The sequence below is a fragment of the Raphanus sativus genome, chromosome 8 (genome assembly GCF_000801105.2).
Source record: "Raphanus sativus cultivar WK10039 chromosome 8, ASM80110v3, whole genome shotgun sequence".
Lineage (NCBI taxonomy): Eukaryota > Viridiplantae > Streptophyta > Magnoliopsida > Brassicales > Brassicaceae > Raphanus > Raphanus sativus.
Window position 1 is genome coordinate 16,162,286 of NC_079518.1, and position 71,072 is coordinate 16,233,357.

The 71,072-nt window shown below is 33.6% G+C and overlaps 6 protein-coding genes, 5 long non-coding RNA genes and 1 pseudogene across 19 annotated transcripts; 9 read left to right on the forward strand and 3 right to left on the reverse strand.

Annotated features, from left to right (window-relative positions):
- Positions 1-11,904: 11,904 nt before the first annotated feature.
- On the forward strand, positions 11,905-13,106 carry LOC130498395 (uncharacterized). The gene is made up of 2 exons (XR_008937294.1): positions 11,905-12,226; positions 12,721-13,106. It is a non-coding gene; the product is annotated as an uncharacterized LOC130498395 (long non-coding RNA).
- Positions 13,107-23,056: 9,950 nt separating this feature from the next.
- Positions 23,057-23,764, forward strand: LOC130498514 (uncharacterized). Its single transcript, XR_008937405.1, has 2 exons — positions 23,057-23,429; positions 23,629-23,764. It is a non-coding gene; the product is annotated as an uncharacterized LOC130498514 (long non-coding RNA).
- A 1,441-nt stretch (positions 23,765-25,205) lies between these two features.
- Positions 25,206-25,758, forward strand: LOC108821211 (uncharacterized; annotated as a pseudogene).
- Positions 25,759-27,793: 2,035 nt separating this feature from the next.
- Positions 27,794-29,753, forward strand: LOC130498466 (uncharacterized). Its single transcript, XR_008937360.1, has 3 exons — positions 27,794-28,247; positions 28,327-28,521; positions 28,771-29,753. It is a non-coding gene; the product is annotated as an uncharacterized LOC130498466 (long non-coding RNA).
- A 5,601-nt stretch (positions 29,754-35,354) lies between these two features.
- Positions 35,355-36,520, reverse strand: LOC130499161 (uncharacterized). The gene is made up of 2 exons (XR_008938017.1): positions 36,111-36,520; positions 35,355-35,850 (listed from the first exon to the last, which is right to left on the reverse strand). It is a non-coding gene; the product is annotated as an uncharacterized LOC130499161 (long non-coding RNA).
- Positions 36,521-36,901: 381 nt separating this feature from the next.
- Positions 36,902-38,069, forward strand: LOC108821010 (transcription factor TT2). Its single transcript, XM_018594056.2, has 3 exons — positions 36,902-37,164; positions 37,251-37,380; positions 37,457-38,069. The coding sequence occupies exons 1-3, from the start codon at positions 37,029-37,031 to the stop codon at positions 37,965-37,967; spliced, it is 777 nt and encodes a 258-aa protein (XP_018449558.1). The 5' UTR covers positions 36,902-37,028; the 3' UTR covers positions 37,968-38,069.
- Positions 38,070-39,247: 1,178 nt separating this feature from the next.
- LOC108835429 (dolichyl-diphosphooligosaccharide--protein glycosyltransferase subunit STT3A) lies at positions 39,248-41,207 on the forward strand. 9 transcript variants are annotated; one of them, XR_008938058.1, is made up of 7 exons: positions 39,248-39,312; positions 39,460-39,650; positions 39,732-39,821; positions 40,098-40,174; positions 40,259-40,406; positions 40,592-40,665; positions 40,836-41,207. XR_008938058.1 is itself a non-coding variant. In XM_056993172.1 (5 exons), the coding sequence occupies exons 1-5, from the start codon at positions 39,534-39,536 to the stop codon at positions 40,285-40,287; spliced, it is 375 nt and encodes a 124-aa protein (XP_056849152.1). In that variant the 5' UTR covers positions 39,257-39,533; the 3' UTR covers positions 40,288-41,207. The 9 variants fall into 9 exon arrangements, 1 of the variants encoding a protein (XP_056849152.1); XR_008938059.1 differs by adding an exon at positions 39,950-40,004 and having other exon boundaries at positions 39,258-39,650; XR_008938054.1 differs by adding an exon at positions 39,950-40,004 and having other exon boundaries at positions 39,257-39,650; positions 39,725-39,821; positions 40,259-40,665.
- A 2,801-nt stretch (positions 41,208-44,008) lies between these two features.
- LOC108819508 (eukaryotic translation initiation factor) lies at positions 44,009-45,323 on the reverse strand. The gene is made up of 5 exons (XM_018592561.2): positions 45,099-45,323; positions 44,849-45,023; positions 44,633-44,758; positions 44,290-44,355; positions 44,009-44,207 (listed from the first exon to the last, which is right to left on the reverse strand). The coding sequence occupies exons 1-5, from the start codon at positions 45,290-45,292 to the stop codon at positions 44,175-44,177; spliced, it is 594 nt and encodes a 197-aa protein (XP_018448063.1). The 5' UTR covers positions 45,293-45,323; the 3' UTR covers positions 44,009-44,174.
- Positions 45,324-48,008: 2,685 nt separating this feature from the next.
- Positions 48,009-50,264, reverse strand: LOC130498652 (uncharacterized). Its single transcript, XM_056992190.1, has 2 exons — positions 48,698-50,264; positions 48,009-48,576 (listed from the first exon to the last, which is right to left on the reverse strand). The coding sequence occupies exon 1, from the start codon at positions 50,225-50,227 to the stop codon at positions 49,319-49,321; it is 909 nt and encodes a 302-aa protein (XP_056848170.1). The 5' UTR covers positions 50,228-50,264; the 3' UTR covers positions 48,009-48,576; positions 48,698-49,318.
- Positions 50,265-53,390: 3,126 nt separating this feature from the next.
- LOC108822969 (glutamine synthetase, chloroplastic) lies at positions 53,391-56,435 on the forward strand. Its single transcript, XM_018596183.2, has 12 exons — positions 53,391-53,572; positions 54,043-54,304; positions 54,383-54,422; positions 54,502-54,605; positions 54,704-54,752; positions 54,832-54,938; positions 55,024-55,111; positions 55,190-55,318; positions 55,444-55,518; positions 55,613-55,864; positions 55,961-56,021; positions 56,112-56,435. Exons 2-12 carry the CDS (start codon positions 54,063-54,065, stop codon positions 56,249-56,251), a joined length of 1,287 nt encoding a protein of 428 aa, XP_018451685.1. The 5' UTR covers positions 53,391-53,572; positions 54,043-54,062; the 3' UTR covers positions 56,252-56,435.
- An 8,632-nt stretch (positions 56,436-65,067) lies between these two features.
- On the forward strand, positions 65,068-65,514 carry LOC130499008 (uncharacterized). Its single transcript, XM_056992888.1, has one exon. The coding sequence runs from the start codon at positions 65,068-65,070 to the stop codon at positions 65,512-65,514; it is 447 nt and encodes a 148-aa protein (XP_056848868.1).
- Positions 65,515-68,205: 2,691 nt separating this feature from the next.
- Positions 68,206-69,088, forward strand: LOC108821061 (uncharacterized). The gene is made up of 2 exons (XR_001944462.2): positions 68,206-68,573; positions 68,801-69,088. It is a non-coding gene; the product is annotated as an uncharacterized LOC108821061 (long non-coding RNA).
- Positions 69,089-71,072: the final 1,984 nt, after the last annotated feature.

Below are 71,072 nucleotides of genomic sequence, written 5' to 3' on the forward strand. Positions count from 1 at the left end.
GCCAATTATGTTGTGTCCTATTTCTATCAGCCATTTTCAGGAGTATGCCAATTACTCCCTCTGCGGACGGTTTCTTATGTACCACAATAATCAATATCATTTGATATACCATGAATTTGACCCGATTTTACCCATGGAATATAAGTGTTTTAGATACTATTTACTACGATATAGAGTATATTTAGAGTATTTAAAGATTCAGGGACGTTTCGAAGGAAATTGGTGATTTTGATGTCTTTTGAGCCTTTTGAGTGCAGAGCTGCATACGCGTCAGATGTTTAACTATGGATGGAGACCTCCCCCCAGTGCGATTTAGCTGATATTTTGACACAAGATCGATCATGAGTTATCTTTCCAATGCCACCGGTTTGAAGTCAATCCAACGTTAGATCAGAAATCATGCCCGTTTTACTGAAGAGTGGCCAGTCTGCCTCGCGAGAGGAAGCTGTCGAGAAGAGGAATGCATATTGATCGATGAAACACAATGCATATCGATCGATATGGATGTCAGAATGTGGCCTGAGCATATTTTATGACTGATTAAAGCCTAGGAGCCACCACAAAGTTACCAAAATACTCTTGTACGACCAAAAACCCTATTTATGTGTTTTCTAAGCCTTGTTGACGGCCAAGTTTTATTCTATTATTTTATCTTAGGTTTTGGAGAGAAGATCTATTCTCCTTCAGAGATTGATTGGAACTCCAATGGCTTTATCATTGATTTATATTATATTATATTATTCAGACTATGATTTCTGTTATTGCTTCCATGTCTGAGTAACTCTTGTTAGGTTTAGGGATTTCATGAGTTTAATGTCAAACTGATAATCAATTAGGATTGCTAGGTTATCTATAGATCTCTACACCAAGGTGATTTGTAATACTAGGATCTGGAGTAGTTAGAAAAGCACGACAGTGTGACTAATTGCTTGACCTAGAATCATAGGACAATTGAGAGGCACAAAAGTACCATCAATTAACGGAACCCGAACTCTACTGGATTAGATACCTAGGCGCATACAATAGTTGGTCTAGGGATCTAGTTGAACATAATCGATTAGGTCGTTAATGCTTGTCTGAGGAAGTATCGATCGACGCTCAGGTCATAGAATCGATCGATACTCGCTCCTTTTTCGCATGCGACAGCCGGGGCAACACTTAGGCATCTGATTAGTAATTGCATGTGAAAGCTGGATTACTTGCTTATTAAAATCGAGTTCTAGAATTGAATCCATAAAACTTTAGCATCCTTGAATTGTAGTTTTAAATCTCTTGATTGATGAATCCCCAAGTTTAGCTAACCATCCTTCCATCAAGCAACTCTCTGCCAAACTAAACAATTGTCTTGTTCATCTTGTTTATGCTTTGTTTGGTGCTCTATTTATTGCTATATTATATTTACTGTTTTAATACTGATTGTCTAGCTTAATCTTTATGTCTCTAGTCTAGTGTGTAGGGATGTCAATTGGACATCATGTCCATGGTTCACCCATGTCCAAATCCATTTGGACTAAACCAAATTAGACCAACAAATAAAAATGTCCAATTGGGTTTAACCAATTAGATCCAAATCCAATGGGCTTAACCCAAATGGACATGGGCGACCAACTAATACAAAAATCATAGAATTTTTATTTTGAGGAAAAAATTAAGTTTTCCTTCCAAAACCGTAAATAGAGATTTCTCGACAGAACCGTAAATGAGTTTTGCCGTCAAAACCGTAAAATGGAGATTTTCCGCCAAAATCCTAAAATCAAGTTTTCGAGTTTTCCCGTCAAAACTGTAAATCGAGTTTTCCCGCCAAAACTATAAAATTGAGATTTTCCACCAAAATCGTAAAATCGAATTTTTGAGTTTTCTTGCCAAAACCATAAAATCGAGATTTCTCGCCAAAACCGTAAAATCGAGTTTTTCGCCAAAACCGTAAAATCAAGTTTTCTCGCCAAAACCATTAATCGAGTTTTCCCATCGAAACCGTAAAATTGAGATTTCCCACCAAAATCGTAAAATCAAATTTTTGAGTTTTCCCGCCAAAACCGTAAAATCGAGTTTTTCCGCCAAAACCGTAAAATCGAGTTTTCTCGCCAAAACCATTAATCGAGTTTCCCGTTAAACCGTAAAATCGAGATTTCCTGCCAAAACCGTAAATCGAATTTTTGAGTTTTTCCGCCAAAACCGTAAAATTGAAATTTCCCGCCAAAACCGTAAAATCAAGTTTTCCCGCCAAAACCGTAAAATCGAGTTTTCTCGCCAAAATCATTAATCAAGGTTTCCTGTTAAAACCGTAAAATCGAGATTTACCGCCAAAACTGTAAAATCAAGTTTTCTCGCCAAAATCGTATCTATGCTTTTGAATTCAACAAAACATAATAAAATTATGTTAAAAATGATTTTTTGGATGTTAAGACTGATTTTGTATTTGGGCTTTCGCGGAAAGCCCATCTGGAATTGGCCAATTTGAGGGTCTACTATTCAGACCATCAAAACCTAGGTTGCACGGAAGCTTCGTCGGAATCGGAATCGGAATCTTGTGGAAGCTTACGGAATCTCGCTTTCAAAACGTTTCCAAAATATTCTCTTTAAAAACACGTTGGAAGCTTACGATTCCGTTTTGGAATCACGCTTCCATTTTATTTTAAAACCAGTTGTCATAATTCATAAAAATATAAAATCATAGTTTTTAGTTTATATAAAATCCAAATTTTAATAGTAATGAATTAAAGAGAATAGAAATATACAAATATTAAAACTAATACTATAAATTATCTTTATGCATTGATGTTTTTATTAAAGATATAACACATATTCAAATATATTATGTCAATAAATTTATGAAGTTTTAAAATAATTAATATCATAATTTATTTTAAACTTAATTTATGTGTATTTTTATAGTTTTAATATGAGATTATTTCAAAATTATTATAAATTGATAAATGCTTTATTTTAAGTTTAAATCATATGATTTTTAATCCTAAATTATATAAATATTTCTTATATTTTAACATATATACATATATATGTATATATGGATATACGCTTCCAACACGTACCCGCTTCCTAAATTTTTTAAAAATTTCGCTTCTGCGTTTCCATACGCTTCCGCTTCCACGTACCCGCTTCCGTTTCCATGTAACGTAGATCAAAACACTATTTACTTTTTATTTAATTCTTAGAATTGTGTAATTTGCATATAATTGTACTAGTATTAACTTTCTTATCACTTTAACCCTTATAAAAATATTCTTCATCTAAATATTTATTATATATATATATATATATTGAGAGAAATATTATTAATACATAAAATATATAAATATGTTACATCAAAGTAAAAACTAAGATAAAATATTATTATTTCACACAAATTACTATTGCATTGACCAATATATAACAAATTAAGATTAAAAGTAATATAATATATATTTTAAAAGAGAGATTACACACTTAAATATTACACATATTTAAAAAGTAGTACACATATTAGAATCATTTTTAATAATCAGGTAGATATGGTGCCGAGCCTCCAAGATCACTAAAATAATGTCTATAAAAATTTGGTGTAATAGGAGGTTGTTGTTGTTGCTATTTCTTTTTCTGTATGATTCTTTTTTCTTCAGATCGAATAAACTCATGTGTATTATTATCATCGATAGAGCTTAAACTATTTACCATACTGAATAATTTGTATTTTATATATTTTATGAATTAATGTTTTTTTTAATTATTTTATGTATTTTTGTGTTGTCATAAATTTTATTCATAAATATTATGTTTTAAATATTTTTAATTTGTATGTATTGTTTATTTGTATAAATTTTAATGACTATAATTAAATTATATTAAAGTTGGCCACTAAAATGCAAATTACATAAACTTTTGGAGATAAATTTGAGATTCCTTATTAGAGCAACTCACCTCCAACTCTCATTTTTAGGGCCAAGATGATGCGGCTCTTTTTATTAGTTTCACACAAATTACCCTAGAGTAAATTTACTCTCATCAAAATAGGTCAAGTTGTATATTTAGAGATCGAATCCACAGGGAGTTCGGGCAAAAACTAGATCTTATTAAACTAAGCTAGATTAAAGATTTAAAGACAGTAAATTGCAAGTAAACTAAAACAGTGAACAAGTTGGCTCTTTTTATTAGTTACAAATTACCCTAGAGCAAATTTACTCTCATCAAAATAGGTCAAGCTGTAGTATTTAGAGATCGAATCCACATGGAGCTAGGGCATAAACTAGATCTTATTACTCTTATTTGTATAAAGTTTAATGACTATAATTAAATTATATTAAAGTTGGCCACTAAAATGCAAATTACATAAACTTTTGGAGATAAATTTGAGATTCCTTATTAGAGCAACTCACCTCCAACTCTCGTTTTTAGGGCCAATATGATGTGGCTCTTTTTATTAGTTTCACACAAATTACCCTAGAGCAAATTTACTATCATCAAAATAGGTCAAGTTGTAGTATTTAGAGATCGAATCCAGAGGGAGCTGGGGCAAAAACTAGATCTTATTAAACTAAGCTAGATTAAAGATTTAAAGACAGTAAATTGCAAGTAAACTAAAACAGTAAACAAGACAATTGCTCGATTGATTGATTTGGGGTTTAACGGTTATGATGAAAGCGTTAGACTTAGGGGTTTCTATTCAGGTAATCATGATTATAATGATATGAATGCTTATATGAGATGCTTGCATGATATTAAAAAACTCAACAATAACAATAACCGATCAACTCTCGTTTCTTGGGTTTCTATTACTAGATCTTTGTCCCTCCAACTCATGTTATCATAGGTAGGAAAGCATAAATCAATGTTTCTATATAGGAGAATCGACCAATATGTCTTTCGTCGTGTCGATCGATGTCTCTATGGGAGAATCAATCGATACGCTTCTAGTAAGCTTTATGCGCGGATTGATAGCAGTTCACTTGGGTTGCTAAATCAGCTTTCACTTATTTCTAGCAAGTCCTAGCTCAGAGAAGATATATTAGATGACGAATCCACTATTCAATCTTAGGTTAACTAATCTTAAACAAGCATTAAGATCAATCTTTGAAGATGATTATCACAACTCAAGAATTCATATTTGGGGCTAATTCCTCAAAACCTATTTGAACCCTGAACCTAACAAAGTGTTTACTCAGACATAGATAAGCAAAACATTATAATCATTAAATAAAACTGCATAGAATAGATGAATAGAAAGTAATAGAGTACAAGAACGCTCTCAAGAACAATTCTCTCTCTCTCTCTCTCTCAACTTTGTAAAACTCTCTCAAACTCTCAAAAACGGCTCTCTTGCCTCAAAAATTTAAGCAATGTATAAATATTAGGTTAAAACTCGTCAGGAGTATTTTGGTAATTAGATGGAGTCTTGGGCTTCAAGTCGGCTGTGACCAAACTGGCTTATGTGCATTTTCATTGATCGATGTCACAGGGTGTGCATCTATCGATATGTGGCTCTCCGTGTCGACCTCAATGCTGGTCGATATGGTCATCTCGGGTAAAATCTCTAAAGTGCTCTAAAATGCTCCAAAATCACCATCTTCTCTCTAATCAATCATGAACCTGTAAATATACTATCTAAACTCTAACACATAGTTAATCTATCCTAAAATTCCTATATACCATGGCTAAAATCAAGTAAAATCCATGGTATTTCACATGACCCTCAAAATGAAGCTCCTTGTTGGAGATCCCCTCAAATGTAAATATGAGAGTTATAAAATGTCTTAGAATATAAACCTATCTACTCATTTAGTTAATTTAGCAATGGAGTGGTTTACACTAGAAATGTCGAAATTAAACAGGCATAGTATACTCGGAGTTGATGGTTTTTTTTATATAAATTTTATAAGAAAATAAAATAAAGAAAAGACATAAGAAGTCTATTCTTATCTCTCAGTCCCTCGCTGCTAAGGAGAGGCTCACATATCATTCACTTTGTATTATATCATAGAGTGGTCCTATAAAGTTTGTATATGCAAGTTGCTCAACTAAATATATCTCTACCCCTCCCCTTCTTAAGCTGAATTCGTGAGTAGATAACAGAGAAGGAGAACATGAGGATCCTGGTTATATTTTTCCACAGCTTTCTTGAACTTTCTTTTTCATTTCCCTTCTTTTAAAGATGTAATAACTAAAGATTGTTTTTAAACATTTAACACTCTAGAAACAAAAAAAAAGCTCAAGAAAGCTGTGGGAAAACATGACAATTCAGGGTTTTCTTCATTGATTCAAGTGTCAGGTTCTTTTAAAGGCACTAATTTTATCATAATTTGAAGGTAAGTGTTATTTATGTGAATCGTAACTTGGTACCTTTAAGTAGGATCTGTTTACTGGAAAGTAGATAAGAGATTATATATTTGTCTCCAATGAAGGGATACATATATATGGGCATCTGAATATTTTGTACTGAAAATTGCCAAATTCTATACAGCTTCTAATTTCCCGTAAATCCTTTTCTTATTTTTGAAATTGAATGTAAAATTTTATTCAATAAAAGCATTTTTACTAATATTGCAGCCAATTGTTATTTTTGTACATTTTCCGATTTTGAGTTTGAGTTTGAGTTTGGGTTTAATTCTTTCTGAAGATTATTAATTCTAGGTTTCCCTCTAAACCATCGTGATACTGTAACTCTTTAAAATGTCTATATGAAAACGAGGAACGAAGCTTCTCTGAATTTTGTTTTAGGAGTTGATCTGAATTGCTTTTATCAACAAAGAAGAAGAAGAAGAAGAAGAAGAAAGCTTCCTGGGTTTCCTGTTCTGTATAGATGAGCTTTGTACATTTCTGTTGATAAAAGTTTTATCTGACGTCATCCTAACCACTCCACCTCATACGTTATGTATGATGGTTACTGCTTTTGGGGTCAATTTTATATGTATGCACATGTCCCCCATGTGATTGTCTTTTCATTTACATATAAATCGTATTGGTTGATGTAAAAAAAATAATGCATCGTTGTATATATTTAGTATAAGCCCGGGTGCTTTTTATTATTTGCATATGATATTTTTCAATAATCTTTTGGGGATTGGTTCACCGGCAATAAGTAAATCCAGTTTATCTACCTTATAGTTAGATTATCATGGTAAATTTTAAATTCCAGATGCTTAACATTTTTGAACTTGCCGTATCATTTAACAACACTTTTGTGGTGTGAATGTGGTTCGCATATGATTTTTTTTTTGTCAATTGGTTCGCATATGATAGATACTTGCACACCAACTGTGTATATCTCATATATATGATACTTGGACATCATCAAAACTGTAAGTAAATACCTCATGCATACGTGTGATCAGATGTAGATTTGTACATAAATACATACGTTATATTTGCATGAAGTAAAATTTACATAGATGCACTAAGACATAGGCCTTTCACGAGAGGGGAAGGAATTGTCAGTGTGAACTTGTTTTTCCTTTAATTAACACGAAAAATTTCCAAAAACATACCCCATTTAAAATTTGTTAGATTTTTTGATATCTGAACGTGTTTACTATTCAGTCTTAAATTTTAATTTTTTTTTTTTGGTATCCAATTATTTTACTACCCAACTTGATACCTTATTTATAAAATTATGCCCAGTTTAATTTTCAAAATTTTTATTCTTTTAATTAAAAATACTAAAAAATTTAAATGATATTCAAAATGTCCAAAATTAAAAAACATATTTTAAATTTTTTTTATTTTAAGTTTTAGGAATGAAATTAACTTAATATGGATACAATCTGAAATCTATAAAGAAAAATTGTGAAAGAAAAAACTAACTTAGTTTCATATTTCAGAAAAACTAAATTTGATATTAAAATTTAAAACTTTTTCAAGATTATTCACAAGTTAATTATTTTTATTTCTAAAAAAATAAAATAAAATTGGAAGATTTCATATTTTTGTGAATTTTAGATAATTGTAAATTTCTTTTGAAATTTATAAATATATTAAAATATAAATTTTATAAGACTATACTCCGTTGTTTCTTAAAGAGTGTCACTTTAGCATTTTTTTTCTTACACAAAAAATGTCGTTTTAAAAATTCAATGCAAGTTATACTAAATTTCAACTTAATATTATACTATATAAATATAACAATTAGTTAAAGTATTAAACTGGATAGTGAAATTTTTTAGTTAAACTAGTTTTATGTAATTTTCCTGGCTAACATCATTTCTTTGTTTAAAGCAAACATCCTTTCTTTGTTTATATTAACTGCTTTGTTTTCCTATTCAGTTTCATAGAATCTTTTAAACTATTTTTTTCATGTTTGATATCATCGGTGGAGTTTTTATATGTTCTTTCTAATACAATGTCGTCTAATTTTGTTTCATTTCTTAAATGATTCTTCTAATAGTTTTGTTCGTTCACAAAACTGAAATACTATATATTTCTTTAACAAAAAGAAAGAAATACTGTATATTTCTTTGTTACTTTCAATTCTGAAATTAGTTAAGTACTCCAATTTTGGTAAGAAAATACTTCATTTATGAATTTATTGTTGTAATATACCATATAAATACTAATTTATTATAATTATTTTACTTTGTATTGAAAAAATGTTACAAGCCGGTAGATTTACGAATTAGAACAAATCTTTTGGTCAAATAAGAACAAGTCTTCAAACTTTCAATTTGAAGTTGGTTTTCCTGTTAATTATATCATGTAACTTTTGACCATATCCAATGCTGCATTATTTTGAAGAAAAAAATAATACATAATTGGAGAGGTTTTCCTTCATTTATTTTTTTGATGTTTTTCCTCATTTTGAGGAAATACTATTCACAGATTCATTATTTCCCTTCAAAATGATATACCATTGGAGAAAGTTTTCTTTCATTTTTTGATGTTTTTCCTTATTTGGTGTTAAGATTTTCATTTATAAATTAATCTTTAAACTTTTCCATAAAACTTTTATATCTATAAACCTCAATATTTGTTTATACCTTAATTTTTAATACTTTCATAATATACTTATAAGTTTATATAAACCCTTGTATCATTTTTAGAAATTAAATTTGTGTACATAATGAATAATTAATTAAAATAAAATCATACTTGGGGTAAACTTTGTAAATTTTATAAATAGTAACAATTAGTTTAGAATTAATAATAAGTAGTAATAGCATAATATATTTAGAATTATTCATTTTGAGGGAAAAATAAGGAAAACCTCATTTTAAGTTTATATCATTTTGATGGAAAAAATAATAAAAACCATTGAAGATGCCTTTAGAACATCCGACGAGCTGAGATGCTTAGGGCAGCTGCATTGAGAGTTGTAGAGGGAGGGTCATACGATTTCCAAGAAAAAGAAATATTAAAATATGTTGATTTTGGTGAACCGGAAGGAGCGCGCCTCTTGCCAGTGAAGCGAGTTCATGACTATTTCGTGGGCTCCACGACATGTGGCGGCCCACGATTGGTCTGATTTTTGTTTTTTGTTTTTTTTTTAAGAAAAAAGTCAAACAGAAAAAAAAATAATAAAAAAATGTTTTGTGAACCCTTCCTATGAGGTTCACTGATGCAAATGCCCTAGTGAACAGATTAGCTGAACTCCTATAAATGTTTATTTTATTTTTGGTAAAACTATACATGTTTTTTTTTAACAAAAAACTATAAATGTTTATATGTAGTACTACAATCAAAAGTTACTTTAAAACTATGTATTTAAAATCTGTTTGACAATTTCCTAACCACTGAAACATCAAAGATGCCAACACTGTAATACCATTTGTTAAAAGAGAATTAGTCATTGCTTGAAACACTCTCCGATAAAAAAATACAAAGGAAAAACAAAAAGATGTTGAAAATAAGTATTGCAAACAATCAAAAATATATTAGGGCAAAAACTAATAAGGTGAACATGAGGTATGAGTAGTATATTTTTTAACAGTTACATCGTACTTGATTCCGAGATTGTTTCTTACACATGTGTAAAAAGGAATACTGATAATAACTGATGAATGAGATCTGAATTATGTATAGTGATTATGAATGATTCAAAATGGTAAAGGGCTTTTGTCCTTTTATTTATTTATGATAAAACCAGATCTGAGGGTGATTGCATTGTTGTGGGTGTTGTTTGGTTTTCACTGATTCCAAAACATTTTGACGTGGAAATTGTTTGATTCGCTAATAGAATGGGATATGTGAAGGAGAGAGAAGATGGCCAACGCCTTGAAAGTGAAGCTTTTGTCAGTTTATGATCAGCAAGGGAACCTATAGATTCCGATTTCCTTCTTGGATCGATGTAACATTCACTTTTATTCAATTATTCATTTAGAACGTTGCTGTTCCTCAAAAAAAAAAAATTGGTGTTCCTTTCAAGTGTTTTTTTGTAACTGTGTTCCTTTCGAGTGTTACTTAAGGTGGGCATTGGGAATTCATATGTATCAGAACAAAAGAATATCTAGAGCATCATCACTCTACAAATGTTTTTTTTATAGAATAGAAATATATTGATTGCATAAAAATATACATCTGTATGAGTGTTTGTTTGATTTGTAAAAGGAAAAATCGCATAAAAACTCTTAAAGTGGCACATACTCACATTTTAAACTTTGAAGTTTTTCACTAATACTTTTAACCTTTAAAGTGACATTTGTATCAGAAAAAACCTCTAAACTATAAAGTTGACATGTTTAAGATGTAAAAAAAAAAGAAAAAATTAAATAAAAATTAAATAAATTAAATAAATATTCAGAAAATTAATAAAAACTATAATATTTAATCAAAATACAGAAATTTAAATAAAATTCAGAAAATTAAATAAAAATTCAGAAAATTAAATAAAATAAAATTCAAAAAATCACAAAAGTTAGACAAATTAAAAATAAATAAAAAAAACTAAAAAAAAAAATTCCAACAAATTACAAGATTGTTATTTTTTCGAATGGACCTCATCATTGACAATTATAATTTCAAACATCATTACTTATGATGATGATTTCTAGCATAACCATTAACAATAACGATTTTGACATATCTCCAAAGGTAATTTCTGACACCGTCGTCGAAAATGACTGTAGATATGTCAATAAAAATATTTTGACAGCCATATTGTCAACGATGATATGCAAATAATGCATGTATTAGACTAAATTTTAAATGATTAAAATGTCAATTTGATAATAAGTGTTTAAATACTAATGTATATGTATATGAATATGAAATCATTGCATTAAAATATAAATATGTTACTAAAATTTATAATTATTTATTCTTATCACCTATATACTGAAAGAGGTTATTAACATGTAAATATTCAATAACATAAGTTAAAATACAAAATAATTGATATTTTGTTGAATTAAATATATTTTATTCATCTAATATTCAAACGCAAATCTAAATAAATAAATATATAATAAAATGTTACAAATATAAATGATGGTAAAAATTTGGTTTTTGGATGATAAACATGTAAACCATAACTTTATTAAATTGAAAATGATATATATTTATTTGAAAATACTTAATGTTTATAGCATATATCACTAAAGATATAAAAACAAATTTCAACATATATAAAAATAAAATGAATACCGCGCGGTTGCGCGGATCGAGATCTAGTTGATAATATTAAAGATGGTTTAAATCTCAATGTCACAAGTTGTAAATAATCAAATGAAATAAGGGTAATTTTCGAATGTATTTCAGTTTTAATAGTATAGATTGAACGGACTCATATTTTCTGAAAAAGACCAAATAATTTTGATTTTAAAAATCAAAGCAAAATAAAACGTGACAACAACGGCAGTGTGCTTTATTCTGAAAATTACACAGATCATTCGAAAAAATCTTCTAGAAAATGGTTACAGGACAATTCACTAGGTATCAGGTTAACTTGAAGAACTTCAGGATCGTGTTTCGCTAGGACTTTAAATCTCAAAACAAAACAAAACATGTCACATCCGGGGCCAAGCCTAATCATTAATGAAGAGAACTGTGATGTTTTGCCTATGTCGAAGAAACTCTAGGATTTTCGCATTTCCCTTCTATAAAAAGGCAGTACTTAGGTACCTAGTCGACTGAAGAGATAATAGCCATCGACGAAGGAGAAGCCACTGGAGCCACAGCGAGTCACTGGAGCACCGCCATCAACCATATATTCTCATAGGAGAGGAGATCTCGCTGTGTTTCAGTCCATTCTCGTCATTCTTTCAGTCTTCAACTCTTTTTCTTATAAATCCATCTACTGGTGATGGTAAGGAAAACCCTAGTCCCTCCCTATTCGTTTGAGTGGAAACCAATTCTCGTACTTGTAGATATGGTTTGTGAGGAGCTGTAAAACACATATCAACATTGGTTCATACCTCATCTCACAGATCTAGGCTAATGTGAGGGTTTGTTGTAATCTTTATCTCCTTCTATCATATTATCATATCATGGTTGAAATGTTTACGTGGATCATTCATACCTACATGAAATCATAAGCATACATGTAGTTGTTTGCTTATATCTAAACATAATTATATTATATATATATATATATATATATATATTGATGTTTGAGAGAAATAGATCTATTGCTAGGTTATTAAAACGAATATGGTTGAATGATGTTTGAGGAATTGTATGTGATTATCGCATTGTTTGGGGATATGGCATGTGTGGGTTGTGTACAGAAGTTAGAGAGGGGTTTAAGGCCTATATCTGTCAAATGTGTTTGAGAGTTTTTGAGCGTTGCATTGTTTCTAGTTGGGTCATGCGGGGACCGAATGAGGTGGCATGATTCATCGTCAGAACGAGAAGGCAGCATGCCTGTGTGGAATTGAGAGTTTGGTTGTGGATCACGCGTGACCGGTGTCGGTAACATGATTGTGTGAAGGCGTTGATCTCACAGGAACCAAATGAGGTGCTGAGCTCTCACAGGAAAACATGAGGAACGCGGTGACCGAATGAGGTGGTGTGGTGTCATGTTGGCATCGTCAGAGTTTACCTTGTTTTTTTATTGTTTGCTGTTGTTTTAATAAATGTTATAGTTAGATACTTGTGCTATGTTTTTTTGATGATTGTTGGTGATTTGAGGGATCCTAGATCTTTATTCACTGAGTTTTTGTTTAAATTATCAGCCCTTTTTGCTTTTGAGGTGAGTTCGATGTGGTGCAGGAGTAGCCTTCTCAGTGTGGTGCTAGGTTTTTGGGTTGTTGGTTTTTCTTTAAGTTATTTTATTTTAAGACTTTTTCTTTGTTTTAATTTTTTCTACTCTTTTTATACAGTTTTGAGTGAAAAATTAAACGAGTATAAAACAATTAAATAGAGCCAGAAATGGATGACGATGAGAAAAAGATATGGCTTGGGCCCTTCTCCTTCAATCCATACCGGGATCTTTGATTCTACTTGGAAATCTTGAAACCTCAAAAGCAGTATGGGAAGCGACAAAATTGAGACATGTGGGAGCTAATCGAGTAAAAGAAGAAAAAGTACAAACCTTGGTGGCTGATTTTGATAGAATGAAGATGAAGGAAACCAACACAATTGGCAACTTAGTTGGTAAGCTTTCGGAGTTATCCTCCAAATCAGCTGCCTTGGGAGAAAGTATTGAATATCCGAAACTCGTTAAGAAATTTCTTAACAACCTACCACTGAAAAAATACATACATATCATTGCTTCTCTTGAACAAGTTCTTGGCCTCAATAAAAAAAACTTTGAAGACACTGTAAGAAGACTAAAAGCTTATACGAAGAAAGAATTTATGATGAAGAAGAACAACAAGACGATCATGGCAAGATTATGCATGATAACATGGATATTCTCATGAGAAATATGAGTCAGGCAGAGGCAAGGTCATGGTGGACGGTTCTTCAATCGAGGAAGAGGACGTGGTCGTTACAACTGTCAACAATATGGAGTCTATAGACAAGAAAGAGATAAATCCAATATTGTGTGTTTCCAGTGTGATAAACATTACATTATGGTTATCAAAAAAGATCAGGGTTAATTTTTTAGCATCCTGAGCTAAAGATGTTGGTAATTTCAAACCTAATTCCTATTTTTGCTTTAAGATCATACTTTCTGAATAAATTCTAGATGACTCACCCTTAATAAAATATAAATAAGTATTATATTATCAAATATAATACATATTTTTTAATATATGTATTCTATTAATAAATATTATAAATTATGTTTAATATATAATTAAAATACATATTATCATAAAACTATTATATAATAATATAATAAGTATATATAGTTACATCTTATTATATATTAAAATATTATAAATTATTTTCAAAATAATATGATAAAAGTAGCATAAGGTATTGCTATTGAAGTAGCTAACTAAAAATCACACAAGTGAAAAGAATCAGCAAAAAGAAAAATTATTTCAAATTCAAATTGTTGACCATATCATTTCATCCACATGTTGATAATCCATGGTCTATAAGTTAACAAAACACCTTCAAATACCCATGAATCTACAACCGCCATTAACAAATCTTCAAACCATTTCATAACCAAAACATTAGCTCTATTTTTGTTCTATCCAATTTTCCTTGTTTCCGATACTTTCACTTTTTTGTCAACCTTGTTTGCATCTCCTCAGTCTTCTATGGTTGGTGTCGCATACATCTCCACCGTTTTATATCTTCGCCATCATTTACATCTCTACCATTATAGAAATCACCATCAGTTTCATCTATGTCTTTGCCGTCATTTATGTTTTCGCCATCATCTATGTCACTATTACACCACCACATCGATCCGATAAACTCACATATTTTAAAAGATAGATCGAACAACATAGACAAATAATTTAAGGCAAGCACACTCTAAAATGTTTTTACCAAAATAATTGTATTTACTGAAAAAATGAATTTAGGAGGAAAAAGATAAAATAACAATTGTGTGTTTACGAGATAAGGAAAGAGAGAAAGAAAGTAAAACGATTTGTGACCCACGTAAGTTAACATTTTTGTAATTTGAGTCGGCGACCTATTTCCCCACGAAAACTATTGCATAACATCAAATGTCTCTTAAACTATATCTTCATTCTATATATTCCCGAAAAAAGACTTTAAGACTTAATTCCCCATAAATCATGGTTTCGAAAATACCAGACTTAAACCCATGGACAAACCATCAAACCAAAAAATTGAACTGGAAACCGGTTCCAAACCAGAGACATGATCTGATTTATAATCCGGCCTGTAAAACCACAAATTATTTAAGGAAACTTTCCAAAATATAATAAAAACACACTCTTTGTCTTCTTAGTATAAAATATTTTGTGTCCTATTTTTTTCCTTAATACCATTTCCAATTATCAAACTTAATGAAATAAATAGTTTTATGAATAAAAAGTATAAAAAATAGGAAAAAGTTATTAAATACTCATATACAAATAATGGTAAAATTTTTGGTTGTAAAACTTGTTAAATTAAAATTTCTAGTTATGCTCTAGCGAAAGAAGATGTCATCTTCTACAAAAAATTGCATGGTAGAAATTGAGTTCCAGGTTAAACAAGTTACTCTACTTTCACTAGAATGAATAACCTACTTTTAAACAGAATATTATAAATATGAGTAAGGTGAAGTTTACCCATTCTAAAGGTAGCTATATTTATTCTGAATTCACCTTTTATTTTTTAAGAAATTCTAAAGTTTTTTGAATACGAAATCTAGAGACAACCCAAAAGTTAAAAAAATGGTAGAATGTGTTTGTTCTCTACCTAGTGTAGAAATTATATTTTACGGAAAATAATAACCATTTTTGGAAAAAAATTTACTTTCCTAAAACATGTTTCAGTGATTTTCTTGTCAAAAAAATCGATTTTCATATATTTCTTTGATTTCTTTCCAAAAAATATATTAAAAAAAAAACTAAAAATTTGATTTATTTTAAATCATATTTAAGAATATATATGTGTATACTTAAAATTATAATCTTAGATAGATTTTCAATTATCTCTTTCGGTTAAGATATATATTAAATAGAACGGTAGAAACTAAAATAATGATATAAAATTGTATAGTTATAAAAAATAAACAGAATTCATATATTAAAAGTGATGGAGGATTTGTTTTCTTTTTCTTTGTATCCGTTTAGACTTTTTATAATTCGATTTGATTTAATTTGTTTTTGTTTTATTTTTTTTGTCAAATTTTGTTTTTCTTTTTAATTGATATATAAAAGTGGGGTTTTAAACTGTTAATTGATAAAAAAGGGTTAGATTGGTGTTTGTAAAAAACATTATATTAAAGGAACTAACTTAGGTTGATTTTATACTAAGGAGAGAAATGGTATGTTTTTGTTTATTTTAGCAAATTTCCTGTTTTTTTTTAATTCTCAGCTTGAAGACGACAAAGCATTATCTGATCCAAAGTGTAACGGGACATGATGAGGAAGAGAGATTAAGACTGTGCCATGCGGGATTTGCCCTCTCCAATGTATGTAACTGTCAAACTAATGCTACGGAAAACACCAAAATTGCACATTGTCTCTGTACTATAAAATGAAGTTTTTTTTTCTCAGTTTCTTGTCTCAGTTCTCAAGTTTTTTTTTGTGCACCAGTTCTCAATTTTTTGGAAAAAAACTTGCATTTTTTCTTGGTACGTAGTAAGAGAAAGTAATTGGCTACTGGCTAGCCATTGAGCTCTGGAAACGCATATACTGTTTTTTTCTTGAACGATATCAAAAATCTCAAGACTACAATGGTTATTCTATTTTTGTTTTGTCTATTGATGTGAACCCTCTTCCTATTTTTGTTTTGTCTATTGATTTGAAGCAAACATTAGAGTATCAGCATTGTATCAGTTTCTTCCCAATCAGTTTCTCATTAGATAATAATGATACAGATAATTAATTTAATAAATTTTAAATGAAAATATAATTTAGCCACTCAGCATATGACTAGTGTAGAGACCTTTTTACAATCAATTCTTCATAAAGGTATGCTTCTTCTCTTTTTCCTTACTGTCATCTTCTCTCCCTTAATTTTTCTATTTGTTTCATTTTTCCTTTTTATTAGAAACTGGGTGAGAAATCCCCACTAAAAATGCTCTTAACTGATCATCTATGTCGCTATGCAAAACATCCCCACTAAAAATGCTCTTAACTGAAGCAAACATTAGAGCATCAGCATTGTATCAGTTTCTTCCCATCAGTTTCTCATTAGATAATAATGATACAGATAATTAATTTAATAAATTTTAAATGAAAATATAATTCAGCCACTCAGCATATGACTAGTGTAGAGACCTTTTTACAATCAATTCTTCACAAAGGTATGCTTCTTCTCTTTTTCCTTACTGTCATCTTCTCTCCCTTAATTTTTCTATTTGTTTCATTTTTCCTTTTTATTAGAAACTGGGTGAGAAATCCCCACTAAAAATGCTCTTAACTGATCATCTATGTCGCTATGCAAACCACCCCCCCCCCCCCCCCACACACAATATTTGCAAGAGCTGGCCTAAGATCCTCTTTCACTAATTTTTGATACTCCAGAATATCTCCATTACATTTCTTCACTTCCACCATATGAAACATGCTTCTCTTTCTTATGCTCAGTTTCAGTCGTTGGGGCCATGTAACTATCATTAGGAGGACAATGTGCCATCATGCCTGTTGGATTTTGCTTTCTATGATTTTAATTTGGGATTTTCATTAGGGTTCTTGATAGATGAAAATTTAAAATTTTAGAGATTTATTCAAGTTTATATTTTGATTAAATGTATTTATTTGGTGTTCACCAGTTTCAGGTTTTATTCAATGTAACCGGATCTTAACTGGATCTTAAACTGGTTAAGTTTCTATTTAAAATGGTGAAAGGTCTGATTTGAAAATATTAAACCAGTTATAATTATGTTCTGTGAATACTGAGATTTCAAGCTTCAATTTTTTGGAGAAATAAATCTCAATTTTTTTATTTGTGGGGAAATAAATCTTGAACTTTTCTTTTCGTATGATCATAGTTTGAGAGTCATTTGATGATATATAATACGTTTTGTGGAAATAGATCGTGTACCTTTATAATTTAGCTAGTAGTTAGTTATGTTTTAATTAGAAACAATAGCAAAGTGGTAGTTACAGATTTCCTATGTTTGAGAAGATAAAAAAAATAAAAGATGTTGAAAAAAAGAGAAAAGTGTCTTTGTAGTTAAAACTGTCCTATGGTGTTATTACAAAGAAAAAGGTGGTATAAATTGTAAATTTCTCTAAACTATATCTATAATGAAGATAAAAACAAAAACAAAAAACATTTACATACATACATAGATGTAGGGACGTATTAGCTATTAATACATAATGTATATGGTATATTCTAACTATTTAGTTGCTATGTACACTTCCTTAGTTTAGTTTTTTGTCATAGGATAAAAGTTTGTGAATTCGTTGAATAGCTATAATGGAAGAAAAAATAAGAATATAGACATGCATTGGTATTTCTGACAATTTGACATGAAATTGAACAAGTTTATGTTTCTCCATGGGTGACCATGTGACAATACATTTTACGGTATTATACTATACTATATGTGGCAAATATATAGTACAGAATGATCGATTCATTACGATAGGAAATCGTGAAGAAGAAGAAAAGAAGAACGAGGAAGAATATAGAGAAATAAGAGAGAGACGAAAAGAAGAGAGTTGTAGACTTGCATATATGAAAGTCTTCAAAGGTTTTTTAAAATATGAGAGAGAGAGAGAGAGAGAGAGAGAGAGAGAGAGAGAGAGAGAGAGAGAGAGAGAGAGAGAGAGAGAGAGAGAGAGAGAGAGAGAGAGAGAGAGACTATATTTTCAAATAGAATAATAGAACAAAAAATAGAATGCAACAAAAAACTTTAAAAGAGAAAAAACATGATATATGTTCCCTTATGTATTTCTTTACTTGTAAATTATCATTTTTGCTATAGTGATGTTGTCTAATTTCTCATCATTAACTTTGTTTACACAAAATTTCATCTTGCTATACCAGAAGAATACATAAAATATTATTATTTACGCAGTTTTCTTTTAGTTTTTGTAAAATGAAATAAATGTTAAAGTGTACTTTTGTTTTGTGTGATTCTACACAATTAAGAATCAGAAAGAAAGCAAATAGCTCTGATTGAGCTAACAAAAAAATTAATATAAACTATAGCCCAAGGTTTCTTTGGTTACAAAGTCGAAGGGGTAGTCAGTAAGATTCATAATTGGGGGTTTCCAAGTAACTATAGCCCAAAGTAACTTTATGCATATTAACCCGAACCAGAACCGATCAAATTGGACCGGTTTGGTTCGGGTTTGGTTATGCCACATATACCCAACAAGTTTTACAGTCTTTACCCATTGATATATGTTCCATTATGTATTTCTTTACTTGTAAATTAATATTTTTGTTATTGTCATGTAGTCTAATTTCTCATTATTTATTTTTGTTTACTTCTTCAGCGAAGCTGGAGGAACCCCATGAGTCTCTAACATCAGAATCTGCAATACTAGAAGAATACATAAAATATTATTATTTACGCAATTTTCTTTTAGTTTTTGTAAAATGCAATAAATGTTAAAGTGTACTTTTGCTTTGCGTGATTCTACACCAATAAGAATCAGAAACAAAGCAAAGAGCTCTGATTGAGCTAACAAGAAAATTAATATAAACTATATCCCAGGGTTTTCTTGGTTACAAAGTCTAAGGAGTAGTAAGTATGATTCATAATTGGTTTTGCCAAGTAACTATAGCCCAAATTAGTCTTATGCATATCAACCCGAACCGGAACCGATCCAAAATGGACCGGTTTGGTTCGGGGTTATTTTGGATCGGTTTCGGTTCGGGGTTGGTTATGCCATATATACCCAACAAGTTTTACAGTCTTTACCCATTGATATAGTTTGGATCCAATCGGATTACCCGATTAAACCAAAATACATACCTTAAAATACAGAATATAAGGTAAAATTTTGTGAACACATTTGAACTCGGGTTGGGTAGTAAGAATGAGAAGAATGTTACAACCAAACCACTTTAACTTTTTGTATTCTCTTATATAAATATGTAGTATTTTTTATATTAAAATACTTGTAAAATAGACACTTTAATTAATGTTTCAAAACCCTGGTCGTATCAATGCATGAAGACAAGTGTATAATCACTAGATCACATCGATTAACATGTTAACTAATACATTTTGTATATATATATATTAAATGGATACTTGGAATCGACAAAACACAAACCAAAACTGAACTGAAATCTCATAAGTACCTATTGGATATAGGAATCATTTATCTGATAGATTATCGGGACGAATCGTACCCAAAACAGAATCAAACACTCAGATATCCAAAAATATCCCAAGGACTTGTATAACATTTTTGTTCTTTTTAAAATATTTAAATTTGAAGAAGAGAAATTGCATTGTATGTACAAGTAAAATAGCATAATTTGCAAATTTGGAAAATTGACTTTTACGACACTGTGCTATTTATTGTCAGACAAAAATACCATTATAACTCGATCTGTGAAACTACATTTCATTCTCTCTCTCTCTTTATATCTCTGCACAGATATATGTATATCTATATTACTTGCTTCTCTCTCCTTAGAAATATTTACACTCAAGATCACTTTTCTCCTTGCTAATATCATCTTAAGTCACTTGCTTATACTAGGACACTTTTTCTCAACTATCTGTTGAAACCTACTCTTTTTAGTTCATGCCTAACTACACGTGACCCAACTAAACTAATAAATTGGAGGGATTGATTTTCAGCCACATATTTAAAAGATCTTTGTGCGGTCACGATTAAATGATATAGACCTTAACAAAAAATATGTCTCTTTTCTCCACCGTAGATCTATTTGTGTATTTTTCAATACAGATGGTCCAGATCGATCTTCAATTCTCTCTTCCCTTTTTCATCTTCATCGTCTTCTCGACGTTTTCACCAGAGAAAACACAAAATCTGTGCTAATCACTAAAATACAAGGTTGATTTTCTCTAATCTCCTTTAGATAGTTTTTTATCATAAAATATAAATAAATTGTCAATGAGGGCTTGAGCTTTAACGAACCAAGCTTCACGGTGAGCTCTTCCATCTCTGTTTAGCTCCTCCGTCGGGTTGTGCTCTTCCATCTCTGTTTAGCTCCTCCGTCGGGTTGTGCTCGTCGTAGGAATCGTCGGGCTCCGGACTCAAGATCATTGTGAGCTCCCATGGCCATTTTTAACCTTTTTTCAAGCCTGGTCCTTCATCTTTTGAATATTTATTTTTTGACCCCAAAATTTTGAAAATTGTAGAAATAACCTTGCAGTGCCACCCAAAACTTCCAATTGTGCACTTTAAACCTTGTGATATGCAATTATGCATGCAAATGCAATTTAATGACTTATATGCAACCTAAAATGATCATAACAAGCTAAAATATAAATCTAAAACTTATTAAAATCATGAGATATCATGAACCAACAAAGCTTCTTCCTTTTGTATGACTTTGAGCTTCCAAAGATAACAATGTTTTTTTACTTGTGTCATGTGTGTGTTGAGAATTATCAGGTGTGTACAAGTGAACAAATGTACATGTGGACAGTCAATAGGGTTTCTGGGTGACAGTGACAAAAGAAGAAGACGAGGTTATTTTTCGTAATTTTCCATAACTAATAAAATGTGTACAACAAAATCGAACACATCACATATGTACACATTCATAGTTGTCATGTTCACCACCATTATAAATGTATATACAAGATGTACAATAAAATTACTATCTATCTGGACACGTGTTTCTCATGTACACTAATGTTCACGTACACATTTTTCTGTAAACAATGTCCATGTACAGATATTCCATTTGAAAATGAGACTGTTGTACGAAAGAATATGTACATATGTTTCATGATAGACATATCAGGTGCTTGTACACATTGAGATTGTTGTACATGTTTATTTGTATATGTTCTGAAAAATTATTTAATTATGATTATTGATCTTTCACTATTTAAATGACTTTTTACATCTATTTTTATTCATTTTAAAATACTCAAAATTATTATTGATCTTTCACTATTTAAATGCTATATCTAAAATGAAACCTAAAATAATCTGAATAAACTCAAATAAAATACTCAAAATCATTAAGATCATCATATATCTTGTTAAAAATACAAATGAACCGTTGTACATGCAATTTTGGTAAAACAATTGTACACGTGGACAATACAATATATATGTACACTGTGATGGTGTTTGAACGGGTAACTAGTGAACTTGCAAAATATATGTAATTGTTTTTTGTAAAACAATTGTACACATGTACGTGACTTAGGCGTTTGATTTAGGCTAAATAAAATTAAAGACTAATAATGTGGATGTTGAGGATTAGTGTATGTTTGAAAATTTAATTGGACTAGATTGCAGGATTAAAAGTCTTGGGGAAAATTGGTGAAAAAACTTGAGCATATTAAAAGTCTGAGATAAATTCGAGAATAAATAAAAATTGGAGGACCAAATGTAAAAATAGTCAAAAGTTGACCATTGTTACTCCAACCAAGCTTTCTCTTAAGCTGTGAATGAATCAACGATGATTTTAGTGTGGAAAAGTTTTAACGGCAGAAAACAGGCAGTCCCAGATTTAGTTTCATCGTGGCTGTGAATTAAAGTGGAGCTCACAGTTTGTGGAGCTTCCAGTTTCATCGTTTGATTTAGTGGACATTGTTGGTCTCTAATTATGAAGAAATCTGTATACGGTAACAGGCGGTAAGCATGCTCTGTGGTGGGAGAAAGGGGGAAAAGAGAAAAGAGAAAAGAGAAAGAGATTATTTGAAGTTAGAGAAGAAGGAGAATAAAAAGGAAGAAGAACAAAGATAAAGTCTCTGTCGAAATCTGGAAAAAAAATGGTATTTCTCATATTAAGAAAAAGAAGGAAAAACACCAGTATTAAAAGCTGTAGGCCCAATTAGTTACAAGAATGAGTCTAGTTGAAGATTGGTTGAGGTTTAGTTTAAAGAAAGTGTCTCAGTAGAAAGAAGTGACTTATGATAAAATATAAAGATAGAAAGTGACCTAGAGTGTAAATCACTCCTCTCCTTATATCTCTGTAATTTTTTTTTAGAAATTGCTTTCAATCTAACAAAAAAAATCACTCGACTTCTCTTGTTTATGTGTTAATCAAAAACTTTTTTTGTTTATCCAATTAATCTGCAGTTTCCGTATAGAAATCTTAAAAAAACTTCATGCAACTTTTTGATTTTGGTTCTGCCCACTGCAAGTACTTATTAGATTCACAAGCTTGCGAGTTCAGAATTTTGTTATAGGGCGAGACAGATCCTTGGTTATTAGAAATGTAGAAGATTTGAGGAAGAAGCACGAAAATGGGCTGGGCTTTTCGATCCAGCAGTGGAGATGAGCACATCAAGGTTCATAAGTGTGTTACCGGAGATGGTGATGTCAGAAAATCATGCATGCTAATTTCTTACATCAGTAAGACTTTCCCCTATGTAATTTCATCCCTAGTTTGTTTTTTTACATGTGTTCTTTCTGATTTTTTTTTGGTTTGGACTTGTCTTAAGAGTTGCATGATTAACGATTTCTCAAAGCTTGTTTTTTTAGTAATGTATTTAGGGAAAATTTGGTTTCTACAAGATTGTTTTAACATAAATTTGTGAACTTGTGATCTCAGGAGTCAGGACTATGTACAGAGGAATCACATATATGGTTCAGAGGACTCAACTTTATAAATCAAGATTTGTCTTTTACGATTATTAGACAAGTTGTTGAAATTTGGATATTTTGATAGTTGATTAGAAGCACACTCATGGTGCATCTCCATAGGGTCACTGATGGATGCATGGTTGATATTGCTGCAACGTTTGAATAAATGGAGCATGTAGAAATTGAATATTTTCAATAGGGATGATTCTGGATTTTCTGTGAGAACACATCATGTGGAAAGAGAAAGAGAATATGATAAAATCCAACAAGCCATGTCCTATAAACTCCTGAAAATGTTGGAGAGGAAGATGAGAAGCCTAGAAAAGAAAATGCTCAGATTTGAGATATGGAGTGACATAGCCAGCTAAGCAGCTACAAATACATATCCAACATATTAACATCAAAAAAATAATACGACAATGATTTGCATATCTGGCTGCACTTTTTAATTTCAATCCTTCTTTTTTCCTTAGCTGGTTATACATACATTTAATAATCTAAGTAATGAAACAGTTTCATAAAACCTTGTATTCTTTAAAGAGCATATGTAAAGTCAACTTATAATATGAGTAACTCACAAGGTAACTTACTATAAGCAATTTTCAAGCTACCTAACAATGGACATAATCATAGAAATGATAATAAAAACATCCTCATAGACAATCATATAATATTAAAAATACAATGTATGTATCCGGCTACACATACATAGTATGTATCCGGCTACACATACATTGTATGAACCAACAATTTTATTATCCGGCTACACATACATTGTATGAACCAACAATTTTATTATCCGGCTACACATACATTGTATGAACCATAAATTTTATTATCCAGCTACATATTCTTTGTATTGACTTACAATTGCATTTATCCGGAGATCAAACTTTATGATTCGTCTTTATAAAGATTAGCATGCTAAAATATTATAACAACACATGCAATGGCACAAAAGAATATCTACCAATTTTAGTATATGACTAAACTTTCATTTTTTTTCAATTTTAATTTTGACTAGCCGGCTACAAATACTTTTTAATATTTTAAATAATCATACAATTTCATATAACTTCATATATTTACAAATTGGTAAAAATAATAGGGATAACACACAATGTGCACAAGAAAAGGGATAACACAAAAAGTAACTCTCTATGACCTAGTTGATAAAAGAAACTATCTATGACCCATTCTGTATGAAAATCGTCATTTAGTTCTTCTTAGACCGGTTACACAAATATCTACAATGTTTCAAAACAAAAGGAAATATACATATATAATATTTGTATATATAGAATAAATCATAATTACATGTATATCATCATTACGGAAACTTTTGCACTTCATACATAAACAAACAAAAGAATAGAGTCACGGTGGTCAATTCACAAATTCTAGAGTTGGGCTTCATAGTTGGGCCTACGTTTGCTCATAAGAAAAAAAAAAGCAAGTTACAAAAAAAACATAAAATGAAGATAACCTTATCTAAAGAATCATACTTCGAAGCTCAGAAACTGCCACGTAAGACTCATATCTCCCACTCCTCATATCTTGTGTTTCTTTTCATAAACCAAACTCACATTGCCAAACAAACTCGAAAGATAGAAGAAGAGAGAGAACGATATGGCTTCTACGTCCGCCGTGTCATTGTTCATGCCACTCACCCACAACCGATCGTCGTCGTCAGCAAAAACCATTGCCTTACTCAAGTCATCGCCTTTGAAGCCATCTAAGGCGTCATCCTCCTCCGCAGCCATGCGTTCACTGAGGTTTCAAGTGAATGCATCGAACCTGAAGATGGACAAAGCCGTGAGCGGCTTAGCAGCAGCTGCTCTCAGCGTTTCGATGGTGATCCCCGAGGTGGCTGAAGCCACAGGCTCATGAATCTCTCCTTCTCTCCAGAACTTCTTGCTAAGCATTGCCGCGGGAGGAGTGGTGCTCACGGTCTTCATCGGTGTGGTTGTAGGGGTCTCCAACTTTGATCCTGTTAAGAGAGGCTTATGAAGGACGTAATGATTTGTGAGTTTATGTAATGTTTCAGCAATGTACTTTTGCAGTCTTCTTCTATCTTATATTTGAAAATTCTCCATTAGTCTCAAGATTACATTTCTTTTAAAATATCCAAAACTTTTAATTTATTAGAATAACATGAGAAACAAATTTGTCACTAATACTGTCCCAAAAGAGAATCATCCCTATGTAGTAAACCAAACACGCAAAAAGGCTTCTTTAAGGCACTGTGGTTTCAAGGTAATCTGTGGCCGTTAGTGGAGCTTCCTGGAACAGGTGTGTGGTTCACATCTTCTTTTGTAGGATAGATGATCACAACATCAGGCAACAGTGGTCCAAATTTTCCCTTGGGGCCCCAGTCAAGCGTCACCTTTACCTTGATTCTGTACCGTTACAACTAACATAGTTTATATGTATTAATACCTTGCAATATTTTAGCATATATGTATTAATACCTTGCAATATTTTAGCATTTAGAGCTGAAGAAATCAAAGCATTTAAACTTTCAAGTAATTATCTAAGAAGCAGCCTGATAATTTCAAGAATTTGGTTATCAAAAGATCATGGTCAATATTTTAGCATCTTGAGCTTAAGAATTTGGTAATTTCAAAACCAATTCCTATTTGTTCTTTAAGCCATATATTTAAAGACAATAGAGTTATTTCAGGATGCTTTCTCCACAGTCAGTCAGTCTTGCAAACTTGGTGGTCCCATCTGAAACTTTTAACTATAATTTTTTATTAATAGATATACTAGAACTCAACTCGCTAGTTATGAATCATATGAATGAGAAGTTTTGCAAGTCGAATAGGATAGGATCTTGAAGAGAACCATTTCTCCCTAGTGAAAAAGTTTTGCTTCACTGAAACCAAGATCTCCATGGATGCATTTTGAACAAGCCAAGAGCAGAGTTTTTTTTTTCCTGACTAAAGAATTTCTTATATTAAAATACAAAAAAATATAAAAAGAGTTATAAGTCCATAGCCTCTGGTCAAACCTTGCTCAATAGGGGGCAGGCTCGATCGGCTTTCAACAAACAAATCAGATAGAGCTGCAGTTGGAGGATTACCTGAGCGCAAAGTTGTTCCACGGAGGAGATACTTCTCAAGAAAGCCAAATGGCGACCAATTGTCACTCCAAAATCTGCATAATCTTCCATTTCCAACCTTCAATTTTATCCAGGTAAACACCACCTCTCTTATTTTGTTAGTAAACCATGAGTATTAAGGACTAGTCTTCATCATCCAGTAGTTGCTTAGACTCTCATCTAGTATTTCACTCTTGAACCACACAACCCAAACTGATCCAGATTGGAAGAACAGCAACCATAGTAGTCTAAGGCAGCACGATGTATTCCATGTAGCCAAGTCTTTAATCCCCAAGCCTCCATTGCTTCGATTTAGTCAATGTCTCCCATGACACTCTTGCAGAGTGACAGTCAACCTTTCCCTTCCACAGGAACGTACCACAAATTCTATTAATTATCTTGCTGCACTCCTTAGGTAGGATGAACGAGGAACACTAGAATGTATTGATACCAGCTATAATAGTCTTGATTAGAAGCAAACGACCCGCAAAGCTCAGTGATGTAGCGCTCCATGAAGTGAACCTTCGTTTCACATGTTGGATTAAGACCTCGCAATTAACAATCGACAACTTCTTAGTGCATAAATAGACTCCTAGGTAACACACGGGAAGATAAGCATGAGGCATCCCAGTTGAGTCTTTTATTGTGTCAAGTTCTTGTTGAGAGAGTCTGGAGGCAAAGAAAGATGATTTTTGGACACTCATTTCTAGCCCTGAGCCAATTTCAAACTCTCTGAGTATCTGGAGTACATTCTGCACTGATGAAAGGGATCAATCAATGAAATTAAGAAGATCGTCTGCAAAGCAAAGATGAGTAAGTTTGGAGGAAGCACACTTCAAATGTTATTTAATATTCATATCTGCAGCAGCTTTATTCAACATAACAGAGATAGGACATTCATTGTTATCACAAATAGATAGGGAGACAGTGGGTCTCCTTGCCTCAATCTTCTCTTTCCTTTCCTCAATTATCCCACCATAAAGCTAGTTGAGAAAATGTAGGCTCTTGGCCTCTTAAGCAAAACATTAGGAAGCTGTAGACCAGCAAGGCAGTTGAAGAAGAAGTCCCACGATAGAGTGTCAAATGCTTTAATGATATCAACCTTGATAGTGGTGCGTTTTGGGCCAATTCTCTTGTGATATCCATTGACTAATTCTCCTAATACCGTGTTTTCCACCAAGAGCCTGTCTTTGACAAATGCAGTTTGATTAGGAACAATGAGTGAGGGAAGTAATGGTTTTAAAAAAAAAAAAAGTAATGGTTTTAACTTTTTCACTTGCGGCCATGACACCACTTTGTAAATTGTTTTACTACAGGATATAGGATGGAACTCTGAGATGGCGGAGGCTCCTGACCTCTTAAAGACCAGCACAAGGATTGTTGATTTAGTCAAAGTTGGGAGAAATGATGTATGGAAGAAGTGGGTAATTGATTGAATCACTTCTTGGCCTAGGAAGGACCACAAAGTTTTGAAAAACACTAAGGTTAGTCCGTCGGACCTGGGAGCCTTGTTGGGATTTAGTCGAAACATCATTTTTGTGATCTCCTCTTCATTCGAAATAGATTCCAACAAAGGAAGCACGGAGGATGAAGGAGGATGGACAGTTGTATCCCTTTAGAGCTTGAAACCATTCTGGAGGTGAGTGAACTGATGTAGGTTGAAATCTGAGAGGGCCTAGAATGGCCTTGAAATGATTGACAGCAAGGTTTCCCATAGCAACAGGGTCAGTGATGAACTCTCCCGAGGGAAGCTGGAAGGTATGTAATCGATTTGTAGCTCAATCTTGTCTGAAACACTCTAAAGAAGTAGGTGGTATTTTGATCTCCTTCCAGCAGCCAGTTAGCACGCGACTTTTGGAGAAATTAGCTTTCCTCAATAGAACTTGTAGCAAACTATTAGCTTCACTAACTCTCTTTTGAATGTTGGAGAAGTTCTCTTGATTTAGTTTTTTTACACTCTTTTGACTCTTTTTAACACTCTATGACACATTTTAATTTCCAACACAGGTTTGTCAAGTTGAATGACATGCTTCCGGCCTCATTCCACGCTTCAAGAACCAACCGGTGAAACTGGGGATGTTTAGTGAGGTAGTTGATGAAGCGGAAAGGTTTGGTTCCATAAACTGGAAGAAGGTGCAAAAGATCAGTGGGATACGGGCTATGATCTGAGGTTAGGGTTGGGAGGAAGTAGGAAGTGCTATTAGGATAAGCAGATATGAAGTGGGAATTAACAAGGAACCTGTCCAGTTTGTTAGAAATGGGCATTTCTTGTTGGTGATTTGACCACGTGTACAAGGGACCTTGGAAACGAAGGTCGAAAACACCAACTTGTCTCAAGTAATCTGCAAATTCAGTCATCTACGGAGTGATGGTATTAACCTCTCTTAGAGAATGCTCAGCGTGATGCATTGTCTCATTAAATTCACCTCCAAAAATTCAAGGAGTTGACTTCAGACCATATGCATAATAGATATTTAGTAACTCCACTCATATGTCTTAATGCTCAGCTCTAGTGTTAGAGGCATACACTAAGTGTAAATGAAAGGGGCACAGCCAGGGATAGTTACTTGACAAGTGAGAGTTTGACGAGTCTGATCTATCAAGCTTACTGATGCCGGATGCTGCCAGATGATGATGATGATCCTCCCATCCGGATCAGAGTTAAGATTGGAGGCAAAGTTCCAATTCTGGCAGAGTTTAGATATCAAAGGGTTCAATTTTTTATCTTTAATATGGGTTTCAAATAGGGTTCTAAAAATAGATTTTTGACAAGATAGTCTTTGGAAAAAGGGCATGTGAAGAGTAGTTTTGCTGTGGAGGAATTGTCATAGTCAGAGTTGGAAGATGGACACTAATTTATTTGGTTCTTTTAGACCAGATAGGGTCACCCTCATGTTAAACCCTTTTTTGTAACATCCTCATGTTAAACTTAAAACTCTGATATGGATGATGAAAAATGTACTTCAAATATGATTTATCCTAATGATTTAAAACCAAATATTCTCCAACTGGTAAAAAATGAATATGAAGAAGAATGGTCAAATCTAGCTCTAGAATATGATGAGTTTATAATTCTATGTTCTTTGTTTGTTGAATAGATTAACTTGATATGCTCATTATACTTTTAGGATCTCGTCAAACCATAATCTCAAACAAGAGTGCTAGAGAAAATATTTCACAAAAAATAAGTAATATATAACAGATTTTGATCAATTTAATTGATGTCAAAAAAAAGATCAATTTAATTATCATTAAATGATTTTAATTTAAAACTTACAATTTAATATGGTATCATAGCCACACGGTATTTCACCACTATGTGGATATTGTTCTCATATTTATACACACTTCAGCAGAAGAAAAATGGTAATCAGTGAGTGAAAGTTACACATGTAGTAACTGAATAAATAATCAACTAATAATAGAAAAAAAACTATCTAATCATAGCTAGTTAATATTTAAGTTGGAAATCCATAAAAGACCTGAAAGTTAACAATTACCTACTTGGTAGTTTAAATATTTGATATATCATGTAGTCCATTTCCAAAGACTTTCAAACCTCGAGAGAGAGACTTAAGTGAAAATCTAAGACATCCTAGAATTTTGTCATGTCATGCTCACCGAGTTTTAACCTGAGCTCCAATTGACAAAATATTTCTCTTTTGGCCATTGATTTCCAACCTGAATCTCCACTTGACCTGTAATTACTAACATGTCTTAGTCTCCCTCCTTGACCATACACCAATCGCATTCCTTAATTCATTTGAACTCATTACATCTGATCTATTCAATAAAAATGTTCCTGACTTTTAGAAAATCATAAATTCAGCATGGTGTACTTGGTTTAACTTTTTTTTGGTCAAACTTTGTTTACTTTTGAATATGAACTAACACTAAAACCAAGGTCCAAACAAGTCTCATGTAACTTGTTAGATTATTCTTTCTCACTAAAAGAATTACTGAAAAAATTGTAAAAATATCGAACCCTCTAATTATTAGAACATATCCACTGATGGAACCCCAATGAATATCTTACCAATAAATAATGAAATAAATTGTATAAGTAGGAGAAAGATATAAGAGGCTTTTTCATTTGAAATTTGTCAAGAAATTCAAGAAAACTCTCCTAGACATGTGTCTTATTTTAACTTTTATGCAATTTTTTATAATTTTATGAATATTGTTTATTTTGATTACCTCTTGAATTTAAATTTTGAATTTGAAGAAAATTTATAATCACTATTCTATCTAGATCTTTTACATTTAAATATTTAAAAATTATATGAAATAATTTATGAGAAATTCTATTTTTGTTTTATTACTTGTATATAAGTTTAGATTTCAGACTTAAATCTCTGAAATAAAGCAAACACCTCTGTGAACATATTCATATTTTAGATTTTTAAATAATAATTTTAATTACAGTTATAAGAATTTATTAAATTTTATAGTAAGCTATTAACGAATCAGTACTATAACTCAATATCTTAATATTAAAAATATTATACTTTAAATAAATTAATCATTATAAGTTTAATATAGATTGAGATATTTTTACGGAATAAATTATTTTTATATAATAATATTTATTTTTAATATTCTGTAGTAAATTTAAAGTTTTAATTAAATATACTTATATAATAATAAAATAGAATAATTCATTTTTGATGTTTCTTACATTTCTTTTAGTTTTATTTTTAACAGATTAAAATTGAGATAGAGCAATAAATATTTTAAAATTTTGTTTTATAAAAAATTTAATATAAATGAGTTGATGTTTTTAAACTGTCTCGTATTTGATTGATATATTCATATTTTATGAAATAAACCATTAAAATCTATATATATATATATATCAGTATCCAATTATTTAAATAATTATTTTTAAAATCAAGTTTTTTTTTTTTAGTAATCTAGATATTGATGCTAGGGATACACTAAAACTGGCTGAAACAGAATCTACTATGTGGGCTGCGGCTCAAGATTTGATGATACGAAAATCTATACCACCACAAGTACCTCAATCTGTCACTATTCCAGGGCGGTGGTGTTTCACAGATGGTTCGTGGAAGGATAAGGAAATTTTCTCGGGACAAGGTTGGTTTAGTACTCTGGAAGGCTATGAGGGATTAATGGGGGCGAGAAATGTTCGGGCTAGTATGTCACCCCTTCATTCGGAGGTGGAGGCACTGATTTGGGCAATGGAATGTATGAAAAATTTACGACAGTTTCAGGTTACGTTTACAACGGATTGTTTTCAATTGGTGAAGATGGTTTCGGAACCAGAGGAGTGGCCAGCGTTCGCAAGTTATCTCATCCTTTCATTCGGAGGTGGAGGCACTGATTTGAGCAATGGAATGTATGAAAAATTTACGACAGTTTCAGGTTACGTTTACAACGGATTGTTCTCAATTGGTGAAGATGGTTTCGGAACCAGAGGAGTGGCCAGCGTTCGCAAGTTATCTGGAGGATATCAAGAGTCTACAAAGTAGTTTCCATAGCTCACAGCTCATTCATGTACCAAGGACGGCAAATTCAAAGGCGGATCATCTAGCACGCAGTGCCAGACAACAATCGTCTTTTGTTGTTCACATGGATGCAGAGCTACCGGTTTGGTGTGCAGAGTCTGTATGTTTGATGACAAAAAAAAAAAAAAAAAAACTAAATATATCTATTTATAATATAAATTATAAAAAAAACAAATGTTCTCTTGTGTACAGTTACTTTAATTTAATTTTAAAAATTTTAAATTAATTAATGGTTAAGTTCTTTAAGGTGTTTTTATTATTTAATGTAATAATGCTATAATTCTATAATTATAGATTTAAATATTCTAAATTTTATTTTATGTAGATAATTCGAAATTAAAATTATTTTATTGTATAATAATTTTTTAATAGTAGTTACGAAAGTATTTAGTTATATAGATATTTGCAAAGCTTTATTACTATTAAATATAACTACATATTTATATGTGAAACAAAAACACAGTAAGATTTATTATTGCAATCTTAGAAAAAAAGCTGTGATTATCTTTTTGGTTATTTTCTTTTAAAAATATTTATATTTTTTTTGATAGGATGAAAATTCCTTTAATGAATTGTTAGGAAATATTATAAACTGCTCTCGAAGACAAACCAAAGAATTTCCGCTCTCCCCGACATCGGCTAGCTTTGCCGGTGTCGAGGCCCTCCCTTCTCCCTTCCTCTTTTTTTTCTTTGCTTCATGGCGGCTCTTCCTCTCGCTCCCGATATGCTCGTAACCCTGGAAGTCGTCACTGTCCTTGTTTATCTGGTCTCGCCGGCGGATCGGGTTTCTTGGGTCGTGCTCCGACTCTCTGGTGTTACGGCGAGGGTTATGTGGAGGGTGTGCATAAAGTGAAGTCGGCTTTTTGGGTTTCTTGTCGGAGATCTGGAAGTTATCCTTTTTCAGATCTGGTTCTTCGACAGAAGGTGGTGGCGCATGGGGATCTGTGCAGCGTCTTCTGTGCCATATCCGGTGTTCTTGCGCTTGTTTCAGTTGCTATCTTGCGGATCTGGTTCGGTTTGGAGTCTGGTCTGCTTCGGGTGCTTCCTCTCTGGGTGTCCTGAGGGTGGTTCCGTCGTTTGTATCAGCCTCAAGATTGACGTTAGTTGGTCTCGCTTCAGCTAGGCGTGCTCGGGGGTCTTGTTTCAGTCGTGTGTCAGTCTCGAGCTCTCCGGTCAAGTGCGTGCAGGTAAAGGGCCTTCAGGTTTCCATTACGTCTTTGTGGTGGGAGATCTGAAGCTTCGATACTGCTCCTCCTTTCGGTTGTTCTTTCCCCTGTCCTCCAGGCTCTTTGAGGCTTCCTTGCCGTTTGGGTCTCGTTCCTGCCATCAAGTGTTGGGGGTTTTGCTGCCAACGAGATTTCTCGGACTTGATTAAAGTAGTTATCGTCTCTGGTTCTCAGTTACGAATCGGGTCCAGGTTGTGAGCTCTTTTGTTGAGTCGATCTGAGCTTCGCTCCTGGTGGCAACTCGGTCCAGGATGCTCCATCCCGATGTCGTTCTGTGCTCGCTTGGTCACCAACGACAGGAGCTTTCTGGTTTCTTCTTTGCAGGTAACGCTTAGGTTCGATTCGGTTGCTACCATCTTAACCCGGTCTTTCTGCTGCGGGCAGTGATGACAAAGCTTCTCCGTCGCCGGTGGTGTGGAGCCATCCCGAGAACGAACGTCCGTCTTACATTTGGGGTCTGCCCACTGTAGGGTCTCGAGTACTAAGAGTTGGAGTTTGGCAAAGCTAACCGTCACTTCAAATGCTGGAAAGGCTTTGGTGTTGGTATGTGCTCTTTCCTTGCCGCCAATTCAGTCTGAGCTCTTCCCTTGCCGCTGCGACAGCCAGTGCCAGAAAAGCATGAAATTGCAGTGGTTGTTGACTTCTCTGCCGGCTCCTCTCTTCATTGTTGGTATTCAGTTTACTTGTGATTGTTTTCTTGTAGTTTACTGATACTAGTGGTGAAGAACTCTTATGCTTTGGATTAGTACTTCTTTGGGATGGGACTGTTTCCAGTTTAGCTTTTGTTCTTCACTTCTCTGTTTCTTCTTCCCTTGTAAGTTCGGTTTCTTTTCATTAATGAAAACCCTTTAACAAAAAAAAAAAAAAAAAAAAAATATTATAAAGGGAAGTGTACTAGAATGACTCAAATTAGTTGAGAAATTACTAGAATAACTCTTAAAAGTTTAAAATTACTAACATTATTTTATGGTAAAAAATGCCCTTGACTCTAGTTATAATCAAAAAGTAATATTACAAAAATGCCATTTAAATTAATTAAAAAGAATTCGACGGCAGATTTATTTAGCGAAAAACAAATCTATCGTAAGATAAGTCTGTTATAAAAAACTGTTGTAAAATATATATCTGCCAAGTATTTGGTGCCAGACTTTTCTGGTACGACAGATTTTTTTAAGCTAGCAGATTTTTGTGGCCGATTTAAAATTGTTGATAGATTTATCTATTTTAATCTGTCATATGTAATAACCGATTTGTTGAAGTCACAAGTTTTTTTTTGAAGTAGTCAGAGTTTTGAGACAAATATTTTTATCGGAAATAGACATATATTTTGCTGATAGATATGTTTGCCCGATTTAATTTTACGGCAGACTTTTACATTCATTTGGTGGCAGATTTTTTAAATTGTACTCTTTGACGGCAGACTTTTAAATAAATTTAATTACTAGAGTGGGACACAATTCTAATTTCGGGCTAAATTCATCTAAATTTTGGTTTAATTTAAATTGGATCTCGGTTTGGATTGATTGAATTTGGTTTTAATTAATTTTGAAATTTGGTTTAGAATTATTTTCGGTTTAACTAATTTAAACCAATTTGAAACATTAGTTTAATGACTTAATCTAAAAGATATGTCCAATTAGGTTTTACGTTCTTTGACGTCTTCTTATTCCTGTGACCTTCCACTTAGAAACACATGGTCCACTTTCATAGTGACTTACAACTGCATCTTCAATATATCTTTAGTTTTAAAAACTCTCGTAATCTTTACGTAATCAGCCATATGAGGAATTTTATTTTGTAGAGTTTTAACTTTATTTTGAAAAAAGAACTTTTAAAGTCTGGAACCTGGACGCAGTTATTATTCATAACATATGCTACACAAAACAGTAGAAATATTAAAAGCAATTGCTAAGAGTCAATAACTGAACCGTTTGCAAACAAATAGTCCTGAAATGACCAAACCAAGAACCGAGAAGGCTCCTTGCCTTGAACGCCAAAACTCAATCCACGTCAGTGGTCTTCTGATTTCAGACAACACCATACTGAACTGTTGGTTGAGGTGGTCGAGATCTCCATTATTCTCGACCACGACATCAGCCTTGCATCTCTTCAAATCCAACGACATCTGAGCCATCACTCTGTTTCCGGATGAAAACACCTGAAGCATGAATCATTGCTGCGAATGAAAACACCTGCGCAAACCAACATTTTCTTCAACCATCTGAAGATTCGACAAAAAGCAGCTATTATTCATGCTTCTGTTCTGAATTGGTGTTCTCCCAACTTCGTACAAGCGCCGAGGATACATTCTAATGGCAGAAGATGAAGCCATCCTGCGATAAACAACAAACACAATCGGTTACAGTCAGTACAAGTGTTGCTGTCTTAAGTAGAAACAAAGGTTTAAAAAAAACCAATATCAAATAGACAACCTTTGTGCTCAATTATTAAAAAAAAACAAATTAGTGTTTGGATTTAACATCAGAGGAAAAGGGGATTTGGAAAATAGGGTTTTCAAAATTAAAAATCCAATCAATCAAATAGTGTTAACAAAAAGAACAACAAACAATTTTAAGATGGATTTCTGACTTACAAGTTTAAGTTTCTGGAAATTGCATGCGGTGGTGTGGAATTAGGGTTTCTCTCTTGCAACAAACATGAACACGAGATGTGGGGTTTTCGAAATCGAAGGCGTCTGTGACTTGGAGGTGGTGACGGAGAAGGAGTTGCCTGAGATCGAAGATGAGCGTAGGAGAAGAAGAAGAAGTCGCAAGTTTTTTTTTTCTGTCGACAGTTTAAGCGAGAAAGAAAGAGAAGTGAAGATTTCTATTTTTCTTACAATTAAAATTTTATTCATATTAATAAAATAAAATGGCAAAACAGTGAATAATGAGGTTTAGACTGGTTTTTTTGTATTTTTGTCTCCCTTGTAAGTCATTCTAGTAAATACATAAATATATGAGTTATTCTAGTCATTATATGTATGATTAGAGTTAATCTGAGTAATTTCTCTATTATAAACTACAGTTCGCATTTTCTGTAACAGAAAGTTATTTTTATAGTTGTGTTTTTCTTTTTCATAGTATTAGTTATATTAAAATAATATTCTTTTTTGTTTGAGAATATCTTAACAATTAACAATGAGGATGCTCTTACCACTTAGTTCAGTGAAGATGGTTGCTTACAAGCTAGAATGCGACTAGGAATGACTATTTTCACCAAGCATTCACAGTCATTTCTAATTTGTTATACGATAATGAACAAGATAGTTTTAGGGAACAATACAGTTAGAGACTTAACACGTAAGACTAGACAAGTAAATCATGGTGTGAAGTGGGAAAAGAATTTAAATTTCAAAGTGTGTATGTGTGTGACAGAGGTTTTGGAAAGCGACTGATGTAACGGACATTGCAACAACTCCCTATAAAGATACTTGGTTTAACACAGAAACAAAATTTATTCTCAACACAACGCTAAAGACAATTCTACCAACCAAACAACAACAATAGAGATGATGAGAAAGAGAGCAAGTGTGAAGAAAGAGGAGTTAAACAGAGGAGCTTGGACTGAAAAAGAAGACAAGATCCTTAAAGACTATGTCATGATCAATGGTGAAGGAAAATGGAGCACACTCCCAAACCAAGCTGGTACATATCCATGCATCTTTATTGTTTTTAAATGATTTCAAGATTATATCAAGATGGTTACAATCATTGTTTACGCAAACATAAAGGTCTCAAGAGGTGTGGCAAAAGCTGCAGACTTCGATGGAGGAACTACTTGAGACCAGGCATAAAGCGTGGAAACATCTCATCTGATGAAGAAGAACTCATAATCCGCCTCCATAATCTCCTTGGAAACAGGTTACTAACTTTTGCTTTCCCCAAAATACATAACATTCTATTCCTTGTTTTTTTAAAGTTAGCGGGCGTAACGCAGATGGGCGTTGATAGCTGGGAGGCTTCCAGGGCGAACAGACAATGAAATAAAGAACCACTGGAACACAAACCTCCGCAAAACACTTCCAAAATCACAAACCAACCAACAGAAAAGTATAAAAGATTTCAACAGCAACAACATGAATAAAGTATGTGTTATACGTCCGAAGGCGATTAGGTTCCCAAAGACTCTGACAATTCAGAAGCAGAGTAGTATTGGTTGTACCAGTCTTCTTACTGTGAAGGAAAACGTGATGGATCATCAAGCTGGTTCGCCTTCGTTGTTGGGAGATCTTAAAATAGATTTCGATAAAATCCACTCTGAGTTTCTCTTCTCTGATTTGATGGACTTGGATGGTTTGGGTTGTGGAAACGTAATGTCTCTTGTTTCATCTGACGAGGTGTTGGGAGATTATGTCCCTGCTGATGCTTCGTGTCATGGTAATCTTGATCTCAATAGACCTTTCACTTCTTGTCTTCAAGAAGATTGTCTCTGGAACTTTAATTGTTAGACCGTACATAAATCTTCATCTATTTCGTCTACCTGTACGAACAAAAGTATATATTTATATTTTGTTTGAACGCTTCTAATTACTAGTAATTTTTTTTTGCTTTTCTTTTGATTATCAGTTCTGCAAATATTTATTATAATTCGAGTATTATGGAAATGGTTTTTTTTTTGTTTTTCAAATATAAATAATATGATTTGTAGATGTACATACAAATACGCAATGGCGAAATACATTTTTTGATAGATTACATGTTCAATTTATGTGTATCATGAATGCCGCAAATGATAGAGCTTTTACTATAGCCTAACTACTGATTAACCATCCCTATCAATAAAACGAAATTTGACTTTAACATACATTCGTATCCATTTATAGGCAGACAATGTCATAACGGTAAGGAGTTTTTTTTTAAATTTAATTCTTGGAATCATCGTATATATCAAAGGTTGGTGTTGAGGCGATTTCCCGTCTACCAATCACTAAAGTCGGATTTTCAAAATAGTTAGAGATCGAGACTACGTACGTACCCGGTGAACCCTACTTTATAACTGATTGAATGGATTTGCTTCAAATGGTCTCAAGACTTAGAAAGTGTGTTCGGCCTAAGCAAGCAAATTTAGTGAATTGGAAGCTTTACATAAAAGCACTATGAATAATGGCTTGTTCTCGTACTATTTTATTGCCGAGAGTCTTTTTGGTTAGAACGTAAAAGCGATGAAATGAAAGAAGTAACGTATGTGATGAAAAGAAAAAAACAAGAAATGAGTTTGGTGATCAGTCAGTTAATAAGTTTTCATAAAATGAGTGAAGTTCAAAGTCTTCACACCAAATCTTTACGCATTTAAATTGGTGAAATGTTAACTAAGCCAGGGTTCCATTATATTGGCCTATCATATTCAACTTTATTGATCACCCTACCTAACATTGTTCATATATATGCTTAATTTTAGATGCTTTTCTGTTTTTTTTTATGTTCATTTATTCTTATTATTTAGCTCGGATATTATATATATACATATACTTTCAACAAAACTAACGAACCTTAATTTTCTAGATATTTTACAAACTAACCATTTATAATCTATCTATAATAATAAAGTAGACTTGAGTTTCTCTACAGTGTGCCACGTCATCAGGAAGAAGGGTGCTTTTGCGGACACGTGTCTCCAATTCTACTAAGTGAAGACGCGCAGTTGAAGAGAAAAGAAGCAAATTCGGGTGGGTCATTCAAGTTAAACCTGAAATAGAAAAAGCCCAATGTTAACCCATTAAATTGATAGGCCACTCAGCGTTGCTGGCTTCCTCTCCTCGCATTCCCTGTATTCCACAGAGTACTTTTGTAACAGTTCCGTTACGTTTTGCTTCATCATTGAAACCGCCTCTTTACTTTGTTTCCATTAACTCTCTCCTTCAAGCTCTCCTACTACTATTAATTTAGTTAAATCTTTGCACACCTCCTCATGAAATCCCTAATTTTTGATACTATAAACAGGGTTGCAGAATTCTCCAAATCTCACAGCTTCTTAACCTTGGAGCCTATGCTTTCTTAAAACACATACTTCAACTATGGTATCGTCCCAAATCATCTCTCTGATGTATAGTCCGATTGTTTTCCCATGGGAAGCGTGGAACATGAAAGAGCTAGCGGTGTCAAACTTTATCATCCTCATCATTGACAAACAGGTATGAGTGCTTTTCCTCAATTTTCCTTCCATAGAGTCTAAAGCAATCGTCCTAATCACTGACTGATTGAGAAGATATCAGGTAGATCTGCAATGCCTCAAAGATGTACTCTGGTTTCTATGGAGGAGATGCGTATTGAAGGGGGTGGCGACTTTCCTCATGTAAAGAAAGGTTACCTACTAATTCTGACTTTTATGTTATTAGTCCCATTCGGTTTTAACTACAAGCTGTGATGGTGCAATAGTTTTAGTGCCTTTCAATCTAAACATTGTTACCGAATAACTATTCTGCAAAGAAAGATGGCCAATACCGGATTGATTTTGAGGCCACACCAACAATGTTGAGATGCCTTATGTACAATCTCTGCTACCACAAATACTGAGCTTTCCTGTAACTGCAAACCTTGAATTCTGTTTCCATGCTCAGTGTTTATGTTTTTGGCTCCAGATATCTAAAGAAAAAAACAGTGAAGGCTATGATCATGTCAGGTGGACCAAAACATTTCAAGCTCACAGTTCGAAGAGGTACGATTTCATTCCCTTATAAAAAAAACAGTGACGCATTGGCTCCCCTTAGGTTCTGGTTAATGTGACTGCTTTTGTCATCAGGTTTTTGCGAATCACCACTGGATGGTTAGAAAATACAAGCTGAAACATCAAAAAACAGGATTTGTGGTAGAGGAAAGAAGCTGAAACTGGTAAAGCACCAAGAACATTCTGGGAAATTAGTCTACAATCCTCTTCCTTACTCATTGAGGTACTATTTTAATCATTTGGTTAGTTAACCCATATTATTTGAATATTGACTTATTCACTAGATAGGAACCAGTTGGTACACGACTGAGAGATTATGAGCGTGGACGCTAAGAGGGATATGTAGCTGATATTTGTTTTGAGACAAAATTTGTTAACGTTGGCTTTTGTTTTTGTTTCCAAAATAAGCTCGGAGTGGAGCTAAGAATTAGCAAAAAAAGAAATCCTGGATCTACAAATCCCACAACTTTGAAGGTTGGATGGTAAGTTCTGCGTTAACTCTTTAGTACTCTCTTAATCTTTCAACAGGATGACTCACGCAGCCAAGTGTTTGGTGGCATTGTTGTTAAAGTTGTTTCGGACCTCATGTTTAATACTAATTGTGTCTTGAGTTTAACAGTTCAACTATGCTGTGTTACTTTGTTTATATTAGTTTTGAGGGAGAAGGAGAACATGAACCTAATGTGTTGCACATATCCAGAATTCTAGGATTCACAACAGGGTTGTCTACATATTCTGAGTCTGACGAAGAGTGAAAAACATAAAAGAAAAGTGCAACGTCAAAAAATGGAGATGTATTAAGGACTCACTTGGTTTCTGTTGGTTCTCTTCATTGTCTCTTTCTACCGGGGAAATATGTTAATACAATCAGTGGTTTTACATTCGTTGGTATGCCAAGTGAGTGTGGTGTACGAAGATTCCCGATAAGAAAATCTCTCATTTATTTATCCATTGTTCTGACCGTGTAAACTACTCTTATCTAATTCGAGAAGTAATTAACTTAAATATTATAAATAATTACTTATTACCGAAATAAATTTTATAAACAGTTACCAAAAATAAATTCAATAAATTACTGGATTTAATTTAGAAATGATAAATTAGTTAATATATCATGAAATTATTTGACGTCAAAATATTGCAATGAAGTGTTCTCGCATACTGCAATGAGAATTCTCCTCCATCACTTGCGCTTTATGTAATGAGGAAAACACAATTTTGGTTTTGAGGTAATGTTTTATCAGCACAAAATCCTTCCAGCTTTGTTGATAGTGAACTCTTATAGACATTATAGGTCACATTCTGAAATTGTTAATGTGACCGTCTCCGATGCATCTGACTCAGCTGAGTTTGTAGCTTTTGATACTATAATAAGTTAGTTGACAAATACTAGAGCTGCAGAGGTCTCCCAACAAATGGTCACACTTACAACTTACGCACATTTCTCTGTCTGTATGTAAACTGCATATTCAAGTAACTGAAATATTATCCCTCACCAGATAACCCAGTGATTACATGCCTGGTGGTGGAGCTATGAAAAGAAGTCATCCATGTGAGAACATGAGGGACTCGGCGTCTCGGACATTAGAGGAAGCACTGCTGATGGGAGAGGTGATGGGTAAACAGCTGCTCCAAGTGAGCCAAATCAGTCACCTGTAGCTGTCAAAAAGATACAAGAGTCGAGGATGCAGCATTAAAATACTATTATTATTTATAGATTGGAAAATATTATTCTCTTTTAACATATTTTCAATTTCATATTTTTTAACATATTTTATTTACTAAAATCATAAAATAAATTATATATTCACATAAAAATAAAAAACACGAACCCGGCGCGTAGCGCCGGAATACTACTAGTCTTATATATTTTTAACACCAACAGAAGTCATTCATCACCTCCTTAACCACAGGCGGGCAGCATCCAGGGACGAACATAAAAAAACTGATTTTTATTATTCCTAACATAATATCTTAAATTTAATAAATATTTAAAATATTTGAATTTTAGTTTAATATATTTCCTCTTTGCCATTGTTATTACTATAAATACAATATTTTCATACAATAATTGGTTATATTTCTTTTCTGTGTTTATTTTAATTTTAATATTGAGTACAACCAAATGTCAATCAGACTGTCCAGTCTGGTTATGTCCAGTCTGGTTCAGCCCAAAATCCGCAAAACCTACAGCTATTTTAATTTGGTCTGGTCCGGCCTAAAACTCGCAAATTCCATTACTACTTTACCCGGCCAACTAAACCACAAAAATTTTAGAATATATTTCAAAACTCAGCCTGGCCCTAAAAAATCTATAGGGCTTCTTGGAATATTCGATTTAAAAAAAAAACATAAACTAAAATTGAATACATAAGTTTACACCAAAATTAAGTTAATTCCAAATTCAGATAATCATTAATATGTTTATAAGATACAAAAACAAAAATAAATATATTACTTAGTAAACAAATAAATAGAATAGCGAATAGAAACAAAAAAATACTTTCAATTCTAAGCAGTAGAAATGTAAATTCCAGATTATGATGTTCTTCAAATTCAAATAATCATTCATAGTTTATAAATCCAAAATAAAATAAATGTATTACCTAGTAAATCAAATAAATAGTATAGTGAATAAAAAAATTACTTTCAATCCTAAGCAGTAGAAATGTAAAATCTAGATTATGATGTTCTTCAGATGTATTCCACATTCTCATCATCATCAAAAATTACATATAAATATAAAAATATTAAATTTTGAAATATATCAATATATAATAAATTTATAAATACGAATATATTAGTTGTATCGCGGAATGTAAATCTTTCCAACCAAACACATGTAAAAATAAGTGTTTCAAGGTATGAAACGATTTATGTATAAATATCTCTTTATTTAAAACATAAACACCAATGTTAAAACTACATGCTGATGCCATTCTAGTTATCGAAATGTTTATAAGATCACATGTATTGTCATATGAGCTAATCCATCGTAGCTCTCTGTTTAGCATTTCCATAATTCTAAAACATCCAAATCTTCATGAAAATTTAGTTCCAATCTATCTAATTCTAAATATAAAGTTAATTTAGACTTTACTTCTTCAGCATTAATAAACTTTGAAATCATTTTATAAAGAAATCAATTATAATTATTAAATTCTTAAAATTAATAAGAAATCTATAAAAGAATGATACTTATGATATAAGATAATAGTCAAAATTAATATTTAGAAAATTAATTATTTTAAATAATAAACTAAATTAAAATACAAGTTTCAGATTTTGGAGTCGATCTAATCCAAAGGAACCCAAAACATTTAAATAAAAAGTGGACTATATTTGAATTGTCTATTTTTTGGGGTTTATACAGTAAAGCCCACTTGGCGGGTTCGGACTTTGGACTGCGGGGGCTTCCAACCCCAATTGACATGTGAATTATATTATATCCTATACATTTATTTTGTAAACCTTTAATTTAGACAAAACATTAAAAGAAAATTAAATTGAAAACACATTAAACAGAGAATCAAAACATTTTGAATATTTTCTTACCGCAAATATAAGTTACGCTTGGTATGAACTTCCCAAGATTTCTTAAAATTTAGTAAAAATTAAGGCAGCAATCTATAAAAATTTCCAGGACATTCAAAATAACCGAAGAAAATGAGGCCTTGAATCGAATTTGAGAACAAAATGAATTGTAGTGATCTTGAACGCGTAAAACTAGGAAAACTAAAACAATTGTATTTTTGAAATGTCCCAGTAACTAAACAAAATAGCATTTAACAATCAAAGCACTATATGATGAAAGGGTGCACAAAATTGATGAATTCAAAGTAATTTTATATGACTGAACTTAATATTAAGAAAAAAATATCTTTTAGTAAAACACAGAACTTTGTAGAGTTGCAAGGAAAAACGGCTCAAACAATGCAAGAAAATAGCCATATTGCATCTTCATTAGTCTTAACACACTTGCGTCTTCTCTTCAGACACTAAATCGACTTCTTCTTGAATCATCCTGCATATATATGGACCACAATTTAAAAAGGCACTAACAATAGGATGATTGATTAGCTTTTACGTGGGGAAGTAGTAATTACATGGTTAGTGAAAGATATCTTGTCGGTGACATCAAGTATCTCCTTCCACTTCTTCCCAATACCCATCTAAGGTTCACAATGACAAACAACAAAAGTAGTAGTAGTTTCATCAGAGAAATTGATAAACCAATCTAAATAAACAACAAAAGTAGTAATCTCATCAGATAGGTTCATAAAACCAATCAAAAACATACAGCACAATAAACAAACAACAAACAGCAATTACATCAGATAGATAGATTCATAAACCATCTTTGGACATATTAACATGTTCTAAACTGATATTATATTACTGTCAGCAAAGTATCAAAAGCAATTCAAAGGGAGAAGAGAAGCAGGATACCAGAACAGCTTCATTAGATTTAGTCCTAGTCCACAAGGAGAGCTTGTCTTGCTTTTGGCGGACACTAGCAACCACACCACAAATCTCATCTGACTCATCAAACTGCTCTCCAACTAAAGCCATCAACTGCCAACACACAAGAGATTAAAAAAAAATTAAGCCAATATTGTCACAAAAACAGAAGAGTATTAGAAGAAGAAGAAGAAAGAAGAGTACAGTTTCAAGCCAAGCCTTGTCTAAAGCTTGCTTCCTGTTGTTGGTAACAACATAAGTCCACTTGCCGCCGTTAGCACACTCAGGATCTTCCCACTTTGGCTCAACACCAGCTTTGAACATGTGAATGTCAGCATTGGGTGTCAATCTGCTGGGAACGAATATAGTCTCGTGCAAACTGCAACAATACACACCACCGATTAGTAGTATATATAAAGATATACATAGATCGAAGAGGAGGAAGAAGACAAACCCCCAGAAATCTTCGACGGTATCGAAGGTACATGCTTTACGGAGGGAAGCTCCCCACGCGTCGCCTTGCTTTGGTTTGGATTGGTTATCGAACCAGAAACTCCACTTTCTTTCTAGCTTGTGAGGCTTCTCCGTCGATTCAATCGCCGTTACCTCCGCCGCCGCAAGGGCTTCGTTCATATCCTCTGTCGCCATATTCTTCTTCGCAGAATGAGAGAGAGAGAGAGAATTTTGGAACGTTACTTTAAAGAGGCTAATCATTAAGGACCCGGTTTGGGTCTGATTTGGGCCGGGCCTCATAGAGCCTTTTGAGCTTTTCTTTCATTTGTGTAAACTTTTTGGAGAAAATACACAAACAATTTGGGGGTGTATTCAACCGAAAGTTTGAGGTGATTTGTATTAAAATGATAAATTCACTGTTATTCAAACATGAATTTTAAAAACTCATTTAAAATCTACTGTTATTGAATTTGACATTTTATAAAGTACTCCGAAATCCACTGTTATTGAAAATATTTTAAGTTGTGGAGTTTTAAAGTTTTGAGGTGATTTTAGGGTGTTTGGGTGGATTTTCTTAGTTAAAAAAATTAAAACTCAAATCCCATAGTTTTATGTGATATTCTAGAGTAGTTTAACAACAATCACCTAAATGTGTGCAACTTATTAAAATCATCTAAAATTCCATTAAAAATCAAATCACATCAAATGTTAAATTGAATACACCCCCCAAATGTATTACTAGTATTCGGTCCCGTATAAGTATTTCCTTTTTGGGCAATTCCACTTGTCATAAAAATAGCAGAAAACTTTTTATAATTTCGAATTATATGTTTTTAAATTCGAATTTCATTTATAAATTTATTTTTTCGAAACTATTTTCAATTTTATTTAGAAATTCGAAAATGCTTTTCAAAACTATTTTTAATTTTTTATTTTCATATTTTTAGTATTTATTTATTTTATAAAACTTTAAAACCTAAACTCAAAATCTCACCCCTTAGCTCTAAAGTCTAAACGCTAATGTTTAGATTAATTAATTTTTAGGAGATAACTGTAAATTAATTCTTTTAATGAAACATTTTGATCTTTTTCTTTTTTTGTGTGCTATATTTGTGACAAAAAAAAATTTAATGATATCCTAGAAAATTTCTCTTCTTTTTTTTTGATTAACTAAGTATTTTCTTATATTCTATATAAAATTAACTATATTTCAATTTTCTATGATTTCACTCATCATTCCAATGAGTTAATATATTTTCAGATGGCCTAATTAGTTTGTTATAGTTATATATGTTAAGTTTATCAATAAAAATCTCTTAAATCCATAACTAAATATTCATTATGATTTGAATTAAGGCTACCAACTATAGCTTAAGGTTTTAAGTGGTGAAACATTTTTTGAAGAAGAAATATGATGTTTCTCGAAGTTTACACCATTTAGGAAGAAATTAATTTTAATATTTATGCATGTCTATTCTTTTCATTTTTCCGATTAATTTCTCCAAGAGAAATATAGGACATATTTTTATTTTTCAAAATTAAGAAAAACAGTGAAAAATTAAAAAATATTTTATAATGAAATTATTTTAATGATGCATATTTTATGATAAACAATGATGTAATATTGGTTTTTAATCGAATTTTTATTATCTTTATAAACTAATTTTTATAGACACCTTTTACTTTATAGTTTTGTTAAAAGAAAATTTATTCATTCTTCAAATTTTGTTTTCTTTTAATTTTCTAATTATTTTTTTTTATTAATTTTGACGGTCTGTAAACCTAAATTTCCTCGTCTTTACTTTTAGTGTCGTGTCTGTGTGATTTGTACTTTGTATCATCAACCAAAAACATAGACCTTATTTGTAACACTCGTTTCCTCTTCTCTCTCGAGAACGGTATGGTACTTACACTAAAAATTAAATTAAACCAAATCATTAGAAACTGAGTAAAATATTGAAGCATTTAATAAATTACGAGCGGATAAATCTTTTAAAAATTTAGTAACAAAAATTGACAGTATCGAAAACTTGTATAAAACATTAACTACAACCGAATAAAGTACAATTATCCCAGAGATACTAAACTGTCTAGTTATAAGATTACTCGACATGCTCACTTGCAAAAGAAAGAAAAAGAGTTGAATAATATGGAAGTCACTCAGTGAAATATAGCATGTTACACATGCAAACCATTGATTTCAGTACATAGCACTATGACTATATAGACCTATATCTAGTATGAAAAAAATACGGTGTCTAATACACCACACAAACAACTAATGCGCTGATAGTACATGACTAATCTCTGCACTCCGCATTCAGCTCATGTATATATATATATATATATATATATATATATATATCACTACAAGAAAACATGAAATTACCAACTACACAATTAGTCACTTATTAGTCGCTAAGTAGCACTTTACAACCGATTTGCGACTGACCAGACTAGTTACAAATCATCGTGTCGCAAAACTCATTAGTCGTAAATCAGTCAGTATTTAGCGACCGATTTAGGACTGAATTGCAATTAGGTAAAAACGTTACAATTCAGTCGCCATTTAGTCACTAAATTTTCTGATTAAACGGCCACGAGATTACGACTGAACTGCGACTCAAGGGACGTCATTATATGGTCGCAGGAAATGCAGTCGTTAATCCGTTGTAAAATGTTCGGTCGCTAAACAGTCACAATATAACGACTGAGTTATGACTGATAACCATTTAAATTTAGGACGAAGTTACGACTGATTGGCCACTTTTGTAGTGACTGATTAACTACTATATTTTGGGACTTTATAGTAACTGATAAAAGACTCTGTTTTGTATAATTAGTATTTTTATTTTGTTGGTATCCTATTGAAAACAATACGTGAATATATGAATCTAAACTGAAATTCATAAAGCAAAAGAACTCCTACTGCTGGAGAAATATTAGAAGAAATATTTCATACAACAAGTCTCAAAAGAAACTCCTACTATTGGAGTTAGACAAGTTTTCAAAAAGAAAAGAAAGCAAGTACCATACACAGAAACTAATCATCTTCTTCATCACCTTCTTCATCACTTTGTTCATCACCTTCTTCATAACCTTCTCCATAACCTTCTCCATCACCTTCTCCATCACCTTCTACATCACCTTCTCCAATCATCTTCTTCATCATCATCATCATCATCATCATCATCATCATCAGAATCCATGAAAGCTGCATACCTTGGATCAGTTGCAGACAAAAACTTATCCACTTTAGAGAATTTTTTGAGCTCCTTTTGTGCCTTGGCGAGCTTCTTTTCTTGCTTAGCGTTGAGAGCTGCCTGCTTCTCGATCATGCCGTGAGCTGAGTCTAATTGTTTTTGGAGGTCAAAAAATGATGAAGAGCATGATACGCTGTACTTCCGCTTCCCATTCACAAGAGTACTCTCGAGACTGCCTATTCTATAGTGTCTTCCTCTTTTATCTGTGAAAGTGGACTACAAAAAAAAAATTAAAATTGTCGGAAATATCATTTATCAAAAAACATAACAATTAATGGGCAGAAAAGAGTATGATTCAACAAGATAACAACACAGCAAATAAAATAAAAAAATTTACCAGCAGGAAGAGCTCATTATCCTTCTCTATAGAGAGCTGTGGAGCATGTGAAATACCATCTGAAGTCTCTGAGTTTTCATTGCCAAGGTCAGTCAACTTGTATCAAACCAACAGGTCTTCCTTCCATTAGGCAGATAAAAAGACTTTGTATCTTCCATGCAAACTGGACAAGCCAATTTACCATGGGTCGTCCATCCTGATAGCATGCCATATGCCGGAAAGTCACTTATCGTCCACAATAACACAGCTTTTAGATTAAAATTTTGATTCAAGGATACATCATATGCTTCAACTCCAGTTGACCACAATTCTTTTAACTCTTCAATCAGAGGTTTGAGGAAGATATCAAGACTAGCTCGCGGATGATTTGGCCCTGAATTCAGAATTGTAAGAAACAAGTACTCTGTATTCATACACATACCAGGAGGTATATTATATGGAGTCAATATAACTGGCCACAATGAATGATTATGAGACATCCCAAATGGATTAAATCCGTCTGTACATAATCCAAGATAAACATTACGGGGTTCTTCGGCAAATCGGGGATGTATATCTTGAAAGTTTTTCCACTCCGCCGCATCAGATGGATGACACATTTTTCCGTCCTTTGCTTCGTGCTCAGCATGCCATCTCATTGCCGCTGCAGTCTTCTTGCTCTGATACATTCTTCAGTCTGTCAGCAATAGGTAAGTACCACATACGACTATATGGTACTTTGGTTCTACGACCTTTGTCCTTAGGCTTCCATCTTTCTGCACCACAAAATTGACACTTATCCCACCTTTCATCTTCTTTCCAGAAGATCATACAAACATCAATTGTATGAAATGGAAGCCCTAAATTGCGCATCAACTTTTCTGTCTCATAGTGTGATTCGGTTGCCATATTTCCTTCTGTTAGATAGTCTGTCAACATTTGGCACACCGAATCAACACACTTTTCACTAAGATTATAGTCTGCCTTATTTTGCAAAACTCGAGCAGCTAAGGATAGCTGCGAGTGGCCTTCACGACAACCATCGTACAAAGGATTTTTCGCTCCTTCTAACAAATCGTAGAACGTCTTTGAATGGTTGTGTACTGGTTCTACTACATTCTGACAAATATCGTCTTTTTGATAGTCATCAAAACTCACATTATCACGAAATGCATCATTCACCATATCTACATATCTATCTTCATTACCAACTTCTCCACTACCACTTAAATGCGTCGGATCAACAGAACTCGTTCCTAATGACATATCAATTTCTTCTCCATACTTATACCATACATAATAGTCAGGCATAAATCCTCTACTATATATGTGTTTCCAAATTTTTTGTCCCGAGAGAAATTTTTCATTTCGGCAACCATGACATGGGCAAAAGAACTTACCTCCATTGCATTGCGCTAGAGGCTGGCTATTTGCAAATGTCATAAATTGTTCCACACCCGATGTAAATTCTGCCGAGAAATTTCCTATCTCTTCATCGATCCTCTTGTACATCCATTCTCGAAAATTTGAATAATTGAAGTTTCCAGACATTTTAAGAGATCAAACTTTTGTTTTTTTTTTTTTTTAATGCTTTCTACGATTGATGAGAAAAAATGAATAAGTATTGTATATATATATATAGAAATATTTCTGACTTTTTGCTGACCTATTTGCGACTGCATGACAAAATTAGGTATACCGACATAAAACGGAAAACACGTGTATGTACTGGTTTTTAGCGACTGATTAGTGACTATGTTATGACAAAATATATTAGTCACTAAATAGTCACTAAATTTAAGACTAATTGGCGACTGATATTAACAGACCACACTTTGGTCGCAACTCGGTCATAACACACCCACTTCTTTACGACTAAATCAAACAGTCCCTAATTACCAACTGAATTACGACTATATCTTTGTAGTCACAGTTCGGTCGCCAAATAGTCATTATGCAGTCGTAATATTTTGTGACTACGTTGTTAGTCACAAATTGTAGTTGGTAATCTCCTGTTTTCTTGTAGTGTATGCAATGCTAGTACATGACTCCATCTTTATACCTCGCGATCCCCACAAAATGTGCCGCTAGCATAGACCTCTATATGCCCTGCAATATCCATACAATGTGCCGTTAATACAAATGTCTATGTTCTCTGCAATCTCCATACAATGCACTGTTAGCATAAACATCTTTGTGCCCACAATATCATAACATATTTATATTTATATATAAAAAATTCAACAAAATTCAATACAATCAACGGTTGAATCTTCTTATTCCTATTTCCGGTTTAGCAAGCAAAAACAATAGTAACACCATCGCCATGGACGTGACGGCACATAACGAGGTGGTGATGGCATGGGTTACTCCTCTGTTGTGATAGACGGCTCCAAAGCATCATCAGCAGTGGTGGTGGCGCGAATGGTGCGTGATGAACATTACATCTCCTCTAGTCCAACCGTGGATAACCCACGTATTAGAAGAAGGTAAGGATGGAGAAACAATAATGAAATAACAAGGATGGAGAAGCAAACATGATATGATCGGTGAAGTGGAGACGAAAAGAAAGAGTTAGATGTGGCTGATTCATATTCAACGAAGAGGAAAATACAATCTTATAATTCAAAACAAAAAGAAGAATTATAATAAACTTAACACCAAACAGGTTTTATGGAACCGGGTCTATTCAAGCAAAAATAATTAGGGTAAACTATCAATTTCTCATGAGAACGGCTATATAGTATGATCCGTACTATTTCTCTACAAGTTTAAAGTTGTATACTTATTTTTCCTCCAATTATTAGTTGTAAATGTATTTCTCTCTTTTGAAACTTAGAAACCCATAGACAATGATTTTAATTGGTTTATTGTTAACCAATCAGTTTTAAACCATCTAAACCAATCAAAATTCTATATTTTTAAGAATATTTATATAAAAAAAAAGTAAATGTTTAATCAAACAAAAATTAATTTCTCAGAACAAAAATAAATCATTGACATTCTCTTTCGATCTCAGTTATTTTAGGAAACCATATAATTTGTTTCATCAAAACTGATAACTCTTTCTCTCTTTCGTCGAACCCATCAATTCAATCAGATATTGATTTCACTTTTAAACTCAATCAAATCCTTCAACGTCAAATGGCAATTCATAAGAACAAAACTCAACGAACTTTATAGCTGTCTCGCCGCCCTCTCAAATCTCAGTTCCGACTTCAACACATCTCTTACGAGCATTCTTGTCTCTCTCTCACAAACTGTTACGAGATCGGTTTGATCTAGTGTCGGAAGGGAATATGTGGAAAAGTGGAGTTTGAATGCGGTGGAGGAGTGGGGAGTTGCGACAGGGTTGAGGTTATTGCTCATTGGTGGCTGCGGAGGGACAATACACATAAGTCGAGACAAGAGGAAACTGATGCAATTGATGACATATCTGATTTGGGATTTGATATGGATTCTCGTGTCCATGCTAGAGTTTGCAAACCGTACGGTCGAAGAAGACGAAGATTGTGAGAGATGGAAAAATTTATGACTTTTTTTGGGTTCACCCCTTAGAGGTGAACCTAACCAACCAATAGAAAGTTGTTATTTTAAATCTAGTATCTTTTAATAAAGGAAACAAAAATAACTTGCCAAATTATATTATGCTTTTAAAATAAATAAAAAATATTAAATAAATAAAAATAACAATAGTTCTCAATAAAGATTATTTTTAAAAATATTTATTTATAAGATTTGGAGTTTAGTGTTTAAGATTTATAGTTTAGAATTTATCCAAATGTTTAGTGTTTTTTCAAGGGTTAGGGTTTACCCAAGGGTTTAGGGTTTACCCAAGGATTTAGGGTTTAGGATTAGAGTTTAGGGTTTAGTGTTTTGTTGACAACATGTTTAGTGTTTTTTCCAAGGGTTTATGGTTTACCCAAAGGTTTAGGGTTTATGATTAGAGTTTAGGGTTTAGTATTAGAGTTTAGGGTTTAGTATTAGAGTTTAGTGTTTTGTTGACAACATTAATTTTTTTTAATTCGTTTTTATATACTATTTTTATTTATTTTTAAATTTTATTTTGAAAAAATAATATAATTTGATAAATTATTTGTTTTCTTAATTAAAAGATACTGAATTTAAAATGACAAGTTTCTATTGGTTGGTGAACCCAAGAATAACTCAAGATTTATGGCCTTGATAGTGGGAAGATCCGCCTCTGTAAATTTTGTTGATGATATATTTATATGAAGATATATTTTAAAATAAGAATTGGAAGGTGTTAAAAAAAGTAAAAACAATATTTGGAATTTCTATTGATTTAGCTGATTCAAAATCAGTTGGTTAACTATAAACCAATTAATCCATGGTTTATGGATAATTACATTTTAAATTATCGATTTAGAGAAAAATAGATGTGTAACTTTGTATCATGGAAGAATAGTACGAGGTCATAGTTTTATGGGTATATGATGATATATGATAGTTTTTGTGAGAAAATAGATAGTTTACCCACATAATTAAAAGTTTACAAGTATGAATACTGAAGTTGAAGTTGCACCTATTTTTTTTTATTTTTTTTAGAAAAGCACCAAATTTTAGTAAAAATAAAAAGTATGAATACTGAAATTGAAAGGCACAGCGACACCTTATCTGCAAGGACAAAGTGTTTACCAAAATAATTTTTTTGCACCACTCGTAAAGAACACCCCTATCTCTTTGGCAAAAGCCACTTCACTCAATCCCACTTTAAATAAAAAAGTTATTCCCTTCTATTTATTTTATTTTTATTTTTCTGAAACGATATTCAAATTGTAAGGTTTCTCTTCATATTTGTCAACTCTTTATTTGCCATTTGTTGCAAACACTCAAGTCTCTTCACGCAGAGTTAAGTCTTCTTCAAGTTCCCAGGTACTTGATCGTTTCCCCAATACTATTCTTACCTTTTCCAGCATTTGATCTGATTTTGTTACTGGATTTGGAAACCCATTTGTTTCTTGTAAGAGAATCTCCAAGTAAACTAATGTAATAAAAAGTTGAAGTCTGTCTTTCTTTGCTGATTAAGCTTCCAAAAGGTTGCTCGTAGTAGATCTCGGGTCCACCACTTACTATTAATCCACAGTTCTCTTCTTTTTAGACTAATATTAACAAGGATCATCACACTTTTTCTTATTTTAACTGGATCTCTTTGTCTTTTTCTTTTTAGACTAATATATTTTCGTTAGAATCAATCACCTTTTATTGAATTCGGTTTAGTTTAATCGGTCTTGGTCAAGAATCTGGATTTTCAGAACAAGAAGCACAAATTTTGATGCCATCTAGTGTATCGTATAAAGTTGTAGATTCTTGATTTTGGTCTACGTACTTTTTGATCTGATCAGGGATCCAAGCTTGAAACAAAATGGCGCAAGTCTTGGCAGCTTCTCCAACATGTCAAATGAAATTGACTAAACCGAGCCCCATTGCATCTTCAAAGTTATGGAGCTCGGTTGTGTTGAAACAGAAGAAACAGAGCAGCAGCAAACTAAGAAGCTTTAAAGTGATGGTTCTCCAGTCTGATAACAGTACAATCAATAGAGTTGAGAGTCTTCTCAATTTAGACACCAAACCTTTCACTGACCGGATCATCGCTGAGTACATTTGGTACATATATACATCTCTATGTCCCATATCAAACTTCTGGTATGAGGTTTCTAATGATTTGTCCTTTTATTTAAATAGGATTGGAGGATCAGGAATTGACCTTAGGAGCAAGTCAAGGGTATGATACTCTAATAAACAAACTTTTTAGTGACTTTATGATGCTAGTATATTAATCGATGGTTTCTTGAAAATTGTAGACTCTTGAAAAGCCTGTGGAAGATCCTTCTGAGCTTCCCAAGTGGAACTATGATGGTTCCAGTACCGGGCAAGCACCTGGTGAAGATAGTGAAGTGATTCTATAGTAAGATATTTTTCCAAGGCACTAGACATTTCTAATTTCATTTGATATTATTTCACAATCTCATCATCATACATTCGTTTCATGTTGTTGTTATTCAGTCCGCAAGCTATCTTCAGAGATCCTTTCCGTGGAGGCAATAACATACTGGTATGCATCACTAAGTTTTATTCTGTAAGTAACTTTTTTCGTAGTCACACACTAAGTATTGATCTATTATTATGTAAAGGTTATCTGTGATACTTACACACCAGCTGGTGAGCCAATTCCAACAAACAAACGTGCAAGAGCTGCTGAGATTTTCAGCAACAAGAAGGTCAATGAAGAGATTCCATGGTTAGTCATTACACGAAAAATCTCATTTATCTTATGTTTACCTCCAATCCCATTTAACTCTGAATACTCTTTATCATGATTTCAGGTTTGGCATCGAACAAGAGTACACTTTACTTCAGCCAAATGTGAACTGGCCATTGGGTTGGCCCGTTGGAGCGTATCCTGGTCCTCAAGTGATAACCAAGTCAAGCTAAAATTTTTGTTTGGTTTTCAAAAAAAAAAAAGTAACCAATTTTTCTGGATGGTGTCAGGGACCTTACTACTGTGGAGTTGGAGCTGAAAAGTCATGGGGACGTGACATTTCAGATGCTCATTACAAAGCTTGTTTATATGCTGGAATTAACATCAGTGGTACTAATGGTGAAGTTATGCCAGGACAGGTCTCTTTTTCTTAAAGAAGCTTATGATAATAAATTATATTATAATTGTATCTATATATTGTTTTATCAAAACTTTATATTATTATTTTGATGTTTGACAATGTTGCCAACAAATATTCGTTCAGTGGGAATTCCAAGTTGGCCCGAGCGTAGGAATCGAAGCAGGTGATCATGTTTGGTGTGCAAGATACCTTCTTGAAGTAATCAAATGTCTCTTTTGTTGAGATTCTAGTTGAGATTAGTGAGTGAGACTGTGAGAGTTAAGTTATATTAACTGTTGTTTACCTTTTGTAGAGAATCACAGAACAAGCTGGTGTTGTCTTAACACTTGATCCCAAACCAATAGAGGGAGACTGGAACGGTGCTGGTTGCCATACCAATTACAGTACTAAAAGCATGAGAGAGGAAGGAGGATTTGAGGTGATTAAAAAGGCCATCTTGAACCTCTCGCTTCGTCACATGGAGCACATCAGTGCATACGGTGAAGGCAATGAGAGAAGGTTGACCGGAAAGCACGAGACAGCTAGTATCGACCAATTCTCATGGGTATGCATATATGCAATAAGAGTCTGAAGCCCTTCACTTTTTAAGTCCCAGTTGTTTTGTCCCTCTGCTCATTTGCTTTAAACTTCAACTTGGCAGGGCGTGGCTAACCGTGGATGCTCAATTCGTGTGGGACGTGATACCGAGAAGAAAGGAAAAGGTACTGCTTCTGCTGGAATTGTAACACTTTTTTTTTCTTTTTGTGCTATATATAGCTAATATATACCGTTGTGCCTTGGAATATATATAGGTTACTTGGAAGATCGACGTCCAGCATCAAACATGGACCCATACATTGTGACTTCACTCTTGGCAGAGACCACTCTTCTCTGGGAGCCGACCCTTGAAGCTGAAGCACTTGCAGCTCAAAAGCTTTCTTTGAATGTTTAAATTAACCGAAGCTATCACAAATCCGACGAACACGTATGTTTATCTATGTAGCCCTGCCGGGATCATAAATGTTGTTATAAAATGTTGGTTCGGACAAGACATTCTCTGTTTTTTTCTTTCACTTGCATTGTTGAAAATACTCAAAACTTCATGATGGGCAATGTTCATCCTTTTATATTGGGTTTTTAGGGTCTCACTGCAAGACATTGGTCTAGTCATCATGTGTGAGTATATATGGCTTCGAATCTAGGTTACAGAGAAGGTTTGCGAGATTTTAAGCTAAAGAACATATTGATTCTATGTAACTGCTATGTTATTATATTAAGGGAAAATTGGAAATATGGAACAAATAAACTACTACATTGTCTCTATACCATATATTGAACATAAAGTTGTCCCAATCAGGCCCGTCCCTGCATTAAAGCAGGCAAAGCAATGGCTTTAGGCCACATATAGAAAAATAAAACATATAGGCTACATGTTTAGAACTAATTGTAGTTCAAATGGCCACACATGAGAAGTTAGTGTTCTTCGTTCGTCTTATTTTAGCAACGCTTAAACTCTTTTTTTAGATAATTGTTTTGGCAACTTTAAGTACAGCTATAAAGACCACATTATTTTTGACATGCTTTAAGCCTCAAAATATTTTGGGACGACACTGGTCCAATACTATAATTTTTTTGTGTAAACCCCATTAAACCCCTATTATAAACATAATCATATAGACAACCATTTAATAATGCTATGCTGAGGATGGGTATGTTCGTTTAAGTATTTAACATTTATTTATCTGCAGATTTTGGAAACGCCGAGTCTTACTGCTGAAGGTTCGCCTGGAGGGAAGAAGAACATCTTCAAACAAAACCCAGCACATACCAGAAATGCTACATCGAGTTACTGTTGCTCGTCTTAGACACGGCTTTACGTTTTATGACACAAACTCCCCTCTTCTTTGTCTTCTTGCTCCTGATTGTCTCTCTGTTTCCCAGAAAAACTGCAGCATCTTGGATGTAAATCTTAACCCTACTTTCAAAGTTGTGTTCACTGATTTTCTAATTTGAGATCATCCCATCTTATTCAGAAAAGGAATTTTAATACTTTCATGCCGAAGGAAGTGTCACAGTTTGTAAGTTTAGTTCGGTTTTAGTTTCTCTCTCACGAGCCCGTAGCCAAGACACAGTTATAATTTAAGAGCATAGCATTATTAAATGGTTGTCAATTCCACAACCAGTACTCTGCCTTGTTTTTTCATATCAACATCAAATCCCCACCCTTTTAGGGGATCAAACTTCCACAACCCATAAGAAGCATAAATATGCATCTTCTTCAACAAGAGATTCAAAATTTTTTGATGGTTTCAAAATAAAAAATAAAGATCAATGGGGATGAAGAAGATAACACGTTTTAAAAAAAAAATAACTTAGAAAACACGGAAATTATGGAAAATATTGATTTAGAATATATTCTCAACAGATTTTGGAGAGATTTTAGAAAAATATATATTTCGCACTTGGTAGAATATACCTTCTACTGCCGTAGAAAATAGACAAAACAGTAGGTTGCATAATCCAGCGACGGTAGAGTAGAGTATTTTGGTAGAAAATACCAAACATACATTCGTAGATATATTAGAAAACATAGTTAATGAAATCAACTGAAATCCAGAAATAAGGAAAATGACAGCTGAATAAATCTACCATTGTAGAAATGTATTTAGGTGATGTTCGTTTGTTCATCTGGGTGATCCATCTGGGTGAAGATGCAAGTTGATGTTCGTTTTATACATTAAAATGCTACATCCAGATGGATCACCCAACTGCATTTATAAAAACTCACCTCAATTCTTATCCAAATGAAGGTGAGTCTTCACGGAGCATTTAGGTGAAGGTGAGTGTTCACCAAAATATGATAAATTTTTTGTCAAAACAAAAAAAAATTCTGTCAACACAGAAAAATACAATTTTCCGTCAAAATCGGAACACACAATTTCTCGTCAAAACCGGAAAAGGTAATTTCCCGCAAAAATCGGAAAAACACAATATCCCGCCAAAATTGATCGTCGAAATCGGAAAAAGACAATTTTCTGCCAAAACCGGGAAAACGAAATATCCCGCCAAAACCGGAAAACACACTTTCACGCCAAAACCAAGAAAACACAGTTTCCCGCCAAAACCAAAAAACGTAATTTTCCGCCAAAACCGAAAAACACCATTTCCCATCAAAACCCGAAAAACACAATTTCTCATCAAAACTGAAAATGCAATTTCCCGCCAAAACCGGATTAATGTAATTTCCCGCCAAAACCGGAAAAATGCAATTTCTCGTCAAAACCGGAAAAACGTAATTTCCTGCCAAAACCGGGAAAACGTAAATTTCCGCCAAAACCGAGAAAACACAATTTTCCACCAAAACCAAAACCGCCATTTCTCGTCATAACCGGAAAACACAATTTCTCGTCAAAACCCGAAAAATACAATTTCCCGCCAAAACCGGGAAAAACATAATTTCCCGCCAAAACCGAAAAATGCAATTTCCCGCCAAAACCGAAAACCGCCATTTCCCGTCAAAACTGGAAAACACAATTTTTCGTCAAAACTGAAAAATGTGATTTCCCTCCAAAACCAGGAAAACATAATTTTTCGTCAAAAACGAAAAAACACATTTTCCGCCAAAACTTAGAAAATGCAATTTCCTGCCAATGTTTTTAAAACAAGTCTATTTTAATTATTTTAGTAACAAGTTCATCTCGATGTAGATGCAAGTAGTTGAAAAAAAACAAACAAACATAGTTGCATTGAGATGATTCATGTAGATAGATAAACGAAATGCAGAGACGAACAACACCCAGGTGGAGCATCTGGATAAGGCATCCAGATGGATCATTTGGATGCATCTTTGAGATGTACAAACGAACAGGGCTTTATTGGCAGCTGAATATTTCTACGATGGTAGAGAAGTGTACAATGGTAGATATAATAGTTCTACCAGATGTAGATAGCTAAGTTATTTAACGAATATACTATCTACGGCCCGTAGTTGGTAGATTAAGTTTTATGTTGTCCGTAAATCAAAATATGAAATTTTGATATACTAATATTTAGTCTACAAAATTATTTTTCATATGATAGTTACTTGTTTATGTATAGTTTGATTATTTTTCCATATTTTTCTGACTGTTAAAATAATTGATATGATTTTTTAAAGTTATCCTAGGGTATCTGAGTCCAAAACAGACCAAAAAGTGATTTATGGCAAAAGGGACAATGTAGTTGTTTTTTGTTCCCTTTTGACAATTTTTTTCTTATATTAACAAGGAATTTATTGTTGGCACCATACGCAAATATAATAATTTTACGGAAAATTTGACCTTATAACTCTAAAAAGTCTTTTATATTGTACACTCTTTGTGATTCATCGGTTTCTCTGGTTCCCGGAAAGCTCTCTTCATTGTCTTTTGCTCACGTTACGTTCCTCCTCATGGCTTGATCTGTCGTTCGGATTCCTAGATCGAAGTTTCCTCCAAAACTTTGATTTCCACCTAATCAATACGCCTTTGACGTTTGGTTATCCTCTGCAAATCCGATCTGCCCTACTCTCTCCGATCTTCCCTACTCCGATACTTCTCTGTACGACCAGTGTCGACAAGATCTGACCTACTTTGATCTGTCTGGCCATTGTCAACACGATCTGCTCTTTAGGTACTGTTTAAACGCAATCAGTTAGCAACATCGTCTATCGTCCTTCATCGTTGTAACGTTCTGCTACGGTGCAAGGAGTTTGTTACGTGACCAGTTAGTAACGATGGATCTGCTTTGTTTTCGACTCTTAATAGCATTGTATGGGGACATATGCTCGATCAAGATCTGCCCATATGGCGGATATTAAGGGCAAAGGAATCCTCTATGAGGATGATGATGCTCTGATCAAGTTAACCGATCAAGATGAATCTTTTGTTATCAAAGAGTACAATATGTCTCTGATTGGAAAAGTCTTGAATCCTAAAACCAAAACGTGGAGAAGCTTCTACAAAATATGCCTCAGCAATGGGAACTTCAGGATAGGATTACGGCTAATGATCTGGGGTATGGCAAGTTTCTTTTCAACTTTACCTCTGAAGATGATCTTAACTTTGTGCTTAGACAGGGCCCATTCCACTACAACTACTGCATGTTTGTGTTGGTGCGATGGGAGCCTATCGTCCATGATGACTCTTGGATTATTCCCTTTTGGGTTAGGTTGATTGGAATTTCGCTCCATCTTTGGACAGATAAGAACCTGAGGAAGATAGGAGGAAAACTTGGCCATGTTGATACTATTGATCTTTATGAGGGTAGAATGTTGATAGATATTGACTCCAGGCGCCCTTTGAAATTCTCAAGGAAAGTCGAATCACATGAGGGAGAAGAGGTTACCATTGAGATCAAATATGAGATGCTGTTTAAACATTGCACATGATGTGGGATCATGACACACAAGAAGGAACAATGATTTTCTATGGAGGAAGTTCAGTCACAAACCAGTCATGGTGATGTGTTTACAAGAGTACAGCTGCATAGGGACCAGTTTACTACACAGCCTTTGCTGGGGAACTCGCGACAAACCGATTCTCATTACTCCTGCCAGCCTTTGTTGGAGAACATTTGGAACAATGCTGCAGTCAAGGACCATTCTCGTCTCAATGATAGAATTCAGCGACCACCCTTTACTACTGAGGATAGGGGGAGATATCAGGAAGATGATATGGCACGAAACTGAGGGTATGGATCTTACCATGGATCGCATAAAGATAGAAATTCGCGGAAGAGGTGAGCGCAAGGACTGTCACTTCGGTAGTTCTCGTAATGGGGGTCGACCATATGATCGTAAGTCTGAGGGCATCTGGCGGGAAAGGCTGGAAGGGAGATGCAAGATAGGGGTCGAAAGAAAAATATGATGCCAGGCGCTAGCGAGGTTGTTTCGTATGAACAGCCACCAAAACCAAAAGAGACTACAATAAGGGAAAATGTTGGTAAGAGTGATGCTAAACGATCTAGCGCTAAGCACATGAGTGATGGAGATCCTAAATCGAAACGACTAACCAGCGCCATTGTTACTCCAACCCCCTTTATCTTCTGATCAACTAGATAATGTTACAATTCGAGGATTTGCTAGAACTCTAACATTCTCTCCAGCTAGTCTTCAAGTAGAGCTCAACGGGTTAGAGAATGACCAAATCATAGGCGCATTAGATGATATGGAGATTGTTGAGCAGCATGATGGGGGTATGATGGAGTGTGAAGTTCAAGATGATGATTTATTGGGTGAGGATCTGATGGCAATAAAGGCGTCGGAGTCAGCTTTGCGGGCTGAATCTTTTCAAGCCAAAGAGAACACGAAACCAGCTAGGATCATGAAGAGTATCAATCGGCCGACTGCCCCTTTGGGTATTCAAAACAAGAAAGCGGCATTCCTTCGTCGAGGATTTCCACGTGCACGCTCCAATAAGTCTCTTGCTCATAAGGTAACTGACCAGGCAAACAGATATCGGCATGGTACTAAGTCAGGCAGAAGTAGTTCAAGAAACAATGATGGTTTAGTGGGTTCCAGAAACTCACCAAAACATTATCCATGAAGACAATCAGTTGGAACTATCGAGGGATAGGGAACGACCTCACAGTTCGACGTCTTACGGAGATGTGTCAGAAGCATCACCCATGATTTGTGTTCCTTTCTGAAACGAAGAACATTAGGCTGCTGTTGCAGAAAATTCAGGGCGACATAGGATTTGATCGTTTGTTTACCGTTGAACTTGAGCCTCTTGGTCTCAGTGGAGGTTTAGCTCTTTTTTCTTTGGATGAATTTCAAGTTAATATATTATTTTCAAATAACATAATGATTGACATTGAGGCAGTCATTGATGGATTAAAAGTCTCTATGACGTTTGTTTATCGAGACCATGTAATAGAACGAAGAGAACAAGTTTGGGAACGTCTTACGCGTTTTTCAACAACAGAAATGGACCATGGTTCATGATAGGAGATTTCAATGAAATAACTGGTCAATTGAAAAAACAGGAGGACGACAAGTCCGATAGCTCGTTCTTACCTTTTAGGCAGATGTTAAGCGATTGTGGTATGCTGGAGTTCCCATTTACTAGGGACATGCTATTATGGGTGGGAAAGAGAGCACGTGGATCTACTGTTAGGTGTTGTCTTGATAGAGTTGTTGGTAATGAGGATTGGCAGGACAAGTTTTCTCACTCTGCTGTTAAATATATGAGACTATGGAGATCGGGTCATCGTCCAGTCCTAGCAGATATTCTTACAAAACCAGTAAGGAAGTCGAAGAAGTTTAAATTTTACCAAAAAGGTTGGACAATGAGGAGCTACGACAAGTAATTCTGGATGGATGGAAATCTCCAGATCTTTCCCCAGATGCAAGTATTGTGGAACATATTACGAGCTGCCGAAAAGCCTTGGGGAATGGAGAAGACAACACAATTTGAACTCAAAAAAACAGGTTGAGGAACTAAAAGAGAAGGTGGAGGGTCTCTACTCGAATGACGATGCCACGACCAAAGAGATAGTGGAAGCACTGAAGGAACTTTCAATTGCTCTTCAGGAGAAGAAATGTTCTAGAAGCAAAAAAGCAAAGTATTCTGGCTAAGAGAAGGAGATAGGAACACGAAATTCTTCCATGCACTGACAAAGCAGAGGAGGGCGAAAAATAAAATCACATAGCTTCTAGATGAAAATGGGATATTGTGGAGGACGAGGAAGGACTAGTAGCCATTGCTAGTAGTTATTTTAGACAAATCTTTGAGTCTTCTAGTCCAGCAGATATAGAGGAGGCGTTTTCTGATGTTAAGAGTTTTGAGGCTCCTAAGTCAAATGATAGTATAGTGGAAGTAAGTTGTCGAACCAGTTCTGAGGGATTTAAAATCAGAGAGAATGCAAGTAATTGCCTAATCTAAGTGCAACCAGTGATTTGATGAATTCTAAACTAATGATTAAAGCTAATGCAAAACAGTAAAATGATACTCTTAAGCTATTGGAAAGAAGAACTCATGGGTATAGGGATTTCAGACCTTGGGTGATCAAGTTTCGAACTAAGGACGACAAATGAATCAATCAAACTATTAACCTTAAGCCTACATACAATTCTAAGCAAGCTCTATGTCTAGATGAATGCTCATTTGCTAACATGTCTCAAACATCAAATGTCTTTGGTTGAATAACATGCAAGCAATCATTACTAACAAGTCTATTAGCTATCTTAGCATCTTTAACAACAAATATCTTTGGCAAAGTACACTAAGAGCCTAGGAGAGTTGGCTCAGGCATTTCATCAAACACCTTTTGGGTGGAAAATGCCTAGAGATCATCCTTTGAGTGGCCTACTCAAATGATGCATTAAGATCACTCTACTATGCAAGGAACAAGTATGATTTACACCTAACACATCCTAGAACTAACCTAATCACCCTAAATCTCTCTAACCCATGAATCCAAAAGTGGATTACTCACTAATCTCCATGATTCCTCTTAAACCCATGATGGATTTCAGATGAATCATATAGAGAAATAGAAGAGAAACTCACAAGAACACAAGAACAATCAAATCCAAAAGAGAACTTTTCTTGAAAGAATTTTGTGTATTCAATAGATAAAAGATAATCTGCCAAATGGTGGCTACATAGTACTTAAATATTAGGTTTTCCAAGTGCAAAAATGTGCACAACAATTGCAAAAAATTCCTTGAAAAATAATAAAATCGTGCAGCAGATAACGCGGAGCGACCTCAGAGGGTCACTCCAGGAAGTCGCTCTGGGATTGGGAGCGACCTTGGGGGGTCACTCTGAGAGGTCGCCTCAGCCTCCATTTTTGTGTCTCCGGGCGATGAGAACGCGAGCGACTTAGGTAGGTCGCTCTGGTTGGGAGCTACCTTAGGGGGTCGCTCCAGAAGGTCACTCTGCGGTTCTCGACCAGGATAGATATGTCTCTGTAAATTGATCATAACTCCTCCATTGCATCTTCAAATGACTTGAAACCACTTCCATTAGAAAGCTAACTCAATTTCCTGTGTCTCCACAAACTATTAGCAACATAAGATTTCTCTAAGGCCTCTATCCATGCTCATCTTTCACCCCTTTTTGATCACATTGCTTCCAAATGTCTCCAAGAACTCCATGTGGTGTTCCAATACCTGATAGAGACATATGTATGCCAAATGCAACCTAAACATGTCTAAATCCTAATCTATATGATGCAAATGCTTATGAATGAATGGTTAAAAACAATGCAAATATGCAAGACATCATTTTCTGAGGTTTCCGCAACAATTATTGGGTCTATAAATGAAGATCTTACAGTTCCAGTCACTGAATATGAAGTAAAGTTGGCATTTTTGCGATGCACCCGGAGAAGGCACCAGGGCCAGATGAGATGACAGCTCTTTTTATCAGAAATTTTGGGATATTGTAAAGGATCATCTAACTCATTTGGTTAATCAATTTCTTTTACTTTGTGAGATGGCAAATGGTCTAAATGATACCGACATCTGTCTTATTCCAAAGACAGATATGCCTAATGAGATGTCAAAATTTAGACTCATTAGCCTGTGAAATATAAGTTACAAGATAATCTCTAAGGTCCTATACCAGAGATTAAAGAAGGTTCTACCTGATATAATTTCAGAAATCCAATCAGCTTTTGTTGCTGGAAAACAGATTTCAGATAATGTTATGATAGTTTAGAAAATGTTCCACGCCCTTCGGACCAAACCAAGTGGTAGGAACAAAAAAATGGCCATCAAGACAGATATGAGTAAAGCATATGATGGAATGGTCATTCATTGAAGCTGTTATGTGCAAAATGAGATTTTCTGAAATCTGGATTAACTGGATAATGAGATGCATTACTTCGGTTAAATACAAGGTGCTCATGAATGGGCAACCAAGGGGAAATATTGTTCCGGAGAGAGGTCTACGACAAGAAGAACCTTTGTCTCCTTTCATATTCATTCTATGCACAGAAGCGCTCGTTAGCCTTCTTAATCATGCAGAGAACCAAGGGAAGATAACTGGGATGCGCGTTACCCGCGCGTGCCCTTCAGTCTCTCACCTTCTCTTTGGTGATGATATAGCATTTTTTTGTAAGGCGGAGCCCCATGTATGTGAAGAAGTGATGAAAGTAGTCAGGAAATATGGACAAGCATTAGGCCAATGCATTAATTTCGACAAATCCTCTCTACTCTTTGGTAAGAGGATCAACGTTAATGTCTGACAACAGATCAAAGACACTCTTGGGATACAGAATGAAGGTGGCATGGGAACTTATCTAGGAATTCCAGAAGATATTAGCGGTTTCAAATGCAAACTGTTTGCTTTTCTTAAAGAAAAATTATCCCATAGAGTAAATGGTTGGATGGGGAGATGGTTATCGAAGGGGGGGGGGGGGGAATAAGTGCTGATGAAATCAATTCTACTAGCTTTCCCGACATATGTTATGTCAACTTTTCTGCTCTCTTTGGAGATTTGTTAAAAATTAGCAAGTGTGATAGCTCAATTCTGGTGGAGCTCAAATCCACCAAAGAGAGGTATTCATTGGGTTAAGTGGAAGAAAGTGTGTCTGCCAAGAGAAGAGGGTGGGATTGGTTTCCGTATGATCCATGAGTTTAACTTGGATTTACTAGCAAAACAGCTATGGAGATTAGTTCAATTTCCGAATTCGCTGGTAGCTAGAGTACTGGGTGGAAGATACTACAGACTGAGTTCGCCTTTGCTGACAATCATTGCAAGCAGTTCTTCTTATGTGTGGACCAGCATCTCAACAGCTAGAAAATTATTATTACTAGGGATCAGACAAAAGATACACTCAGAATATGAGGTGAAGGTTTGGGAGGACCCTTGGGTTTCTACAATACTAGCTAGACCAGCTCGGCCCTTTGCCCTAGTTTTACACCCGAATATGAGAGTCAGCAATATAATTAACCAAGAATCAAAGGAGTGGGATGTTGGGATTTTAGAGAAATATGTGGCCCCTGAAGATTTACCTCTCATAAAGATTTTGGCCATAAGTTCAACCCATCGACGCGATACATTTTGCAAGAATTACACGAAAAATGAGCAATACACCGTCAAATCAAGGTATTCGGTAGCTCGAAACGTATTGAAGTCAGAGGATGAAGGAGAGATATTAGAACCAAGTATTACAAAGCTTCAAGCCTTTGCTTGGAAGATAAAATCTCCACACAAAAAATATGTCATTTTATATGGCAATTGATTACTGGTCATGTGGCAGTAACAAGGAATCTGACAAGGCGTAACATGAGATGTGATAACTATTGTCCAAGATGTGGAGAACCAGAAGAATCTGTAACTCATGCAATCTTTGAATGTACACCAGCTCCACAAGTGTGGGCCTTGTCGACAACGCCAACAAATCCAAATATCTTTCCTTTCTCGAGTATTTATGCAAATATGGATTATCTTTTCTAGAGGAAGAACATTATTGTTGAGCCAGAGTTAGATAAGGATCTTTATCCCTGGATAATCTGGTATATTTGGAAGGCCATGAATGATAAACTGTTTAGAGGAATCGATAGGGAACCTTTAGAGTTAGTTTGATATGCAGAAAGTGAATGTCAAACCTAGTTCAATGCGAACGACATGGTGCCAGGAATCCCACAAGCCTATGGTCCTGATGAATCTCAAGCCTTAAGCTTGGATAATATGTCCTTATTGAATGGCTCATGGACCTCAACAGCACAGTTCAGCGGGTGTGAATGGGCTTGGATCGATGGTATGGGAAATGCTCAACTGATGGGGACAAGGAACTATATTCGAAGAGAATCTGCACTACATTCAGAAGTTCAAGCACTAAGATGAGCAATGGAGAGTATACTGCAATAGTCGACATGTCAGAAGTTTGGAACGGACTGCAAAGATTTGATCAATATGATTGAAAAACCCAAGGACTGGCCGAGCTTTGCGACAGAACTGGAAATGATAACTCTACAGATATACTTCCAGGAATTCAAGATTATTCACATTCCACGGGTGCGAAATCATACTTCAGACTTTTTAGCTAGGAGTGCGAGATCTTTCCATAAAAACTTCATTTTATTGGGTTTTCTATTCCAGTCTGGGTTTCGGTATGGTTACCCAAACCACCTCAAGTTTGAGTAATAGAATAGCTTTTTGATGGAAAAAAAACTCTAAAAATCTTTTACAAAAACAACTAAAAAAATATATATATATGTTTTGGTAACATAGTAAACAAATGGCTAAAATACATATAACTAATTGCCACTTTACTCTTCTGACATGTTTGCCATATATACAGTGAAACCTCTATAAATTAATAATGTTGGGACTATACCAAAACTATATTTTTTTATTAATTTATAGAGATTATTAATTTAACGAGATACTAATTGAACCAGAAACTCAATTTGGGACTTTGAAATTATATTAATTTATAGAGATATTAATCTATCGAATATTAATTTAAAGAGGTTATACTGTAGTTTGTTGTTTTTTATTTTTTTAAGATCTCTTCACCCATCTAATCTTAAACACCTTTAATTATCGTAATACCAAATATTCAGTTTTATAATCAATCGATCTCTAAACATAAAATGTTTTGAAATTTTTTTAAATTTTTCCTTTACAAATTTAGTATTATATTAAATAAATTGAGTTTATAATTTATACTATATCATACATTTATATGGTATAACTCAGTTACTTTTTCAAATATTACAAAAAAGACTAACAAATACTATTCTAAACTAGGTGATATCCGCACCCTGCGCGGAGTGAATGACTTAAACATCAGATTTAATCTATATATATTAGAAAGTTAAAAGTTATAGTCACAAGTATTAGATACAATGATATATAACTGACGAAATTGTACAGATATATCTTTATATATAAAAGAAGCTTTTCATCTCTTCTGGGGTGTCCACGTCGACGTCCATGTCAGAAACACCCACCTTCAGAGCGTGCCACGCGTCCCATTAAATGAAACTCCGCGTACTGAGCTTTTTTTTTGTCGTCATTACAGATGGGCTTCACGCTGTGTCTCTGCGGCGGCCCAGATACCATATGGGCGTCTTCGTGTCCTCCGTCCCTCTCTTAGATCGGCCGACGACGATTCAGTCTGTAACGGTTGCAGTTCTTCTCCCCTGCTTTAGAAATATGGCAACGTTACGAAACTCACCGCAATCAATCGTCATTAACCTTCTAATTGACTTCATCTCCCCCACTCCTTCCACGTTTTCACATTCAATGCATCCTCTCCTTTCTTCCCGTCTGTGAGCCTGTAGCTATAAATATGTAAGTTTATTTCCCTAAAGTTCATTCTTTCATTCTTCTCGATTCCTAATTCGGATCTGTTCTTAAAGAGTGAGTTAAATAGTTCATGAGCGAAGAACATGTCTGTGTCCTCTGTTTTGATTTTTTTTATCATGAAAAAGTATAAACTTTATTACTTGGATTGTTGTTGTTTGATTTTATAATAATTTTATTTGCTTTGTGACCTCATGGTAGTTACACAATTACAGGTATTTAATCTGAGTGAAGTGAAACCCTGTAAATTTGTACGGTACGGTTTGGTGTGTGAAGAAGTTCGCAGCAGAAGAAGATGAATGGGGAGGAGAATGAAGAGAACTGTTGAAGAACTGTTTGATTTATTGGAATGATAGTGCTTTTTTTTTCTTTTTCTTAAATCATATGGTTCTTCGTTTTAAGAATAAGTATCTATGTGGGTTTAACTCTTTCTCTGATTCTCAAGAAAGCAAACCATTGCATGTCAAAGTAATATTTTGTTATACCAATTGTTTATATTACCATACCAAGTGTCTTTCAATTCTTTCAGGCTATGGCTTTGATCAGACTTATGTCATAGAAGATGAAAAGCCAGCAATACTGGCAATGAAAATACACCGAGGTTAACCTCAAAAGAGCATGGCGTTCTGCCGGGTTTTGGAGCTGCTTCGAATTCCTGCAGATGACTTTTTTTTTCATCTGAATCGGCCAGCAAAACAAGTACATTGACACCAACAATGCTTTTTTCCATAAAATTCCAAGAGTATTATTGTCATTTATAACATATAGGTATGACATTACAGACATCTCTATGATCCTTTCCAGACGTTATAGATTCTTCAATTTTCCACTGGTAGCTAAGTTTGTCTTATGCTTTAATTTCTGTTTTATCTGCTGTTAAGTTAGATCTGCATTGATTAGCTTGCTCTATGAATACCTATTAGGAAGCTGTATACCAATGTATTAGTAGTACTCTGTTCTATACAAGACGTCACAGACATCTCTATGAGCCATTCCAGAAACTGTAGCTGAGTTGTCTTATGCTTTTAGCTTATGTTTCTGAGTCTTAGGATAAAGTTATTGACTCCCAAGTTCTTCTGCACGCCTGCTTTGGTTCTTTGGTTTATTAATATCGTAATATATCGTTTTGTTGATGAAGTTTTCTTGATATTCACATCTGGGTCCTCCAAATTCAATCTTTTTGCCTCTCCAGAACAACTGCTCAATCAGAATCTCTTGGTTTGATCTTAGACCAGTGTTCTCTCCATTTTTTACTAAAACCACTGGGAAGGGTCCAATGCTATCTCTATGATTCCTTCGAGCCCCATCAATGACAGAAGATATCTTAGTTCTTTAAAATTTTATTTCTCTACTCAAACACAGATTTATTTGTGTAATTTTTTTTTGAAAAACTTGGATTTTCTTGAATTAAATTTAGTATTTTATATTTGAACTTTATATTTTTATATTATGTAATACTGAAATAAAATAAAAGAATATATATATATATATATATATATATATATATTTATTTATTTTTTGCTAATTTTATATTCTCTAAAAATAGAGAATAATGAAGGTTACTGTCATTTTAATTCAAACCAAAAATATTTATGTAAATAACAATATGATCTAAATTTTTTTTCATTATTTGTTTTTTTTTTTTGAAACACATTTATTTGTTTGTTTATGATATCGTTTTTAATCTATAATAATTTTAAATACTTCATAAAATTAATATAATTCATATAAAATAGTTCATATAATTAACCATAACACATATATTTCAGTTCTAGATAATTTATGAGTTATTTACTTTACTTGTATTTGCTGGATTATGATTACTCTACACCTCTGTTTTGAATTATAGGTATCATAGACTCCAATTTTACGTAGCTAAAAAAACAAATCTCCAACGTCCTTCATAATACAGTAAGATATAGGTATGCCATACTACCTTAGTAATACAAAATTAAGATTAATATTTTAGTGTGAAACATATGGAGGGACTACTGAGCACGGCAATAAGATACCATTCAAACCATAATACATTTATTTACGCTACCCAGCTCATGGGATATTGCGTAAGGGTACGTATGATATAAAATCATAGTGCAACCAAAACAACTTCGCATACATCCATCACTCTAACGATTGTGAAAATATGGAACATTAGTCGATCATTGCTTAATGGTCAGTCAGTCACAGAGTCTTATATAATAAAATAATTTCATAATTCATGGCCCTTCGGGCGGACAGATTCTAGTATATATATATTGTAAGCTTATTTGTTTCTTTTGAAAAATCTTGTGTAATTGGTTAGGTGTAAATAAAATATATTTTATGGATATATTTTGATCAAAAGAAAAAAGTATATAAGAGTATGGAAAGACTTATACAAATTTGTTATTAATTTAAGATAAAACAAAATATAAGCAATAGAATTATTGTTTTCGTAATAAAAATTATGATTATAATATTAAAGAAACATAGGTAATAAAAAATAAA

What these genes read in the sequence shown, in the direction of transcription:
- LOC108821010 (XM_018594056.2), top strand. Translation starts at nt 37,029, where the DNA reads ATGATGAGAAAGAGAGCAAGTGTGAAGAAAGAGGAGTTAAACAGAGGA. An exon ending in CACACTCCCAAACCAAGCTG is followed by an intron (nt 37,165 to 37,250) that starts GTACATATCCAT and finishes GCAAACATAAAG; the next exon opens with GTCTCAAGAGGTGTGGCAAA. An exon ending in CATAATCTCCTTGGAAACAG is followed by an intron (nt 37,381 to 37,456) that starts GTTACTAACTTT and finishes GGCGTAACGCAG; the next exon opens with ATGGGCGTTGATAGCTGGGA.
- LOC108819508 (XM_018592561.2), bottom strand. Translation starts at nt 45,292, where the DNA reads ATGGCGACAGAGGATATGAACGAAGCCCTTGCGGCGGCGGAGGTAACG. An exon ending in ACCGTCGAAGATTTCTGGGG is followed by an intron (nt 45,024 to 45,098) that starts GTTTGTCTTCTT and finishes GTATTGTTGCAG; the next exon opens with TTTGCACGAGACTATATTCG. An exon ending in AGATATCTTTCACTAACCAT is followed by an intron (nt 44,208 to 44,289) that starts GTAATTACTACT and finishes ATATATATGCAG; the next exon opens with GATGATTCAAGAAGAAGTCG.
- LOC108835429 (XM_056993172.1), top strand. Translation starts at nt 39,534, where the DNA reads ATGGTATCGTCCCAAATCATCTCTCTGATGTATAGTCCGATTGTTTTC. An exon ending in CTTTCCTCATGTAAAGAAAG is followed by an intron (nt 39,822 to 39,949) that starts GTTACCTACTAA and finishes CTGCAAAGAAAG; the next exon opens with ATGGCCAATACCGGATTGAT. An exon ending in CAAGCTCACAGTTCGAAGAG is followed by an intron (nt 40,175 to 40,258) that starts GTACGATTTCAT and finishes TTTTGTCATCAG; the next exon opens with GTTTTTGCGAATCACCACTG.
- LOC108822969 (XM_018596183.2), top strand. Translation starts at nt 54,063, where the DNA reads ATGGCGCAAGTCTTGGCAGCTTCTCCAACATGTCAAATGAAATTGACT. An exon ending in GTGGAGGCAATAACATACTG is followed by an intron (nt 54,753 to 54,831) that starts GTATGCATCACT and finishes TATTATGTAAAG; the next exon opens with GTTATCTGTGATACTTACAC. An exon ending in GAGCGTATCCTGGTCCTCAA is followed by an intron (nt 55,112 to 55,189) that starts GTGATAACCAAG and finishes GGATGGTGTCAG; the next exon opens with GGACCTTACTACTGTGGAGT.
- LOC130499008 (XM_056992888.1), top strand. Translation starts at nt 65,068, where the DNA reads ATGGAATGGTCATTCATTGAAGCTGTTATGTGCAAAATGAGATTTTCT.
- LOC130498652 (XM_056992190.1), bottom strand. Translation starts at nt 50,227, where the DNA reads ATGTCTGGAAACTTCAATTATTCAAATTTTCGAGAATGGATGTACAAG.